At 40.3% G+C, this 72,089-nt stretch overlaps 1 long non-coding RNA gene across 3 annotated transcripts; it reads left to right on the top strand.

Annotated features, from left to right (window-relative positions):
• The first annotated feature begins 28,194 nt into the window (after positions 1-28,194).
• LOC136310488 (uncharacterized) lies at positions 28,195-44,194 on the top strand. 3 transcript variants are annotated; one of them, XR_010726572.1, is made up of 5 exons: positions 28,195-28,645; positions 28,797-28,886; positions 31,545-31,629; positions 33,854-34,022; positions 43,610-44,194. It is a non-coding gene; the product is annotated as an uncharacterized lncRNA (long non-coding RNA). The 3 variants fall into 3 exon arrangements; XR_010726571.1 differs by having other exon boundaries at positions 43,605-44,194; XR_010726570.1 differs by having other exon boundaries at positions 43,474-44,194.
• The last annotated feature ends 27,895 nt before the right edge of the window (positions 44,195-72,089 follow it).

Below are 72,089 nucleotides of genomic sequence, written 5' to 3'. Positions count from 1 at the left end.
TCCTCTTTGGAGAAGTGTCTATTCATTTCTTTTGCCCATTTTTGGATTGGATTGTTTGTCTTCCTGGTGTTGAGATTTACAAGTTCTTTATAAATTTTGGTTATTAACCCCTTATCAGACGTATTGTCAAATATGTTCTCCCATTGTATAGTTTGTCTTTTTATTCTGTTCTTATTGTCTTTAGCTGTGCAAAAGCTTTTTAGTTTGATATAGTCCCATTTGTTTATCCTGTCTTTTATTTCACTTGCCCGTGGAGATAAATCAGTAAATATATTGCTCCGAGAGATGTCAGAGAGCTTACTGCCTATGTTTTCTTCTAAGATGCTTATGGTTTCACAGCTTACATTTAAGTCTTTTATCCATTTTGAGTTTATTTTTGTGAGTGGTGTAAGCTGGTGATCTAGTTTCATTTTTTTGCAGGTAGCTGTTCAATTTTCCCAACACCATTTGTTAAAGAGGCTGTCTTTACTCCGTTGTATTTCCTAACCTCCTTTGTCAAATATCAGTTGTCCATAGAGCTGTGGGTTTATTTCTGGGTTCTCTGTTCTGTTCCATTGATCTATATGCCTGTTCTTATGCAAGTACCAGGCTGTTTTGAGTACAATGGCCTTGTAGTATAACTTGATATCAGAAAGTGTGATACCTCCTGCTTTATTCTTCTTTTTTAAGACTGCTGAGGCTATTCGTGTTCTTTTTTGGTTCCATATAAATTTTTGGAATATGTGATCTATATCTTTAAAGTATGTCATTGGTATTTTAATTGGTATTGCATTGAATTTATAGATTGATTTGGGTAATATTGACATTTTAATGATGTTTATTCTTCCTAACCATGAGCACGGTATATGCTTCCACTTGTTTGTATCTTCCTTGATTTTTTTTTATCAAGGCTTTGTAATTTTCCGAGTACAAGTCGTTAGTATCCTTAGTTAAGTTTACTCCTAGGTACTTTATTTTTTTGGTTGTAATTGTGAAGGGGATTGTTTCCTTAATTTCTCTTTCTGATTGTTCATTCTTGGCATATAAAAATGCCTCTGATTTTATATCCTGCCACTTTGCTGAATTCATTTATCAGGTCCAGTAGTTTTTTGACTGAGACTTTAGGGTTTTCTATATACAATATCATATCATCTGCAAATAATGATAGTTTTACTTCTTCTTTTCCAATTTGAATGCCTTTTATTTCTTCTTCTTGTCTGATTGCTGTGGCTAGGACTTCCAGGACTATGTTAAATAAGAGTGGTGAAAGGGGGTACCCCTGCCTTGTTCCTGATCTTAAGGGGATTGCTTTTGATTTTTGCCCATTGAGTATGATGTTGGCTGTGGGTTTCTCATAGATGGCTTTTATCATGTTGAGGTATGTTCCCTGTATTTCCACTTTGCTGAGAGTTTTAATTATGAATGGGTGCTGGATTTTATCAAATGCTTTTTCTGCATCTATTGAAATTATCATATGGTTTTTCTCCTTTTTTTTTTTGTTTATGTGTTGAATCACATTGATTGATTTACAAATATTGTACAAGCCTTGCCTCCCCAGAATAAATCCCACTTGATCATGGTGTATGATTTTTTCCATATATTGTTGGATCTGGTTTGCTAATATTTTGTTGAGGATTTTAGCATCTATATTCATCAAGATATTGGCCTATAATATTCTTTCTTTGTGTTGTCTTTGCCTGGTTTTGGAATCAGAATTATGCTCACCTCATAAAAGGAGCTTGGAAGTCTTCCTTCCTCTTGAATTTTTTGAATTAGTTTAAGAAGAATAGAAGTTAGTTCTTCTTTGAATATTTGGTAGAATTCAGTTGTGAAGCCATCAGGCCCCAGACTTTTCTTTGTTGGAGGTTTTTGATAACTGTTTCGATCTCATGTGGTGTAATCAGTCTGTTTAGGTTTTCTGATTCTTCCAGATTGATTTTTGGAAGATTGTATGTATCAAGGAATTTGTCCATTTCATCTTGGTTATCTATTTTTTGCCATACAGTTCTTCATAATATTTTCTTACAATCCTTTTTATTTCTGTTGTGTCAGTTGTTATTTCTCCACTCTCATTTCTAATTTTACTTATTTGAGTTCTCCCTCTCTTTCTCTTGGTGAGTCTAGTTAAACGTTCATCAATCTTCTTTCACTTTTTTTTTTAGTTTCCATGTGTTTGAGAATTTTTTATCTTTTCTGTTGTGGTTCATTTCTAGTTTTATGCTGTTGTCATCAGAGAAAGAGCTTGATATGATTTCAATCTTCTTAAATTTGTTGAGAGCACTTTTGTGCCCTAACATGTGGTCTATCCTAGAGAATGTACCATGAGCACTTGAAAAGAATGTATATTCTGCTGCTTACAGGTGAAAGGTTCTGAATATATCTATTCAATCCAGTTGATCTAGTGTGTCCAATAAGTCTGCTGTTTCTTTGTTAATTTTCTTTCTTGAGGATCTATCTAGTGATGTTAGTGGAGTATTGAAATTCCCTACTATTATAGTATTACTGTTGATCTCACCCTTTAAATCCATCAAAGTCTGCTTTATATATTTAGGTGCTCCTATATTAGGTGCATAGATATTTATAATAGTTATATCTTCCTGTTGGATTACTCCCTTTATCATTATGTAGTGGCCTTCTTTATCTTTTACTATATCCTTTGTTTTAAAGTCCAATTTGTCTGATATAAGTATTGCTACCCCAGCTTTTTTTTCATTTCCATTCACATGAAATGTTTTTTTCCATTCTTTTACCTTCAATCTATGTGTATCTTCTGTTCTAAGGTGTGTCTCTTGTAGACAGCATATGTATGGTTCCTTTTTTCTTATCCATGCAGCTACCCTATGTCTTTTGATTGGATCATTTAATCCATTTAAAGTTATGGTTATTATTGATATGTAGTTGTTTATTGCCATTTTATTCTTTAAAGCTGTATTCCTTTTCCCACTTTGATCTGTTTACAAGAGGTCCCTTAACATTTCCTGCAGCATTGGTTTGGTTGTAATGAATTCCTTGAGTTGTTTCTTCTCTGGGAAGCTTTTTATTTCTCCTTCGATTTCAAATGATAGCCTTTGCTGGATAAAGTAGTGTTGGTTTTAGGTTCTTGCTCTGCATTACTTTGAATATTTTTTGCCATTCCCTTCTGGCCTCAAGTGTTTCTGTTGAGAAGTCTGATGTCATCCTTATGGGCACTCCTTTGTAGGTGATAGCTTTTTTTTCTCTTGCAGCTTTTAATATTTTCTCTTTATCACTTAGCTTTGGTATTTTAATTATGATGTGTCTTGGTGTAGGTTTCTTTTGGTTTCTCTTTAATGGAGTCCTCTGTGCTTCTTGAACTTGTGAGAGTTTCTCCTGCATTAATTTAGGAAAGTTTTCAGCTATGATATGATTGAATAAAGCCTCTATCCCTTGTTCTTTCTCTTCTTCTTCAGGAACTCCTATGATGTGGATGTTATTTCTCTTCATGTTGTCACAGAGCTCTCTTAGAGTTTCCTCAGACTTTTTGAGTCTCTTTTCTTTTTTTTTTGCTTTCATGCCTCCATTCCAGTTGTCCTCCAACTCACTGATTCGATCCTCAGTTCTATCTATCCTGTTTTTAATTCCTTCCATTGTGGTATTTATTTCTGATATTGTATTTGTCATCTCCGACTGATTCTTTTTTATACTTGCTATTTCTTTATTTAGCTGTTCATAATGACCATCCATTGTTGTTCTGAGATCCCTAAGCATCCTTATAATCATTATTTTGAGCTCCGCATCTGGAAGTGTGATTATTTTCATATCCACTCAGTTCATCTCCTGAAAGTATCTCTTGTGATTTCATTTGGATTGCACTTCTTGTCTTCTCATTTTGTTTGGGTGTTTTATTTGTAGAGTTGGTTGAGTCTAGGCTTGGTGTTGTTTGCCTCTAGTTTTCAGTTGTGTTATTTCTAGGTCTTCTTTGGTTGGTATCAGCTATTATTTGTAATCCACACTGATTTGGGCAGCTTTGAAGTCTTGATTTGTTTGTTTTCTTAACAGGTGATAGTCTTGTTTATTGTTCTTAGCAGGGGGCTTCCTTGAAACTCTATCCAGGAATGCGATGGCTGTCACCTGAGACTCTGAAGGCCTCTTCCACCAAATAATCTCTCTGGGGGCAGGGTGTTTTCTCAGCTTCAGTAGGGGGACGTGTATCTCAGATCTCCATGGAGACCTGAGTTACTGCCCCTCCTCCCTACTTCTTGTTTTCAGCTGTATCTTGTTGTGCTGACTGGAGCTGGAGAGATGTCTGGAGATCTCTGATCCAGAAGCAATTCAGTACTGTTTTGTGGAAGGTTCAGTCCTTCCCCCAGCTATGGCCACCTCCAGCATGGATGAGTCAGCTTTTTTAGTTCGTCTCCTGCATTCCTATCCCCTCACAGTTTGTCCCTCTCTCTGACCTTTCCACTTGGGAGATAAGCAGGTCTTTTCAACACACTTTGCTCCCTGGTCACCAGGGAAGTGGCTGTGAGCAGTATTTTCTGCTCTTTTCCCTGGGGTGCAATCCCCTCTGGGCTCTCAGCCTCCCCCTCCCCTCCATTCCTGTAAGCAGGGGAGATTCAGGCACTCCCTACCAGGTTTGTTGTGGCTTCTTCTTTGCTCCTTGGTTTTTGAGAGCTGTTCTTGTAGTCCAGAGTTGGTTTTACACGCTGATTTTTCCTAAATTGATTTGTATTCCAGTTTGGTGGTGAGAGCTGGGCATCTGTGCGTCTGCATACTCTGCTTCCATTTTCTTGGATCCGGTCCTATCTCCACAGTTTCTACTGTTATTCACCTGGCCAGTCTGCTTCCACAGAGGGTTGTACCATTTAATTTTAGTTGGTAATTTGAAATTCTATTAATTCATATAATATCTAGCATTTTTTATATCTTACTTTATTCAAGGCATACTGCTAAGCATTTGTGACATACAAACATGAGCAAGAAATAACACATCCCCACCCAAAAGAAACAACTTTATTTTAGGTTTAAAAGTGTTCACTTAAAAATAAATAAATAAATCTTTTGTTAAACGTAGAAAGTAGCAGCCTCTGATATTTTCAGGGTAGTCGCTTTTACACAGTCATTCAAATACTTTAGTAAGCATTTGAGTCACCAAGAAGACTTGTTAAATAGGATATGCAGGGCTATTATCCCTATTATCCACCCCCTTAGTTCTGGTTCAATCAATCTGGGGTGTTACCTGATAACTTGTATCTCTAAGTTTCCCTAGGATGCCAATGCTTTTGGTTCAGAATGGGCTTTGAGAACTGCTGATCAGTTAGTTGATTAAACTCATTTCCATGAATTATTGAATGAATGGTAGCTTTTGCCCTTCCTGGGGGCAAGGAAGCAAATAGAAATGTTGCTGTTACGAAGGAGGAGAGGAGTGGTTATGACTGAGAAAGAATACCAAGGTAGCATAAGAACTAAATATATATATCCCGGGAGTTTGAAGTGATGGAAAGCAATGTGAGAATACTGGGAAACTGTGTGTATGGACAGCAAAAGTATGATATAATCTATAAATGGACATGGGTGGCTCCGGATATCAAGCTCATCCACTGGGTGATTTAACCTAGAACCAGGCATACAGTGGTGTGGGTCAAGAAAAACAATGTTTATCAGTGCTATTATTTCTCATTGTTGTTGCTTTATTTGGTAAGTTGCATTGACTGGATAGCCGTGAGAAACTTTAAATAACCAAATAGCTCCAATTTGATGAAGCTCATGCTTCAAAAATGATATAAATGGCAATACAATGCCACTTTCAGAAAAGTCCCTGGTGGTGCAGGTGTGGGGAGATTACATGGCTGGGTAAGTTACTTTATTGACAACTTCATAGATGTCAACAAAGTAGAACTGGGAAAATTTCCTACCTCCCAACTATTTGCTTAAATCTTGGGACACAGTTCATAGGCCTCTCCTGTCCTGTCTCTGTAACAATGACATCATCTCTGGACCTGAAATAATTCTGAGCTTCCTAATTAGAGAATTTCAAAACAGGAAGAAAGAAAAGTGCTTTTTTTTCCCCCTCTGATGTGGTCAGACTAAATTTGTATTGATAGCTTGGACTCCAATATCCTGGGTCTCATCAGAAGATAGGAATCTTAAATTAAAGACTCTGAAACCACCAGGGTAATTTTAAATTCAAATAAGCTTCCTAGACAAAAATGGGACATGTTGGTACAGCCATCAGGAGAAATGAAGACTGACAGTTTAATTTCTCTGAATACTGTAAGCAAAAGGATGTCAGCTCCATTGACTGGTGAGATTGCCTGGGTTGAGTGTAATCGACTATGGTGGAGAAGTATAATATCAAGACATATTTTTATAGGATCTTATATGGGTAAACAGGAGGGGCTCTTCTGGGTATTTTACGCTGTCTTTTGCTTCTTACCCTGGTTCCAATCTCCACAGCAGACTGAAATGGATTTATTTATTTATGAATGCCTAAAACCCTTAAATGATTCTTTCCATTTATCAAAGTGGCTTTCATGTCTTTTGTACCTGAGCACCCCAGGCACCTGTCACTTGCTGAGGCAATCAGTTTTAAAGATTGTATTGTTGAAATGAATTTCTTGGCCCAAGGTGTAGATCTTCTTCTGCCCAGGTGGCATGACAGCAGACTAAAATTTGAATAACTTCCATGTCCCCCAAAATGCACTGCACTGATCCTCACACATGCATCATAGCTATTCCATGAGGCAATGGGCCTTGTTCCTTCAGTTTCTCTCTCTCTCTTTCTCACTCACTCTCCATCTCTCTCTTTCTCTTTATCAGTCTCTCAGTTTGGACCATGAATCCCTTCTCATAAAGATAATTTTTTCCTGATCACTCCAAATGAGAAGTTGAAAGAGAGAAAAAAAAAAGTCCCTAAAGGATAAATTGTATTTCAGGTTATATGGGTTAAATTGTTTTGCTGTTTTGCTGTCTGCAATGGCAGAGGTGTGAAACAATGAGAATAGACTGCATGTGTGCATAGGTGTTGAGAAAAAGTGGTGTTTTTGTTTTCTGCCTGAGGTACACTGGGAGAAAGAGTTGCTTCAACCCTTTGTTTTGTCACTGGATACCATTTCTTCACTGTCTTTATTAAGCATGGTGTGGCTGAAATCAGGACTACACAGATTTATGTAGCCACAGACCTGTAGCTAGTTGATCCAGGAACTTTGGGGATCATTAGTTCATGTTTGTTTTTCAGTGGCAATATAGTCTAATGTTCCCAGGGTCACTTTGTGGGACTGTTTCCCTATGTAGAGAAATCAGATTAGTCAACGCCCTGTTCACCATTATCTCACTTTGTTCTGTTCAACATCTTACTCCTCAGATATAAACTTGGCGGTGTCTCTTTTCTGAGAAGTGTGAGGTGTCAAAACATTTATTCTTCTACCTCCCAACCTATTATCACTCAAGGATGTCTTATTGAGAATCCTTCAGCTTCCCTTTAATGAGTTGATAAACTATTCAATGATAAGATACTGACTACCTGCATTGTGAAGGGTACAAAAAAAGTCAAAGCCCTTATCTTTTCCATAAAGAGCTTTATATTTATTCACAGTCAATATTATTTATTAAAAAGTATAAAAGGTGGAGTTTTCATCAGCATAATGGCATTCTGAGAGATACCCCTGATCTACTCCCTTGAAATTCCAACTAATAGAACAGCTATAACTCAACAAAGGAACCCCTGCTGGACTCACAGAGGCACCTGAAAGATCCCCATGTGGAACTGACTAAAAGAGGGAAGAGTTGAGAAGGGAGGTGGAGGAAAAGATGCACTCCTGGTGGCTCCAAAGAGGGGAGAAGCCTGGAGTGACTGGGCCGCCTTCTGCCAGGAAGAGCAGAGAGATTGAGGTGCAGAGAGGGAGATACTGAATCAAAGCAGTGGCAGAACATTCCCTGCAGCCCTCACTCAGCAGAGATAGAGAAAATCAAACTGCATCCCCTGCCTCTCAGATCCCACTACTTCCTCTCACAGTTTGGAGAGTGGCAAAGACTTGCCCCACAGCTAGCTCTCCAGAGCCATGCTCTCCCCTGAAGAACAGAGGTGCTCTGTGTCTGTTCCCTGGTCTGTTGAGACTTGGGAGGGGCACCAAGGCCTGAAATTGCCATTGCTAAAGTCATAAACCTCACAGCACATCCCACCCATCATAACAAACCTCCATCATTGCCTCCATCTGCATCCCAGATTCCATCATTGTAACAGCAGATTCTCAGCAGAGGATGGCCTAGGAACTTCAGAGTTAAAACTTGTAAAACAGTGACACCTCTGAAAATGACAATCATTTTCTTTTGAAATTTTATTTTCTTTAATTTTTATACTTTTATTTTTATTTTTGTGGGTATTTTGTTTGTGTTTGGTTTTGCTCTTTATTTTTTTGTGGTTTTTCTACTTTACTTTTCATTAATTTAACTTTTTCCATATTTCATTTAATTTTTATTTTTTCTTATTTTTTTTCTACCTCTGTTTTGTTAGATGTCTTAACAGTATCACTCTCAAATGACATCAAGAAAGAAGAAAATCAATACCATGGCTATACAAGAAACAGATATAGTTCAGAAAGAAAATGAAAAATCTCCATAAAGCAATTTAAATCACATAGAAACCTTGGAGTTAAATAATAGAAAATTCAAAGCTGAAGTTCTGAAAATACTTAGTGAAATTCAAGAAAACACTGATAGGCAATTTAATAAGCTCAAAAAACAATGAACAAAATGAGTACTTCACCAAGGAGATTGACCTTAATACAGGAATTGAAAAATGAGGTAGCCAGTTTAGTTAATAAATAGGCCAGATAGAGGAGAGAATTAGTGATAGTAAAGACAGGTAACTCGAGATGCTACGGACAAAAGAAGAGAGAGACTCATGATTAAAAGAAATTATGGAGTTCTACAAGCATTCTCTGACTCCATCAGAAAGAGTAACATAAGAATACTATGTATATTAGAAGAAGAAGAGAAGGAGGAGGGAATGGAGAGCTTATTCAAACAAATAATTTATGAGAATTCCCCAAGCCTATGAAAAGAATTAGATCTTGAAATCTAAGAAGCAAGCAGAATGCCAAGTTACCTCAACCCAAACAGACCTTCTCCAAGGCACATCGTAATAAAATTGCCAAAAATCAATGACAAAGAAAGAACTCTCAAAGCAGCTAGGGAAAAAAAGAACATAACATACAAAGGAAAGACCATTAGGTTGTCATCAGACTTCTCAGCAGAAACTCTACAAGCCAGAAGAGAGTGGACCCAAACATTCAAAGTACTGAAAGAGAAGTATTATCAGCGAAGAATACTATATCCATCAAAGTTATGCTTCAAATATGAAACAGAAATAAAAACTTTTCCAGACATACAGAAGCTGAGGGAATTTATCACCAGAAAACTCCCACTGCAGGAAAAGGGGGTTTATTCTACCAGAACCAAAGAACAAAACTACAAGTAAAAGCTTAAAGTTACAGTAAAAACAAGGATAATCTGTGACAACAATAACATAAGACAGATAGTAAAGATCTTCAGTACCAAAGGAGAATGCAGTGCAGAAGCTCTCATAAGACAAAGAACTCCTATATATGAAAACTTTTCCCTTAATAACCTAATGGTAACTACCCACAGAAAATCCCAATACTGAAACAAATAGCTTTTAAAAAAAAGAGGAAACAGAGGAAAGAAGTATGGAATACTATCAAACAAAAACAAATAATAGAAACACAAAAGAGAAGATCCAAAGGAGACATATTCATGCTTGGAGATCAGAAATGCTTGTTTTGTGGAAGATCATAGTATTTTCTTCTTTTATTATTAACTTCAAACTGGGAGGTTTGCAACAATGAAAGTCCTCTCCTGTAATCACTAGTCAGTTATGCATTTAATCTAACCCATTTTGTAAAATGTTATAACAACATTGAGGAAATCTTGCGTGGTCAAAAATCACACATACTTTGGAAAGCTCAACAGCAAGCTTGGTATTTTGCCAGGAGATTCTCAGCAAGTTACTTCATCTCTCTGAGTTTCAATTTTCTCATCTTATAAGCTAGGGACGATAATACCTAAGTCACAAGGGTAATATGAAAATGAAATAGAACTACCCATATATAATGATAAGTCACTTACGATGGATGATGGATGTGGTTTCCTTCTCTACCCCATTTATTGTGTGTCTGCATTTTTGCCAGTTCAGCACTAATCCAAGAAGGTGATAGTTATTGTAATGACTAATTGAGACAAATTATGATCCAAAGGCTTTGCGAAATGTCTTATGTGCCTTATCTCATTTAATTCTCACAACAACGGCAAAAAAGAAAAGAGAACAGTGCAGGATTATCTTTATAAAGATTTTCTATTGTGCTTACCTCTGGAATGAATTCCAGCTTCTTATCGATTCCGGATATGTAAGTGTGTCTCTGCACTCTGAAATGGAGTTCGATTCTGTCATGAAAACAAATGTCCTTCAAACCTAGGCCATTAGTGTGGGTTTAATGAAAGTTAAGCATCACTTTCAGAACTATGTGTGTTTATTCTCAGGGAGAAAGTTGTGTGTTAGGTGAGTAGGAGGGGCAGGAGGGGGGCATACAGAAAGCCTGCCTGATGATGCTTGTATTTATACTTAGTTACCTGAAAAGGAAGTAAGGGCTGGGCTCTAGGGATAGCTTCACCACGGTTACAGCGCTTCTGTAACTCTTCGGCAAGTAACTTTACCTCTATGAGTTAGACTCTCATCAATTGTAATAAATAGTAAATTTTATAGTATGAAATATAATAAATTTCAGTGTTTTTAAATGATGGTTTCAGTGTCCAGATCCTATCTCAGACCAATCACATCAGGATTTCTAGAAGGTGGAGCCCAGATATTTTAAAAGAATATGCAATTGATTTAAATGTACAGCCAGGTTGAGATCACACACACACTCACACACACACATGATCATCTTTAATATCTAGTCTGTGTCTAAGATTCTAGGTACCAGTTACCAGTTACCAAAAAGAATGAGTAGAGATATTATTAATGGACCTGAAAAGGGTTAATGAAAATGGTTTATTCCAAATAGAAGGTATTAGTAGTCTATTTAGTTTGGCGAATTATTTGTAGGACTGAGTCCAACCTAGTGCGAATAATTTTGAGACAGAAGTTGGTATTGATAACAACTTTAGAGACAGTTCTGCTGACAGAATAGTTTGATTCATTCAGCCAATAAATATTTTTGACCATCTACTATGTTCACACCGCTGTTGGACATCATAGGAAGAATGGAGATAAATTAGACATATATCCTACCTACAAAGCAGTTAACATTTAAGTGGTGACTTGTTATAAGCTTAAAAGAGGTGCTAACATTTCTTTATGTCAGCATCTGAAAGCACTGCATGGAGAAAGAAAGTGGAAAGTGAGATTTGAGTTGAACCTTGAAGAATAGATAGAGACACATGCCTCTGTGGAACTCAGGGGTGTTCCACAGGGAGTTGGATCGGAAAGGTGTATAAGTATGTTTTTCAATGTTTACTCAGCAGTACTGAATATTACATGTTACCTAATGCTGTTTTACAATTCTTGGCTATTATTCAAGCTATTGAACACTACCTCTAGTGCCCTTCATCTTTCTTTCATCTTCAAGAGTGAGCAACGATGCCTCCTCCAGGAAACCTACTTGTTATACCTGATCTAGTCTGGCTCCCATTGTCCCTTTGCTCATCTCCATCATAATCTTTACAAAAGTAATATCCCAACTAGGTTTTTACTTCATCAGAGTAAGAACCTCTCATTTGCAAGGTGATGTCTATCATATGATCTCGTTCAAAATGGGCGATAAATAACTATTGGATTGAATGATAAAAATTTAGTAATTTTTTTTGAAATAAATTGTAATGATTTAATCACTACATGATTTTTCTAATGTAATTTTTTTCTTTTTAGTTACACTTAAAATAAAACCCATCACTAAACTTTAAGTTTTTTTGCAGGTAGAATTTGGGTCCCTGTCTTAGCCTACAGTGACCCATGCAGTTTGTGTTCTGAATATTTTGATACTATTGTCTCATCCCCTTCACCACATTTTTCACTCAGTACCATCCACACTGTTCTTTTTTTTCATTCTCTAGGATGTTACACTTGCTTCCTTCTTAGAGTCTTTCTACTTGTTGTTTCCATTTTTTGAAACACTCTTTTCTGTCACCTGGCTTACTTTCTGTGGTTCTTTTTAAATTATAATTTATGCAAGTTTTTCAGCTTTCCAATATGACTGACACATAAAAAAATTGTATGTGTTTAAGCTTTACAATGTGATTTATATAAAGATGCACAATGTGATGATATTAGATATACACACATTGTGAAATAATCACCATAATCAACTTAGTTAACACATTCACCACCCCACATAGCTATCATTCCTTTTGTGTGTGGAAAGAATGCTTAAGTTCTACTCTTTTAGCAAATTTCAGGTATACAATACAGTATTATTAACTGTACTAATCATGTTGTGCTTTAGATCACCAGATCTCATTTATAACTAAAAATAAGTAGCCTTTAACTAAAATCGTGTCATTTCTACCACCCCCGTAGCCCTCGGCAACCACCATTCTACTCTCCGGTTATTTTATAAGTTTGACCTTTATCAACTCCATGTACAATATAAGTGAGATCATAAAATAATTGTATATTTTTTTTACTAATACATTACTCATTTACTGTTTGACACCCCTGACTAGAATGTAAGCTATGTGACAGCAGAAATATTCTCTTTTATTTACTCATGTGTCCCTAGACCTAAATGGGACAAGACATCTAGCTAGTTCTTAATATTTATTCTATTTTAATACTTAAAAATAACTGCATAGGAATGAATAATTTGCCCAGTTTTCCAATTCATCTGATTTGGAAAGAAGAATAATGGAATGCAGGGCTATAAAGTTTGACTCAAGATACACTTGTCCTATCAGAGGTGCCAAATAGCTACATTTGTTACAGGTCCATGTGCTTTTTGTTGACAAAGATAATAGTCCAATACAAAAAGTGAGATGGATTTCTAAAAATACAGGTGCAAACAAGCTTACTTTCTAAAAGGTCTTATTTCACAAAAAAAGGAAGTCATCCTTTCAACTCCTGATTGTGTCCTTCACAGGAGAAATGAAGTTGTAGCGGACATGCATTTAGCTGCCCAAACCCCAATGCATAATCAAGCTGGGTGTCTCCATTTAAAGAATGGTGACATTTCCACGCTAAGCTTGGAATCTTCAAAAAAAAAAGAAAATATATTTGTAAACTAAGTAGTAAGTATAATTTGTTCTTGGCCTTAAATCAACAAAAATTTAAGACCAAGATTACCTAGAAAGGTATGTCTTAAATATAGCTACCTTTTTATTATTGTCATTAGTTCATTATTATTTTCATTGCAACATTTTTTTTTCCGCAGCCACCAACCCTAAGGTTCCTAAAATTAAAGGATACCAAGATGTAGAAAGGTTATGGTTTTTACCTTGTTTTATAGTACTTATAGCAATTCTGATTTGATAAACTCAGCCCTGTTATACTTTAAACATGTCCTTTGATTCATTAATTATGACACAGACAGGAAAAAAAGTAAGAAATTTTCCAATTATATTAATTAGGCAACTGCATTAGAAAATCTTGGCATATCTCCCTTTCCTGGAGAATTAAATTCAGGAAGGCTAAAAAAAAATAAAAAAAAAAAGAACTTTGGACATAAATAAAGCTGAGTTCAACCATTTCAATGAATTACTAAGAGGTAATTTTTTTTCCTAAAAGAACAGAAGACAAAATCTTCGGTTGTTCCCTAATGTATGGACTAGTTGTGTTATAGTAACAAGGGCTCAAACCTAAGAATCTGTTGGAATTTTACTCCTGGTTCTGCCCCTAAACAGCCATGTGAGCTGGGTGAAGTCATTCACCTTTCTTAATGATGTTCTCATCCCTGAGATAGCATTAGACTAGGTGACCTCAAAGTCCTTTCTACAATAGATTGAAAATTCAAGGACATCCATGTCTATACCAGAAATCACAAATATTTGTGGAATACTTTTACCACTTTGCCTTGACTGCCACCAATTTGAAAAAAGTGAGGTGACCCATACCCCTAATTTTATTATACCTCAACATTACTTCCCGTACCCCTAGTGTTTATTTTGCAGGTAAACAAAGGGAAGTTTAGTTAAGCTCATAGACACATGGTTGCTAAGCAAGTGATAGCTCTCCTCCGAGGTCCAGCTCACTTATCTTTTGAATTATGGATGTAATAAGTAAAATGACTTTGGAAGACATTTAAAGAGCACTCGTAGCAGAAAATCATTGAGAAAGACCCTTGTCTTTGTCCTGAAATCTCTTCTGTTTAATTATTGTCATAGGGCTACTGTACCTGTTCTCTAACAATTTTGAGATAAGGTAGTTCTTGCATAACTGACTCACTTTTTTTATAATTTGTGGACATCTCTGTTCTTTTACTTTAAACTCTTAGAGGCAATATATAGAATTCAAAGGTGAAATTAGTCATTTCCATGTCAGGCTGGGCAGTGTCATATCTTTCATTACTGACAACATATGTTTAATGTCTTTTTAGGTGAAATTAAAAAATGGTGAAATATTACAAAACAATAAGTCTCAAAGGAATGCACTTGGGAAGCATATATTCACTCATCTTTTTGCAAGGGTAGACCAAACATGGATCAGTACCCTTCCCATCTGGAAAACGATGGAGCCTGGACCACTTAGAACAGTTTACTATATAGTGGTTATTTTTAGTACTGATGACCTCCATACCATTCATTTCTTTACTTTGGAGTTGCTAACGATGCTCCATTGCTAGAGTAAGAAAATAGCTGTATCTTTATGAACTGAAACAAAGCAATGTCAGTTGAAAATATCAACACAGTTCCATTTTGGCTCTTTTAAGAAAAGAAACACAGAATTAAATAAATCTCTAGTTTTATAGAAAAAAGTAGCCACACCATCTTTGCTCACACCCTTTTCTCAACTGCTAAATACTAAACAGCTTTAGACTTAAGTAATCACAATAATTGTTGAACATTGATTATTAGTTCATTTACATTTGTGCTATCCTTTGAGGCTGCTACTCACTGGATTATTGTCTAGTACCCAAACAAATCTGTAGAATAGCTGAGGAATTTCTCTATTTTAGGACATTTTTACCTTAGAGAAATAAAAGACCAGAGAATCTTTGTAATATATAATCCCTTCTGTCATCAGAAGGATTTATGCTTGATTCTAATGTTTAAGTGATAGAATTCATGGTATGGTATTACAAATATTGATCGACTTATGACCTACGCAAATTATGACCATTTGACTTTATGACCACAATCGCCAGCCACCACTGCACTGGACCTGGCAGCAAATGTTGCCCAGCTGGGCGTACGACAGTGCGGACCAGCTTCCGGCAGCACTACCATCTCCACGTGCACCATTTCAACTGTTATCCTGGACTCGGTACAGCAATTTGTGTTTTGTGTCTTGGATATTTTTCATCAAACCCCTCCCAAGATGTCTACCAAGAGGAAATTGTCTTTGTAAATCTTAAATCAATTGTACTGGTAATGCAGTGTTTTACTTAAACCTGACAAATGTAAAAATAAAAAACAAAATGGTGTAGAGATGATACAAATGGCATAAAATGAACAAAGAAAATTATGATATATAACAATAATGAGAGAAAATTATGATAAAATATGACTTAAAGATTTTTATAACATCATTTCACAGTACTGTACATATAGCCTGCTCAACTTACGACCAAAATCGTGTTATGACCGGTCTGTTGGAACCAATCGTGGTCGTAAGTTGAGCACTAGCTGTATTTAAAACTTGTAAAATATGTTTGTCTGAAAGTAAATGTTTTTGATTTTTAAAACATTATTCAGCTAAATATTATCCCATATACTAAATCATCATCTATATTTAAGGCCATGGAATAATTACAGTACCATCCCTTCGGTAGGTGAGATATAATTTATTTACTTTTCAATTTGGTATACTATGAAGCTTCAAACTGCTGCTTTTAAATGATACCACTTTTGGAAAAAGTAAAGTTTTTTATCTGGACATTTTTTTATTTTGTTTTGAAAAATTCTATTTTCCATACATCTTTTAGAGGACAGAAATAAATCTAGGCTATGACATTTCCCAACAGCCACATCCAGCCTTTGACTGCACAGGTTCTGCCTACACAATACTGCTGCTGCTGCTGCTCCTTACACAGGTACAGCTCACGCTCAAAAGTATACTTCTGAGTACTTATGTGGTTTATAAATCAATAAAATATTTTCTCATTGAGTTTTCACCTAGTTTGAAACAACAATCCCTGACCGTTTAGGTATCTCAGGGGAAGTGCTACCTACATTAGTGACTTAAAGAGGGAAATGTCAGGACCTTTTCCTTTGCTGATTCCTGAAAATGTCTTCTGTGTTTACCTTTTCTATTCATTTGTCTTATAAAAAAACTATGTGTCTGTCTTACTCCTTTTGTCTAATTGTCTGAAAACGTTATCTTTGCCTTGTTTCTCTTTCCTTACATTAATATTTACGACGTTCAATTTTAGGGGACCAATTAATATTTACGGTATAGGAAGAAATTTATTTCTAAAATTTTCTTATTAAATGTATGCTACAAGGCTAGGAAATGTAGATAAAATATTGAAAAATAAACTTAACTTGTTGAATAGTAATATTTAGAGGAATCTTTTTCCTTTGGTAACTGCGCTAGTAATAAAAACATTGTACTTTGCTTTTTGAGCCTCTTCTGTTTAAAGTAAAATAGATTTTTGAGAATCTAGATGTAGTATCTCTGGTGTTTTAATGAATATTCCTGTCTGATATTTAAGAAATAATATCACATGGTTAAGGATAAGAATGGGGTGAAGAATAGGAAATGGACATGCCTAATAACCTTTAAAATTCCCTCCCACTATTGAGAGTACTATAGGATGTTTTTGGTCAATGTTCATACCATATTGTTTTAGAATATCTTTTAAAATTACCCTCATTTTCAGAGCATTTTAAACTTTCAAAGTTTCTCAAATATCAGTATTTTTGAGTTCACACAAATCTGTTAAGGACATAAGGCAGGCAGTCACTTTAAGTGCAAGGCAATGAGGTTTAAAGAAAGTAACTACTTGTTAGAGGTCACATTACAAGTAAATGGATGGAAACAAAAATTCATATTTCATTTAGACATTAATACCCCTAGATAATCCTATAGAACTGCATCACATCGATATCAGAAATGACAGGTCAGCCACTCATTACAGAGCCCTATGGTTGTGTAATATGTTCCATGTAACACAACTAATGTGTGGCAGGCTCAGAACTTCAAAAAAGAACTCTACCAAAAAGCAAAAAAAAAAAAAATCTCCATTTATCACATTGAATTGCCATTGCAAAATTACTCCATGTCATCATAAAACATTTTAAAACTTAAACTCAATGCTGAGGCCCTGGCCGGTTGGCTCAGTGGTAGAGCGTCGGCCTGGCGTGCAGAAGTCCCAGGTTCAATTCCCGGCCAGGGCATACAGGAGAAGCGCCCATTTGCTTCTCCACCCCTCCCCCTCTCCTTCCTCTCTGTCTCTCCCCTCCCGCAGCAAGGCTCCATTGGAGCAAAGATGGCCCGAGCGCTGGGAATGGCTCCTTGGCCTCTGCCCCAGGCAATAGAGTGGCTCTGGTGGCAGCAGAGCGATGCCCCGGAGGGGCAGAGCATCGCCCCCTGGTGGGCAGAGCGTCGCCCCCTGGTGGGCGTGCCCGGTGGATCCCGGTCGGGTGCATGCGGGAGACTGTCTGACTGTCTCTCCCCGTTTCCAGCTTCAGAAGAATACAAAAAAAAAAAAAACAAAACAAAAAAAACTCAATGCTGATGTTGACTTGAAAATCTGGCATCCATTCATTCATAGCTTCTTATTTGTTCAGATCTGGCTCCTTAGACTATCTGAATACAACATGTGCGAAACCAGTACGTACATTGATTAAGCATCACAAATGACCTAGTCAAACCGCAACTGTATTTTTACCTCTCACTGTTGCTGTAAAATATTTAGGAGCAGATCGTTCTCTGGGTGTGAGTAAAAATTCACCAGGTTCATGGCATTTTTTAAAATTGTATTGAGATTATTGGGATGACGTTGGTCAAGATTATATGAGTTTTAAGTGTACAGTTCTACACTACAATGTCAGAATACTGCATTGTGTGTTCACCACCCAAAGTTAAGTCCGCTTCTGTCACCACACATGTGACCCCTTTGCTCTCCAGCAGCTCCCCCTACCCTCTTCTGCCTCTGGTAACAACCGTACTGTTGTCTGTGTCTATGAGTTTTTGTGTGTCTTGTTTCTTTATTTGTCACTTTCCATTTTATTTCCCACAGGTGAGTGAAATCATATGGTTCTTGTCTTTTTTCATCTGACTTTTGTTTACCATGCTATTCTCGAGATCTTTCCATGTTGTCACAAATGGCAGTATTTCGTTTTTTCTTATGGCTGAGTGGTCTTCCATTGTATCTATGTACTACAATTTCTTTATCCAATCTTCTATTGAGGAAGCCTTTGTTTGTTTCCCTGTCTTGGCCACCATGAATAATGCTGCAAAGAATATAGGGAGGGCTGCCTATATCTTTACCAATAAATATTTTCACATTTTTTGAGTTGATAACGGAAGAGGGGTCCTTTCTGGGTACTGAGGCCTGCAATTATACCAACTTAAACCCTGCCATGAATAATTTTACTTTACTGTGCATGTTATTATAGACCCTAATTAGTAAGCTAGAATTCCTCCTCCCAGAATTCATCCATAAATTTCCATTTCTGAACTTGTTGCCAATTTGGTTTGCACTCCCCTTAATGGCAGACCAAGCTATTATCCCCAATTATAGTGAATTTCACCATTGCCAAAGTCACATGATGTTTTCCAAATGCCAAAAAAAACTTTGTCTTTTATTTATGTTGTTAGCAGAGCCAGGGGGTCAAGTGAAATATTATTATTAATGGATATTCAATTTATAGGAAACCCTCCGTAGATGATGAGTTCCTATGTACAGGTTCATTCCATAATTGTTCAAAATAACAATGCCCCTAGACAGCAGATCAAATTAAAATGCATACCCAGTAGATCTGTGATGTTTTAGTTCTAATTAACCAAGTCTGTCTTCTTGATCTTGAATGTAAATGACCTCTTTTCTTACTTTGAAATTCTGCTGTTTAAGATGGACTCAGTAAAAGTTTTAAAGTGGATTAAAAAACAAATCTCTTCAAATCTATTTCAAAGATAAATACCTCCAACAAGTCTTGTCATCAAATACTACTCAATAGATTCATGTGAGCCGGAGGCCTTATCAGTGATGCTTGGGGGAGGGTAGGTGTTTTATTTCTATTTTATATTCTTGTCTCCCTCTCCTCACCCTTTGAGTAAATGGTGGTGAGTGGATTTTTAGGCAGCAGCTTTCTCCTCCCCAGGGATACGTGCAGAGAAGGCGAATGTTCTCTCTACAGGAACAGTTCACAGTCTCTTCTTTTCACGAGGAAGAAACAGGGGGAAAAAAAACAACAAAATAACAGAACATAGCCAGTATTCTTTATAATTGTTTATAATTGGAGACTTGTAAAATGATAAGACATAGACATATTGGTCTCTGCCCCAAGTTCCTGACACAGAGCTCCTATAACCCTTATAGATCGGGGTTTAGAATCTTTTGCTCTAACATTTAGTCTTTGAGCCCAGTTACTGACACAGAGCTCCTAAATCCCTTTGAATTTTCTAGGTGACAGTGGTGTCTGTTGCTCTGATGGAGTGACTGAAGACCAAACCATAATTAGATGCTTGGAATTTTCAGCCTCTCCTCCCATTCACTAGAGAAAGAAGAGGGGCTGGAAATGGAGTTAATAATTACTCATTTATTTAACTGGCTCAATAATAATAATAATAATTGTCCAGCAATCTAAATTCAGCATTGCACTTCTGCTTAGCAAAATAAAGTGTATTAATGGCAAATACTTAAATAACTGTGTCTCAGAATAAAATCTTTTCTGTTGAATGAATTTCCCCAGGGCAGGAACACAATTTTAGAGGAGATTAAAAAAAATAAAAATAAAAACAAGCATTAGCATAAAGCAGACTCCCTCTCCTCTGTTTTTACAGAAATTGATGATTATCAAAAAAATTTTAGACTTACTAAGAAAAACTGATGGCCAATAGACCCAGAGAATGGGTAAAGGGCAGACACTTAACTAAATTCCTTTGCTTGGGTCATTCGGAGGTCAGAAGAATTGATTTTAACATTTGTCTGTAAACTCTCCTTCTTTCTCCTCCTCACATTGACTTCAATTTTCTGACCCTGTGTTCCCAGTGGCTGTTAAGAACGAGGTTAGTCAATAATTAGACTAGCTTTTTTTTCTTTGGTAGTCATTAATCAACAGTGTTAAATTTCTTGGTTAAAGGACTCCACTCAAAATTACTGTATTCTTTTTTTTAATTCTCCAAAAGACAGGCTTTCTTGTCTGTTGAAGATGATTGAAGAAGAAAGCCTGGCCATTCAGAATACTTCAGTGCTGTGTATAAGACATGCAGTGAACAAACTACAAGGAATAGAAATAGTTGAAAAAAGTGAAGTCCAGGTCGACTTTTTTCTGCTCAGTGAATGTAAGGCACATCTCATATTTTTCCGTCCAGCATCCGTGTCCAGCTCCAGTCTATGTCCGGTGGGGCAGTAGATTATGGAATATCACCCATGACCATCAGGGGGTGGGGCACACATAGTAGGCACCTGCCCCAAGCTAAGCTAATCACATGTTCTTCTGGAAGTTTGAATCATTAGGGAAGATGGGTTTGGAGCTGGGACACCTGATGGCTGGAGCCAGAGCAGCTTTTCCTAAATTACTATTTTTCAGGTCCCTGGGGTGACCCTTCTCTTGTCCTTCTGGTGGTTGTAGTGTTCAGTTCTTCTTTCACAATGCTGAACTCACGCACAATATTTCCAACAGACCTTTTTTTTTTTTAATGGCAGGATTAATTCCCACTGTTTATCATTAAAAAAAAAAACAACTTTCAGGTATAACAGCGGTTTCTGAATAAGAGATTATGTTTAGTACCTGCATGGGAGAAAGCACCTATACTGCACAACAACCCCAAATTGTCAGTAGCTGATTTGCAGGCCTGGGCTGGCATTCTATCTTCAGATTCTGCATTGTATGGTCCAGCACTGTAACTGTGATCAGAGAGGTTAGTGAGGCTGTGAGGGGTAGTGCAGTGTTTCCCAGTGTATCCTGAGGAACAGTCACCCTTTGAGAAGCTCTGTAAAGAAACAGAAGCATTGTGTAGTCAAATAAGATAGAGAAACCATTCACCTTGTATGCGGTTACACTGCTCATAAACATTCTAAAGACTCTGATGAGTCGTATGGGAAAGAAACGTGTTCTACTTGGTCTACCCCAGCATTTCCCAAACAGGCTTGAGTATAACATCCTTTTCCACAGGACATCTCTTAGAACTAGGATTTTGTGAAACATACTCAGGAAAACACAGGTGCATAAAAATCAGAAAAACTAGGTTTTAGATATATAATCATTTATCTGATAGAGTGCTTCCACTCAGAGCAACACATTGACTCTGTTTAGAGACGGTGAGTAGACTTCACAATTCCCAGAACAGGGCTGCTTTCTCTCTCCTGGAATGACCATCCTCTGACCCTTTCATTTTTCTGAATAGCAAAATCTTTCCAAGCTCGAGTTTAAAGCTTCTTCTCTTCTATTTAATTCACTCTACGGCTTCTACTTCTATCGTGGAGCTGCCTGCAGCCACTCCACCTGACAGGAAGTTCATGGCAAAGGACATAGTGGCATCTGTCATATTGAAAGGACAGAAGAGACGAGTGGTTGTGAAGCTAAACTAGTAACTGGCTGGGACTTGGGGGTTCCATGCAATGGTTTATTTGTCTTTATTTTTTTAAAGATTTTATTTATTGATTTTAGAGAGAAGAGAAAAGGAGAGAGAGAAAAGCAGGGAGGAACGGGAAGCATCAACTCATAATAATACTATAGTTCAGGGGTCCGCAAACTTTTTACACAGAGGGCCAGTTCACTGTCCCTCAGACCATTGGAGGGCCGGACTATAAAAAAAAACTATGAACAAATCCCTATGCACACTGCACATATCTATTTTAAAGTAAAAAAACAAAACGGGAACAAATATAACATTTAAAATAAAGAACAAGTAAATTTAAATCAACCAACTGACCAGTATTTTAATGGGAACTATGCTCCTCTCACTGACCACCAATGAAAGAGGTGCCCCTTCCGGAAGTGTGGCAGCGGCCGGATAAATGGCCTCAGGGGGCCGCATGTGGCCCGCGAGCTGTAGTTTGGGGACCCCTGCTATAGTTGCTTCTCGTCTGTGCCTTGACCAGGCAAGTCCAGGTTTTGAATCAACGACCTCAGCCTTCCAGGTCGATGCCCTATCCACTGCACTACCACAGGTCAGGCTTATTTTTCTAATTATATGACCAACCTGATGAATATTAAAGTCTTAACAAATGTTGCATCTTTTTAGTTTTGTTGAACAAGAAGACCTTCAATTTTGATTATTCCTGATAAATACAAATTCTGTGGGGTTTTCGGTGGTTTCTCTTCATCAAGCAGTCTAGACAGTTTAACATGGCGGCTAATGGTTTCAGGCAATTCCATCAGATGAATCCTCGTTGCCATCCGGCAGGACCCCTCTCTGCCCTAGTTGGCCAAGAGTCTTGATCTGACTGCCAGGGCTTCAGTCTGCGAAATTCGACATTCCTGGAATCTCATGGATATTCCTTTCATCATTCAAAAATACTTTTGTAAACAATATTCTGAACAGGTGGTCTCATCAGGTTTCTCTGTTCCTGTTGTGAATATTTAACACAGTCTGAAAAGCAGGTTTCTCTAAGTATATGGGAAGTTCCAAGAAATTCCTCCTACTGTGTTATCTGCTTAGATTCTGGCATTTGTGCAGCCGTAGTCTTCTGTTACATTTCTTTAGTCACCTTTTCTGATGCAGGAGTTTCCTTTCTGTTCTGGCAAAGCACTGGTTTGACCTTTGCTTGAACTTCTCCAGAGAGGCCTGATTTCTTACTTTCGCACAGGTTTGGAGGCAGTAATGCTAGTCAGTTCTAGGGTAGGAGGGCTGGGTCAGGACTGTGCCAGGCCATTGGATGTCACAGAACCTAAAGTAGCCCAGATTACTGAGTCCCAGCATTAGGGGCAGCCTCCCTGAGGAGTCACCAGGACCTACAGTGGTCTGGAAATGACATTGCCATCATACTTTTTTTTTTTTTTTTTACTTTAACCACATTTTCCTTTCTTTTTTTCCTTTTTTTTTTTTTTTTTTTTTTTTTTTTTTTTTTTTTTAACAGAGGCAGAGATAGACAGGGACAGACAGACAGGAACGGAGAGAGATGAGAAGCATCAATCATCAGTTTCTCATTGCACGTTGCGACTTCTTAGTTGTTCATTGATTGCTTTCTCACATGTGCCTTGACCGCGGGCCTTCAGCAGACCGAGTAACCCCCTGCTGGAGCCAGGGACCTTGGGTCTAAGCTGGTGAGCTCTTTGCTCAGCCAGATGAGCCCGCGCTCAAGCTGGCGACCTCGGGGTCTCGAACCTGGGTCCTTCCGCATCCCAGTTCCACGCTCTATCCACTGCGCCACCACCTGGTCAGGCAACATTTTCCTTTCTTTAGCATATTTATAATGACTGCTTTTAAGCCTGTTAAATCTGACATTTGATTGCTTTCACTGGCAGTTTCTGTAATCTGATCTTTTATTCTTGTATATGAAAAAATTGCAAATTTTCTGTCTTATTACATATTTTGATTTTCGGGGGTAATTGGACATTTCAGATACTATAATATAGCAATTCTAGGCACTGCCTCTCCTTTTCTAGAGCTAATTATTATTATTTCCTTGCCTCCTTGTTTGTTTAGTGATGGTCTGTATTATATCAGTGAAGTCTATCCCCCTAACACATATACACAATCGTTGTGAAACCTCTGATGTTGTAACTCGGGACATAGACTTGGCTATGTCCACAGGCGCTCTATCATGACAGGGATTATGGTAAGATATCTTTGTCTCTTTTCCTGATCACACACACAGCTGGTAGCTGCATTCATTGCTGGCCATTGCTCTGCTATTTTCAACAATGATCTGGGACATAAATTCATTTATAGATTAATCCAATCCAATCTGGACTCCTTTGAAAGGCTAGTTCCAAAGGGCAGTGTCTGATATCTGTCTGACTCAAGATGGCTCTTCCCAGCTGGCACTGTGTCATTTCTCTCCAGGGAGATGAGGACAACCTCCTACATTGCCTTTATGATCAATGAATATATCCATCTCCTCCCCATCACCTTTTCCCATAACTTCTACTGGTTTTCAGAGTGTTCCTCTGCTTGAGTTTCTCCATGCTGCATTGCAAATAAAATTGGATTTGGAGAGATGGGGACGGGATTGGAGTTCTCTGTTCTAAAATCTGCCCCTCCCTCTGGACAAAATATTTTAGACATTGCTCTGGTACTGGAGGTGGGAACAATGACAGGTTTCTTTATGGGTGAAACTCTACTTTGAGTTGCTAAATGCTCAATTCATGTAAGGTGGGCAGTAGCCCAGATCTCCTGGATGCCCTTCTCACTCAGGAGCCCCTCCTACCTGATGAGCCTGGACACTCATCGTGGCAGCCTTCCCCCAACCCCTGTTATTTTGTAAATCTACAACTGTTCTAAAAAACATAGTTTCATTTTCAAAGATCCTGAAAAAATTGCCCACCTCAATGCATTCCTGTAAGTGAATCTTTTGGACCACTTCTTTAAGTAGATGATGTAGGGAAGTGTATTTGGGAGGTGGGAAATATTATATTTATATGGAGAAATGCAGAGACCACACATCTGTATCTATACCAAGTTTCTCTGGGAGCTGCTTCAGTCTGGATACTGGCTATCTATTCTGCATTCATGCTTGGGGGGGGGGCGATAAAGCATGGGATAGAATATTAAGAACATTATTTCAAAACCAACATTGGTTCTTACCCTTCAAAAGGTTTATCCAGTTCTATGCTTGTGGAGGGGCCTGATTGTATTTTGGTTTTTTAAACTGATTTTCTACCTATGAAATAATTCTCACACACTTCTTATGCCTAGAAAGGAGTCAGAAAGGCTCGTGGAGAAGATGGTGCAGAAATACTTCTGAAAATCTCTGGAATCATTCTGAGGGGAGAGAGAAATTGCTTTTCTAATCTTTAACAAACTCTGGTTTGGAGAGAGAGAAGGTCACACATTCTTTCCCTCACTTGTAGACCACAACTGGGTAGCATGCTGCTTTGTTAGTAGGTTACAGGTCTGTTTTCCCAGGACAAATTCTTACTCATGAATAGTGCCAGTGCTTTTTGGAAAACTATTCCAGACTCCTTTAATGACTGAACTAGCCAACCTCCCATTTAGAACACTTTCTTGTTCACGGAAGCGCTGTACAAATTCATGGAATGACTGAAATGGCTGTTTTGCTTGCATTTGCTCTTGTCTTAGAGTAATCTAGAGAATAACTAAAAAAAAAATTCTTCCAAAATACATCTTACATAAGAGCTTGTGTAAGAGAACTCTTTCTTTAACGAATTAGAAAAGACTTCATCATTAATGAGCAACAGTGACTCTGCTATCTTCCAAGGTGTTTCATCAAAGGCCAGAAGTCTTTATTCAGTGAAGTTAGCATGAAGGAAACAAAATATTTATTTAGAAGATATAATTATTTACTGCTTTATTTTTATAGTTCTTAATCTTTCTGGCACTCATTCATTAAATATTGACTGATTGTATGTACAGGGTGTTATCAGTTTTGTGAGGACTGTAAAGGAATCTGTACACACTTCACTTTTCTAGAAACAAACTGTCTACTTGAAGAGGTTTGGATTTTAAGAAACACATTGCAATTTTCAGCCCTTTTTTGTCCCTAAAATCTCCATTTGAACTTTATAAGAGCAGTAGCAGAAAAGCTATCTCGGAAGATACTGTCATTGTAAGACTGAATAATTCTAGACTCAGAATGCTTTAAAGGTCACTTAATGCAAATCTGTCAGTACATTTTTATCATACCAAATTTTTTAATTTTAGTTTCTAAATAGTATCAGCCCACAAAAAGTTGCTAAAATGAAGTTCTTATATACCCTTTTATTCAGCTTCTACAAATAGAAACACCTTATACAACCACAGGACAATTTTAAAGCTAGAAATGAAATGTGATAAAATGCTGTCTACTGCTCGATAGACATTCAAATTTTGCCAGTTGACCTACAAGTGTCCTTTCCCCGCTGTAGGATCCAATCCAGAATCATACAATTTGTTTTGTTGTCTCCTGAATCTCTCTTCATTTGCGACAGTGCCTTAGTTTCTTTCCCCTACATCAGGGGTCGGGAACCTTTTTGGCTGAGAGAGCCATGAACACCACATATTTTAAAATGTTATTCCATGAGAGCCATACAATGACCCACGTACGTTACGCATTATCCAATAAAAATTTGCTGTTGTCCCAGAGGACAGCTGTGATTGGCTCCAGCCACCCACAACCATGAACATGAGCGGTAGGAAATGAATAGATTGTAATTCATGAGAATGTTTTATATTTTTAATGTTATTTTTTTTTATTAAAGATTTCTCTGTGAGTCAGATGCAGCCATCAAAAGAGCCATTTCTGGCTCACGAGCCATAGGTTCCTGACCCCTGCCCTACATGATGCTGATATCTTAAAGTGTGCTGGTCTCTTATTTTGTATGTTCCTCATTCGCAGCCCATTCATTTTCAAGTTTCAGTCAAAGTGGTTATTCCCTGGGATCTCATAGCATAAATCAGTGGCAGAGAACCTTGCACACAAATAGAAGTCAGTTAACTAGATGGAAGTTCATTCCAGGATTTCAGAAGGCAATCTTAGTGCTAGAAAGGTGAGGACACTAGGAAATTAGTGAATTTATTCAACAGTCATATAACACATATTATTCATGTATGTCTCTAATAGATTGCTGATTCTTATGGGGCCTGGGGTTTTGTTCTAGGACCTGGCAGTATAATAGTGTGCAAAAACCAAAGTGGTCCCAAGCTCACAGTTTGAGCTCTTTTTAATTTCAATATCCACCCCCTTCCCAACCCCACCTCAGGATTTTGTACTATTTTGAAAGACATCAAAGTTTATGCCCATAAAATATTTAGATTAGAACATGACCAAGTGCTCTTTCCAATAGATTTATGCAAGAGGCGGATTTTAGACAGAATGAATGTTCTAGAAAAGGAAAAGGGAGTAAAGCATGGCAACTGATGGGAAGACACCTAAATATACTGTCACCATCATTGGAAAGATGGGAGCTAGCTATTTATTTAGAAGACATAATCACTTACTGCTCTTTCTGATACTCATTTATTGAAGATTGAGTAATTACTTGTATGTGCAGGTTGTTATTAGTTTTGTGAAGACTGCAACGGCATCTATACACATTTCATTTCTCCAGAACCAAACTGTCTACTTGAAAAGGTAGATAGATGGATGGGTAGATAGATAGATAGATAATAGATCAACAGACACATCTGTCTTAGATATATCTAGATATCAACATATATATTTAGCTCTATAAATAAATATATGTATAGATATCTGTCTATATCTAGATATATCTATCTATACATTGATCTATCTGTATCTATTACACAGAAGCCCACACAACCCCCTCTACTCGCTTCTGGAGTCTCTCCCAGGCCAGGACACATTTATTGCCTGTTCTTTGGTTAGTTAGATTTAGGTGCCAGTTCAGAGACTAAGAGGGAAAGAACAGGAATCCCTCAAACCCTCTCCTCCCAAGCACACTGGACGAAGTCCTGGCTGCACAGGGAATGTGGGCTGCGGGAGGGCAGAAGTTGCAGAAAGCCAAAGGCAGAGAGCAGAAGAGGGTCCGCGTCGTTTGCACTAGGATCTGAGCCCCCAGCCATGCAGTGGGGAGAGCGGGACGCGGAACCCGAACCCCCAGCTCCCGGCCCCACGCGGGGGCTCTGCGAGTGGCTGCGTCCGAGTCCCGAGACTCCGCTCCAGCCCGCGTGGCGGCGCCTCGCTCCGCGCCAGCGGCCGCCACCTGCCGGGCGCCGCCTCCGCCCGCCCCGCCGCGGCCCAACTTGGATGGAGTTGGTGTCCCGAGCGCCTGTCCCCGCCGCCGGCCAACGGAGAGCCCGTGCCGCCCACTCTGGTCCAGGACCCGCTCTCCGCGGCTCTCCGCTCCGCGATGGGAGAAGCGGGACCGGCGGCGCTCCCCAGCCGGGCTGAGCGCGCTCTCGGGTCCCCACGCCCAGGCGCCTCCGGCGGCGGTTCCTGCTGGGTCCCGCTGTCCCAGTACCCCACTCCGGGACCCCCTCACCGGTAGCTGCAAAAAGACCAGCTCCTGTTACTCCTTTCCCAGGGCGCCACCAGCACTGAGCGGAGGCAGAGGTGAGCAGCCGCGGAGCAGGAGTCAAGACGACGGGGACCCTGGGCAGCAGCAGCCTAGAACTCTGGAGAAGAGGAAGAGAAAGCCACGGCTTCCCGGCTTCCCGGGTGGAGCGGCTGGGGCTGGTCACAGCGTGTTACCCGGACGGACCTCCGCTCTCAGACCGCTCCGCCTGTCTGACCGCAGCAGAAGTGCTGTGAGTGCTAAGTGGTGACCGGGCCGGGTCAGGAGGTGAGGGGTGAAGGGTGGTCAATGCTAAAGTGGGCTAAGGGGTCAGGTGGAGAAGGGCGTCTAAGGCGTCAGACTTAGAAAGTGTGCAAAATGAAGCCTCCGCCCACCTTCCCCAGGCATTATGTCACCTCCAAGATGTGCCTCCATCCCTTGGGACCTCCGTCTCCTCCAGCCCTAACCCTGAGAAGGAACTTCCAAGTTAGCATGTAAGTCCTACTGGCCTGTCAGTCACAACGGTGGGTGGGGTTGAAGACCAGGCAAAGAGTGGGATATTATTAAGAATCTGGAATGTGGGAGTGAGAGGGTTAACTGGCATTCCTGGAGTGATTTCCCCTTTATTTGCTACAAGCTTACTCATGGCTTTAGTAAGTCTAAAATGACATATTTATAGGATACAGCAGATTAGAACTACAGTGGCCAGTCATTGCCTTTTAGTGTGGTCCCTTCATCTGGGAACTCAGGGGACACATTAGAGAGCCTGCCTCACCTTTAACAGCCCCCAGTGTGTGTGTGAGTGTGCGTGTGTATATGTGTGTGTGTGTATATTCAGATTTGGCCTTTGCAGTTTGCAAATTGCTGATTGTTCTCCAGTGTGATCCAGTCCTAGAAACATCAATCAATATCCCAGTGACAACAACCCTCTAATCTCTGGTTACAAAGAAAGGCTTGATCCTTGCTTATGAGGTGATAAGTTGATAAATCCCAGGAGGCTGACTGACTCCAGGGTGAGAGGGTGTGTGGTGGGCATCTGCTGGTCACACAGGCTGGTGGAAGGAAAAGTTGGAGTGTGGGGCCATGCCAGCTGAGGTTTGAGACTTCGGGACACTAATCTGCAGCCCTTGAGTCTGTCGAGGCTGTCAATTCAAAGTGAACCGGGGAACTCTGATTGACAGAAATAGGAAAACAACGACATTGGTAGGAATGATTAACGACCATTTTAAGTGTGTGAAAGTTCTGCAGGCTACCAGAAAGGCATCGAGAATATTATGACCAAGAATGGGCAAAAGATGCCTGACCTGTGGTGGCACAGTAGTAAAGTGTCGACCTGCTCTCTCTCCTCTCTCTCTTCTCTCTAAAAATGAATAAACTAAAAAAAAAAATTAAATTAAAAAAATTGGCCTGACCTGTGGTGGCGCAGTGGGATAAAGCGTCGACCTGGAAATGCTGAGGTTGCTGGTTCGAAAACCTGGGCTTGCCTGGTCAAGGCACATATGGGAGTTGATGCTTCCAGCTCCTCCCCGTCTCTCTCTCTCCTCTCTCTCTTCTCTCTAAAAATGAATAAACTAAAAAAAAAAAAAATTAAAGTGTCGACCTGGAATGCTGAGGTCACCTGTTTGAAACTCCTGGCTTGCCTGGTCAAGGCACATATAGGAAGCAACTACTATGAGTTAATGCTTCCCGTTACTCTCCCCTCTTTCTCTCCATTTCTCTCCCCCCTTCTGTAAATAAATAAATAAATAAATAATCAAGAAATCTTAAAAAAAAAGAATAGGCAAAAGATAAACACGTAAATAAATAAGTGAGGATCCAATCAGGAAACAGAGTTTACGCTTTGGAATATGCATAGATTATCCAGCCTAGCATCTTCCAATTCATGATATCATTGTCATAGACCTTCCCAAACACATGGCATGGCAGTTATGTTCATTCTCAGCTTTTGAAATAAAAGTTTTGAACATTTTTAAATGAGTATCTGCTCATTGGGAATTATTGATGCAAATCATGATAACCACATTCAGCATTCCTGGCGCTGGCCTGAAAGTATCCACACTGCCTTGACATCTAACCCGAGGACGTAGGTCATCATGATAACCACATTCAGCATTCCTGGCGCTGGCCTGAAAGTATCCACACTGCCTCGACATCTAACCCGAGGACGCAGGTCCTGCTTTGTATGTTGTTCATATATAGGTCTCCTGAAATATCATTTATACTAAAATTATTCATCCCACAGAGATTTGAATTTTTAAAACTTTTCAATTCTTCAAGTAGTTAACTCAGAATTTCTGACCTTAACAAAAAGTTTTAAACACATCAAATAGGCAGCTACCAGAAGCAAAATATTTTGAACTAGAAATACGTGTTATTTAAACTGTAAATTATCCCTTGAAAGATTTCAAATAAAATGAGAAAGGCAAAAATTACATTGTTTTTTGGCAAACCAGATATTCATTTATTTATTTAAGAAATGCCTGAAATGTATTGCCAGGTTATGTGTGTGTGTGTGTCTTTGTGTGTGTGTGTGTGTGCATGTGTGTGCATGTGGGTGGCTACTTACTCCATTAAGCAATAGGAATTGTAACTCACTCACAGTTTGCTAACTAGTGAGCTTTCTCTCTCATCTGAAGTCACTTATTTCTCAATGCCAACCAACCACACACACACACACACACACACACACACACACCCCAAAGTACTTTTCTAGTATATATATGCATATTCTCAAAAACAGAGATAATCAATTTCTGCTAGCCAAATTTATCTGAGCATTATGGAGACAATAAAGTATAAAGTTACTTTCATAAACTATAGTATAGAGAAACAAGGAATGAAAAGCAGAGTGGAAATTTGAGTTCTATTTAACTGTCATGTGCCTTTGACAAGTTAACATAATAGCTGAGTTTGAATTTCTTGATCTGTAAATGGGACTAATGACAAACAGTATTAATTGGCAGAGTCAAGATCTCGATACACCTAAAAGCATAAAAGGGCGTTGTTGTTATAGTGTCCTATACACGTATGTGTCACTGCCATTCGCAATACTTCTTTTTCAGATCCTTAAAGGGAACAAACAGTTCATCAACCCCAGATCTAAAGACAAAATTAGAAACCCCTGATTTACTACTTAGATTTTTCTTCCACAGAAAGAAGTGAGCACGAGCCTGTCTGATCTTTGAGTTAAAGCATGGCTGAGAAAGACTCTTGATTATAATAACACCTGAAATAAAGGTATGAATGTATGTTAAGTATAGGCTGGCCATCTAACTTTTAAAGAATTTGAATGGTTCCCCCCCTCCTCCTCCCCTTCTTTTCACTTTCTTCTTCCTGTGCCTTTTGCTGATGCTCTTGGGGCAGCATTTGAAACTCTAACTTCTGCCTTGCACATGATCAGACCTTTCCTGTATTGTGAGTGTGTGAGTGTGTGTGTGTGCGTGTGTGTGTTTAAAGGAATTCCCAACATTGGAAAGTCATTATTTGAATTCAGGTATTGCTGTGGGACAGCCTGTCTTGATGGGAGACTTTGCAACATCTGGACCAAATGAGAGGATCCTCTTGCGTGAAGGATGCTGACTATGGATAATGTGTAAGGAGCAAGAATATGTTGCTCTGCACCACTCATTTCATACATGATTTAATTTTATATAACGATATTTAGTGTCTTGTGGTATGTGTGTGTGTGTGTGTGTGTTATTCTTTCTTCTGTTAAGTTTCAAAATGCTAACCGACATTAGCTCAACAATCCCTATGAAATTCTTGTTAGGTAGGTGGTAAGCATTTACTATTACATTTGTATGCTGAATATGATTTAAATGTTTGGCTTCTCACCCCCAGTCTCTTTCTCACTGGCAGACAATTGCAGTATATTACTTAACTTACATCATTCTGACAGTGTCATTGTTGCATTTATCAAATTGCATGACTGTCTGTTTGTTTGACCTGCCTGTCTTCTGTTTCAGCTATTTTTAGACCTGAGATGTATCAACACAATCTTGATACAATCCTGATACAGTTTTTAAAAACCTAGGGTAGTTTTTTCAAATGCCTTATATTTACCATCTTCTAAATTTTCACAATAACCTTGTGAGGGTTAGATTATCCCGCCTGTTACACAAAACAGGAAACTACAGTTAGAAGGATAAATTATTTGGCCAGGGTGTTAAGCTGTTAGGTGAGTTCAGGAACAGAGCACAATTTAAACTTGCTTTGATGTGACTACAAAATCTACCCTTACCTTGTAGATTTTAGTGCAGAACTTCGAAATCAGAGCCTTTTAAGATCTGTTTGTAAAATTATTCGTCCTGAATGGATTTCAGAGGAGCATGGGAGGTGGCAAATCCTGTTTGAGGAAACGCCATCTCCTTGTGGAAGAAAAATGTTTTTAACATGTGCCTGTCATATTTCATTTCTTAGCTCCAATAGTGATTGCACTGTTCTCACATTCTCCTCTTCATCTTCAGAGAGTGCTGAAATCCATATCTTGGTGATTCATTAAGCACAAGGTCATCTACAAATTTTGAGATCTGGTCTTGGTTAATATAGCTCTGAGTTAACAAAAAAAGCTGATTAGATTTCAACATTGGCTGTGAAAACCAAGTTTGGTGATCGCTGCATAAGAATATTTTTCACCTGACTTTTAAAATTTTAGTAGAATTGGCTTTCTTTAGCAAAATGTTCTGATCAGGGCTCTGGTCCTAACCAAGAATGCAAATGCAGCGTGGCAGGAAGACGAGCTACTGTAGAGGGAAAAGCTTAAGATGTGGAGGCAGATGGCCTGCATTTGAATCTCGATCTCCTTGCTCGCTGTAGACTAGCTGCTCTGTGCTTTCTGATGACACATTTTCAAGAGCTTCTCTGAAACCCCACGCAGGTCTGTTCAGTTGTATTAGTGTCTTCACCTTGAGAGTGGTGAGCAATTTGTTCTTGTATGTAAAGTTCTGGGGAAACAAGAGTGACTCATTGATCTGTGTTATTGAGTTAGAAGGGAGAAGACCTAATATTTCACATGATTAGGTCTTTCCCATTATTCATATATACATGTGTGTTTACAGAAATCCTATAAGCCATTATTTAAATCAGGTACTGGTGTCTGCAATAATACATAAAGGAATATTAGTTTGTTTTAGGCCATCTTTGTGTCATCAAACACACAGTCTTTGTCTACAAAATGCATAATCTGAAAATAGAAATTAAACATTTTTTTGAAACTTGATGCTACTTCTAGAAAAGATAATTAAATATTAACTCTGGGAATGATTCACATCTTTTTATTTATCTTTTATACAAAGGTGTGAATAGAATAGAATTGAGTGCAAAGCCATAGAATTAGGTACAAAAATACATGGACTATTTAAATTATTTTTTAGAAGTGCTAACATTCAAGGAGTACTATTTGTCTACCCAGGGTCAACATGAATAACCTTATACAAATTATCATATACTTTTAATTTTACAGATATCTGCTGAGCACCTAGTATGTTCCAGGCACCTACCAAAGCATGTGTGTGAAGTGACACAAAAAGTTATGAACATTCATACAAGGCAATAGAAGATGCATGTCACCCAGATGGCAGAGCTCTTAGAGAAGCAAAGGTGAGATCGGAACCTTCCAGCTGCATGGTGAGGTAAGGCTTGTGCTGTTGCCCTAAAAAAACAAGAACCCCTTTCAAGAGGCAAAGTGCTTATTTGGGATCAAAGAATTGCAATTTAGGAGCACAGGTTCAGTCAGAAACCTGAAGAGTGTCTCAATCATAGGCTGAAAGCAAGGGGTTTTTATGAAAAAAGAAAGTAATAATTACATGAAAAGAAGAAAAAACAATCCTGTTGGTGTTTACAAACTGAGATACCTTTGGTTATGCATGATTGGTTACTTATTCTGCATTGGGATCAGGAATTTCACTCTTCTGCTGACTAAACCATTGTAAAACATTTGGGGATTAGCTTTAGTCTAAAGGTTTGGCCAGTCGAAGTTTCAAGGGACAAAATAAGCAATGCAGTTCCTTTCCAGTGGCTCTGCCTCCATTTTAAAATGGCTCCACTTATGTCAACTTGCACAGTGGCAAGGGTGATGTTTAAATTAGACCATGAATAATAGAGAGAATGTAAAAAGGGGGTGTTTTAAATGATCATAAGTATGTGGTAGGCAAAAGAACTATAAGAGTAAACATGGAGAGATTAAAATTCCCTCATCTATGACATCAGTTCTGATGATACTAGTGTATTGCCTGCCTGGTGAGAAATTGAAAATCTATACTGAAAAAAAAAATCTATGCCATCCCCTAAAGATATAATAGCACTTATTTGCACATTTAAATTGCATCTTGGATGTTATACTTCTTTTTATCCTTATTTCTCACAGTTGTTTTTTTTAAAGGACTCTTTTTTAACAGATAGACAGCTGTCAGAGGGAAGGGGGAAGGGGGATAAGAGGACAGGATTAAAGAAAGTGAATGGATTAGCCAAATTAGATATACATAACACATAGATACAGATAACAGGACAGCAAATCCCAGAGGGGAAGGGGGGTGCAAGGGGGTGAAATGGAAAAGAGAAGAGACTTTGCATGGGGCATGGGGGGGTGGGGGGGGCTGAGGGTGTTCTATTGAGTGGGACACTTGAAACCATGTTTACATATTTTATTTTAAAAATGTATAAATAAAAAAAAATAAAAGGACTCTTGTATTTAGTAAACTGTCAGAGACATCTTCAGACTGACACTTGGCTTCATGTCTCTAAGTGTATGTGCAGATTTTGTGACCTGCCTTAACATTTGTCTTAGTAATTGTGCTATATATATATCTATATATATACCTCTAGAAAATGTGAACGATGTACCTAGGTCTCTGGAGGGAAATTGATCACAGAGCATCCCTGCAGTGGCCAGAGGTCATAGCCTGGAAGAGGTGTGGCCAGTGTGAGGAAGAACCAGGCTTCTCCAAATGTCATGTCCGTCCTGATCATACCTCTCCTCAGATCAAATGGAGGTGATAGTCATAAGTGTGGCAAGAAATGAAGAGAAAACCTTCCTGTGTAAGGTTTGCAATGAAAGAATAGAGTTTATTCTAAAACATAGGTGAGAGCTAAAAGGACTTGAATGCTCTTATAAGAAAGCCTACTTTTACATGTACATAAAAGGTATCCAGGCAGTTCTGCTGAGATCTGCTGAATGCTTTTGTAGACTGTCTTAGATCAGTCATGTGCCTTTTCACTTTCAAAATGCTTCTCTTTTGAAGAATTTCATCACATTACTTCAGTTTCATTTTCATTGTAGTCTTGAGAGGTAAGAAGGACAGATATCCATCTTTCCTACATGCCGTGGGAAATGAATCTGGGGAACTGCTGGTGTAGCCATATGATTGCAGGTCAGTTATTGAAAAAAAGAGGGACTAAAACTTGGGACGTAACATCTCACTGATACCTGCACTTGCTCTGGCTTTCTTTGGCCATGGGCTGGGGACAGGCTTCACTCCTACACTCCTGCTCATTAGTGACTACCATTTCATCAGAGACTTTTTTAACACTTGTTACTCTGGGACATGAGCCTATGATCTACTAGAAGAGTGGGCAAACCTTGCCCTATGGAACAAATTTGATTTGTTACCTGTTTTTCTAAATAAAATTATATTGGAACACAATGACATTTATTTGTTTTTTTACATATGGTCCATAGCTGTTTTTTGTGATGCAACAGCCAAGCTGAGTAGTTGCAGCACAGACTATATGTCCTGCAACACCTAAAATGTTTTCTATCTGGCCCTTTACAAAAAAAAAAAAGCTTTGCTGACCCCTGGCCTAGCTGGAGTGGAAATTTTTCGTCATCCTTTATTTGCCTACGCTGGTTTGAAATGTTTGCCATGTATGTGTATAACTTTTGTAATACAACCATTAAGACATTTTAAATGGTTGCTCTATATGCTAAGATGTAGCCTTTGCCCTTGAGGTTGCATATGCCAATGGGAATAGATGGCTACACAAACAGAAAAATGATAAGTGCATAAGAAGTATAATCTAGCTGTGGCCGGTTGGCTCAGTGGTAGAGCATCGGCCTGGCGTGCAGAAATCCCGGGTTCGATTCCCGGCCAGGGCACACAGGAGAAGCGTCCATCTGCTTCTCCACCCCTCCCCCTCTCCTTCCTCTCTGTCTCTCTCTTCCCCTCCCGCAGCCGAGGCTCCATTGGAGCAAAGATGGCCCAGGCGCTGGGGATGGCTCCTTGGCCTCTGCCCCAGGCGCTAGAGTGGCTCTGGTCACGGCAGAGCCACACCCAGGAGGGGCAGAGCATCGCCCCCTGGTGGGCAGAGCATCGCCCCCTGGTGGGCGTGCTGGGTGGATCCCGGTCGGGTGCATGCGGGAGTCTGTCTGACTGTCTCTCCCTGTTTCTAGCTTCAGAAAAATATTAAAAAAAAAAAGGAAGTATAATCTAGGTTTATGCAAAGTACTAAGAGGACAGAATGGATGAGGAGTCAGTTAATCCTCGTGGAAAAGGGAAGGGAAGCTCTTAGAAGGAGTGGGTGTCAGAGCTGGCCTCTGTACCAGATTAGGAGTTTGCCAGGCTGGAGCTATTATGAGAATCGCATCCATATTAGTGATTCTTAATGCATTTAACAAGCTGTGACCAGCACAGCTTCCTTTTCAGTCTCCTCCATCTCCAGGCCACAGGGCATTTAGTCTAACAGTCTTTAAATATCATGTCCGACTTCATTTTTCCTTTTCAGCATCATGTCTCTGACTAAAAGATCTGGCTTCCCAAAAAGAGCAAGTCCTTCCTTAAGTCTTGAACATTTGCTCTCACCTCTCCCTAGTAGAATTTTACCTGCATGATTGTGACAAACTGTCTCCTTGGTATTTGTTATGTTGTTGCGTCTGTGTTCAAGATGAAAATGGGTGTCTCTGTCATTTTCTCAGACGTGGCCTTGAATCGGCGTGGCTGTTGGGGAACAGTATGACATGTCCGCTGTCATTTTGTATTAGTACAATGTTGTTACCCTATGAAGTGTGATGATACGTGACAGAGGGAATGACAGCACTATTACCTATAGTCAGTGTGGCTTTTACGTCCTGCATATGGGAGGGGTTGTGTGTCTAAATTAAGTCAATACCTGTTGCATGAATTTAACCTTTACAACTTATTCAGACCTGCTCCCAAGAAAGAAAGTTAATTCTTGTAAGATGATTTTAAAAATCTTTTTTTTTTTCTCCAAAAACTCCTGTCCATCTCTTCTTCCCACTATGGATATTTTTAATACTTTTAAGAGTAAGTATACATCTGAAAGTGCCCATATCATCACTGTGCTGTTGTTTGGATTTTCACACATGAACCCATCTGTGCAGCCAGCACTCAGGTCAAGAAAAGAACTTTAGCAGAACCCCTGACGCTCTACTCAGAGGACCTGGCAGTCACGCCCCTTCTCTAGGATGATCTCTGTTTTGACCTAAAGTGGCCTAGCTTGGTTTTACTTGGTTTTATACTTCATATAAAGTTTATGTAAATGAAATCGAGTTCTACTTTCTTTGTTATATCTGCCTTTCTGTTCAATATTAAAGTTTTTTTGTTTGTTTTTTACAAAATTTCTTCTATATTCTATTTGTGAATTATTTGAGCTATATAATTTGAGATTAATATGAATAGTTATTGCCCTGACCAGATAGATAGCTCAGTTGGTTAGAGCATCATCCCAAAGCATGGAGGGTTCCGGTTCAATCCCTGGTCAGGACACATACAGGAACATATATCAGTGTTCCTCTCCCCTCTTCTCTTGTTAAAATCAATCAACAAATATTAAAATAAATATGAATAGTTATTCTGTAAATATTCTCCTCTGTGCCTTTTGGGAACATATAGCTATATTTCCAATTCTATGGGTGATTATATTCAGCTTTAGTAGATACTGCCAAATATTTTTCCAAACCAATTGTTTTAATTTATACTTCTATCAGCAATGACTGGGAGTTTTGGTTACTATATGTCAGGGGTCGGGAACCTACGGCTCGCAAGCCAGGTGTGGCTCTTTTGATGGCTGCATCTGGCTCGCAGACAAATCTTTAATAAAAATAATAATAAGGTTAAAAATATAAAACATTCTCATGTATTACAATCCATTTATTTCCTACCGCTCATGTTCATGGTTGCAGGTGGCTGGAGCCAATCACATCTGACCTCTAGGACAACACCAAGTCTTTATTGGATAATGCATAATGTACATGAGTCATTGTATGGCTCTCACAGAGTTACATTTTAAAATATGTGGCGTTCATGGCTCTCTCAGCCAAAAAGGTTCCCAACCCCTGCTATATGTACACTGACACTTGATATTTTCTGTCTTTTTATTTTATCTATTTTTAATTATAAAATATTATTATTTATTGATTTTAGTAAGTACTTCCCTGATAACCCCTCAAGCCAGCTTTTTGTTTGGATACTCACTTTTGTGACTTGTCTGCTCAAATCATTTGAGGTTTATTATGTTACCTGCTTTTCTCTTCATTAAGAAGTTTTTGTTTTTTCTTATATCTGTTATTTGTTATATATCTAATGTGGCTCAGTCATTTGTCACATATTCATATATATTCCTACTATATGATTTGACTTTTCACTGTCTTGGTGGCATCTTTTGATGTAGAGAAGTTTTTTTTATTATAATCTATTCCTATATAGCTATTGCTTTTCAAAACTTTTAATGGGCTGGTTTAAGAAAATCAGTCTATATAAAAATCATCAAAATATACCTGTCCTTTGGTGGCACAGTGGATAAAGCATAGACCTGGAATGCTGAGGTCACCAGTTCGAAACCCCAGGCTTGCCTGGTGAAGGCACATATGAGAAGCAACTGCTTCTCGCTTCCCACCCCCCACCACTCTCCTCGCTCTAAAATCAATAAATAAAATCTAAAAAAAAAAAAAATCATCAAAATGTTTTTCTCTATATTCCTGTGAAATATCTATTACCTTATCCTTCCTGTTTTCATGTATAATTCATCTTGAATTGCTGTCTATGGTATGCTATAAAAATGAAGATGCATACACATAAAATTGTTTTCTGTGGCTGGCTATACAGTTGACACAGGATTATTCTTTGATGAAATCATTCTTCTCCCACCACTTTACTAAGTGACCTTTGTCCCAAATTTATTGACTGTATAGTTGTTGCTGTTTCTCTGGCCTCTGCATCCTGATCCATAGGTGGTTTTCTCTTGTATTCATATCATATTATGTTAATTCTATGGCTTCATCATAAGTCTTTATATTTCTCATCTTAACATGTTTAACAATCTTCTGTTGTATGCTGGACAGCATAGAAAAGAATCACAGAAAATACAAATGATGCGGTTTTCCAAAAGAGAGGATTTCTCTTTTTCTCTGTTAGGATCATAGGGTGGGGAGCTGATCTTCAATCCGATCAGGGACTAATCTGGATTTTATCTGGGTTTCAGTTTTGGCATGATTCAATCCTTGGTTAACCACTACTACCACGGCTTTCCATTGAGATTTTGTTGTATCTGGTATCTTCAGTCTTGGAAACAGAAATTCCGTTTTCTTCACAGATATTCATCTTAGCTTTGACCTCCCACCCATGCAATATTCTCTTCTTCCTTTTTTTTTAGTGAATGATGACTCTGGTTAGATGTTCACCAAAGCTCCAGCCTTATCACTTCTGTATTGCATTCAAAAAGAAAGCCAAACATAATGCTAGTTTGATATCAGCTGAGGAATTACAGCTTTCTGCCAACAGTCCAGACTGATACTCAGGCTTTAACTTTGCCCAATATTGAGATGTGCTCCCAGGTGAAATGTGATTTAGGTTCTCATTATCAATTCACCACTCTTTTTAGGGCTTCTGTCCCAGATCCCTGCCTTGGGCCCCTGCCTCCTCCTCCTGGTGGGTTTTGTTTTATATCTAATGTGGCTCAGTCATTTGTCACATATTCATATATATTCCTACTATATGAATTTTCTATGCTTTTTATACACCACTTCTTGCTCCCTCTCTAGATTGAATAAATGAACCCCTCACTTCACAAGATACCTTGCCCTCTAAGTACAGCAAGACTGGTTCGTCTCTTTGTGTTCCTGTGCACGTATGTTGTGGAGCAAAGTGGACACACACATCTTTTAGAATAGAGGCAAGGAGAACAGTTAGAAGGCTAACGTAGGAGAAAAGTAATGGTGGCCAAAATCAGCAGGTTACTTATAAAAATGGATGGATCTAAATTAAAGTGAAAGATTTGATACAGATTTTAGGATGTATAACCAGTAACCATGGGGTGTCTAGGCAGGAGAAAGAAGAGTTAAGAAGGGCAATGCCCATGCTTCTAGCCATGGCCATTGAGTGCCTAGTGGCAATATGTATTGTGATAGGGGACAAGCTGGGGCTCAGGATTTGGGGTTGCCAGTAAGGGGGAAGAAAGGGGGCTGTCCTGTGCTGTTAGGCTCTACTGTGCCTTTGTACTTTACATGCTGGTGAAGCCCTAATAGCACTGAGGATAATTGCGTGATTGTGTGAGTATGTATGTGTTTGTGTTTGTGCATGTGATGTGCACACAAGACTTCAGCGTGGCTATGCTCGCTTACAAGAGTGAAGGTTTTTCTGGCCTCTGTTCTGACTGCAGAATTATAAATTACTGAAGGTTACATTGAAGTCTCTGGTATGGAGGATCTTATGTTGCTTGATGGAGACTTATGTGCTCAATAAAAATTCCATGTAGCGTCTGACGAAGTTCATCCTGGGCACCGAAAACAAATCACGTGTGGTTTCCTACCTATTCATTTTGAACAAAGTTAGGGACTGGTGGTGCTATGATCTCTCCCTGAAGGGGAAGGTGTAGGTCAGAGAGTTGGCCAACATCTTCATGAGCAAAGCCATCCCCAAGGTTGGTGCCTCCACTGGAGTCCACTATAAACTCACCACCCTCTCATGGGAGCAGCGATAGCCTCCACTACTGGTTTCTTATAGCATTTGGATATTAATTCAGATGGTCAAGGAAAATAGGTGAATCTAGATTGCAGTAAACGTTGAATGAGTTAAGTCAAGGCTTTTGAAGTGGTGAATAGTATAAGCTCTGGCTAAGATTGCTCTAGTTACATCCTTTGAATCTGTGCTAATGTAATCATTTCTATTGCTTATCTACCCTTTCTTGAGATATCCTAATATGAGTCAGTTCTCATAAAAGACTAGAAGATGCACATGTTAGTGACATGGCAAAAGAGGTTTTCTATGTTAAAAAATAAAATTGGAAGAACCATTCGAAGTCTTCGGCCCCACTCCAATAAACTATCAGTCAATCTGCTATACCAACAAATGCCCTAGGTATCTTGTGAAGTGAGGGGTTCATTTATTCAATCTAGAGAGGGAGCAAGAAGTGGTGTATAAAAAGCATAGAAAATTCATGCCTGATTATCAGTGATTTAACCAGTGCCTCACAGCAGTGACTTTTAATGCTTCATTCCCACTGGAGATTATGAATGTGGCTAATGGAATCACCTAATTAAGAAACGGCTTAAGTGACTCTGTAGGAAGCACAACTTTTGATTGAACTGGTGTATTTCTATTAATAATAGTCAAGTACTAAAGGCATTGGGGCCATTTAGGGAATGGCAGAGACTTTCTCTCACTGATGGATTGTTACAGAATCGCAGGCGGTATTATTTTACATTCCAAAGGGCTCGGTTAGGTTGTTCCAAGAGCTGTTGCCTCTGGTATCCTCAGGGTCTCTGTCCAGCGATTCCCTTGCCATTTCAGCATGAGCAGCTGGCTTCCAATTAAAGCCTAATTCTTCTGAGAGCAGGCTGCTGTTTTACAGAGTCGTGGTGTTACAGACTTCCTCATGCTGCTGTCTTCAAACTTCACTGGAAGCATCCCCATGAAGCTGCTCATTTGTTTAAGTCCAACGGCTGGCTGGGGTTATTTCTACCACATTGTTGCTTGTGTGATTCATTTTATCTCTGTCCTCCCCAGAGGATTATTTTGATTTAAAAAAATATGAATCTGTTTTCTTATTGACAAGGCTTGCATCTATCCATTGTATCTAGTCTGTGGGTTTGGGGTTCCTCACAGTGAGAGGCTACCATGGAGACCAGACTTTAGAGAAACCAACCCTTTTCCTTGAGAACGACGTTGCTTTCGTGAAAAGTGACTGCAGATGTCAGTGCAGTTGTATAAGGGAGAGGAAAACATCTCATTACAGTAGAGTCAGATTTATCCTGTTCATGAGCGCAATTTAATGAATTATTAAAGGCTCAGACATTTAGGCTGAGAGAAAGGCAGCATCCTACTAAGGTCAAAGTGGCTGTGATTCAAATTTAATTGGTTTTATCTCTTGTACTGTTTCAAGAACTCTCTCCTCCATTCAGAGAGGGAAACTGAGGTGTGCGGTAGAGAGGGTTGGACCAGGAGTGCAGAGACTTACTTCATATTCCACCTCTGCTGCTGTCTCTAGGACCTCAAATACAGTCCTTACTTGCCATAGACGAGGAGACAAAAATACCATGTCCCAAGTTGGTTGTGAAGAATCCGTAAGCTCTGAGACTGGTTGAACCAGGGAGGGCCTGACTCACTGTCGATGTCCGGCGCACATTCGGTTCAGTATCTGTGCTACTCTTTTCTAAGAGAGTTTATTCAGGAAGTTTCTGTAAGGCAGGAGAACATTAGTCCAGAATATTCTTTTAGGCTGGGGGAAGATGATCAGACCTGATATAGCAGATTAGGGGTTTAATTCTGGTTTGTCCTTCATTAGTTGTGTGACTTTGGGGGCAAATCATATACTTTCTTAAGTACTTAATTTTCTCTTTGTAGGGGCTCTAAGAATGAACAATGCAGTCTAGTGTTGCACAGGCTTTGCCTGAGACTGCTTGAATCTGCATCTCAGCTCCAACACCCGTGAAATTGTCACCTTAGGCAGGTTCCTGACACTTGTCCGTGTTATGTTTCCTTATCTATAAAATAAGCGTAAGGACAATAGCCAGCTCCGAAGTCCTTCAAGAGGCTGCCATGAATCACCCCACGGAAAAAGCTCTAGCAGAGTGCCTGCCGCATGATATGTGCTCAATAAATGTTAATCGGAATGGTTTTTATTTCTTCCTAGCCATCCCTGGAGTGAAATCACCGGTCACTGGAATGCTGTGTACACGCAGTTCTCTGAAGACAAGGAAAACCTGCCTAGTACTCCTAGTTTTATTTTCTCTCTTTCTTTCCCCTGCTTTCTCTTTGTGGCAGAACAGCAGCCACAACGACCATAACAACAGCCACAGAGTCTGGGACCAACGTGCCAGAAACCAAGGATAAGAAAGCTGCCCCTCCTCCCTGGTCCTCACCGCGCACACGCTGAGTTTGTATTGGGGCAGGAGTGCTTCACGAATGTGCTCGGGAACCACGTGGCTGTGAGCGCAGATGTCCTGGAACCCCAGGCAGGAGGCTCCTGTTCTCTCTCAGGGATCCAGCACGTCTTCATCCAAGAGGAGGCAGCATGTGGGTGGCCTTTCCCCTGTGGTTTCAGCAGCCTCTGCCCCCAGCCTCAGACTGTGTCAGGACGAGTGGGGCTACTACCTAAGGAGTTTCCCCGAGTCCCCTGAGGAGCTCAAGTGCCGCTCAGACAACACAGCTTTGGAAAAGGACCGCGACTTCAGCTGTGATCTTGCCTAGTGCATTGTGGTATTGGTAAAACAGGGAGGCGCTCCAGTCACAACGGCCAAAGGAGAGGAAGCTGTCGTTTTCCCGTCCTGCTTACCCAGTTACAGGTCTGACTCCCTGAAGCCTTTGCAGATACATCCTGGCATTTGAGTGCGTATGCCAGTGCTCACAGCATTGGTCTGAAGTGAGCGGTACTGGTGCTGTCCAGCTCTGAGCCTACGGACCATCAGGTCGCTACTCCGAGCCTCACATGTCTCATCTGTATGACGGGGGAAGTCATGCCTGTGCTGCCTGCTTGGTCAAATAAAATCTCAACTCGGTAAACACAAAACCTCGGGGTCCCAGAGCTAGATAGGAAGCTTACGTGTTATCTAATGCAGCTCTTCCTGCAGGCGACCACCCCCCACCGGCATCCGGCATCCGGAGCAGATGGATGGTCCTCCAGCTTCGCACGAGGTCTGACTGGCTGGGGAGCTGCCCTCCACAGGAGCTCTGATCTGATCGTTACAAAGTTCTTCCTCGTGCAGGGCTGAGATCCGAGCCCTTCAGTAACTTTAACCTACTTGTTTCCACTTCAATTCTGGATCCAACAATACATTGAATCCCAAAATATTCTGTATGCTGAAGACAAGTGTAAAAATAAATGCCGTCACACTTTTTTTGACTGGTTATCAAGTCATCTTCTCAGCTCTGCTGCCGGCTCTGCCTTTGAGGTTCTGATCTGGACTGACTTCATGGAACAGGGCATGCTGCCAGGTTTTCCTCAACATCCCCAAGGGTCCCTGTGGTATCAGTTATATAATAAATCTATCTCTGACTATTCCTGGAGGCAGGTGTGATGATTACTAACATAGTGAATATGCACAAATCCTACAGCCATAATTCAAAAAGCATGTTTCTCAAAATGCTTTATTTCCTTTAACTTGGAAGCAATTTCTGCACCTCCATCATCTTGAATTAATTTCTATTCTGAAAAGATAATACTGATTAATCAATTTTAGTGTAAAAAGGCTTAGAAAAAAATCTAAAAAATTAAAATAGAAGTCATTTGTAAAACAAAATAAAATTATATTTTCATGTCTCATTCCTTGGTCATGTTTTCACATATATGATTATGTGTTTGCGAGTTTGTAATTGTTGAAATTATGCAATATGTGGTTCCACAGTTCTGCTTTTTTGTTCTCTTACTGAACATTTTTTGTCTTTTTTATGCCATTATCATTATTTATAAGTCTTATCATAATGTTTGCAATATAATATTCTATTGAATAAATACACTATAATTTACTTAATAACCCTCTATTGTCCTCCTTGAATTGTAGCCAGTTTTTTGGGAGCTTCAGGACTCATCTCTTGGAGCAACGGGGAGAAGGGGAAAGGCAGCACCTCTAGATTCCCGCAGCTGGACTTTCTTTCCCAAGTGTCGTGTTCATCTTCTCACCCCTTTCTTCTCTCCTTAAGCGGCAGAGTTCAGACCACATGTCAGTCAGGACCTAGAAGGTCAGAAGCTGAAAAAGTAGGTGTGTGTGTGTGTGTGTGTGTGTACTTTAGACATTCATATGTAGAATGCTGTACTGGTGATTTCTGTGATCAAAAAGAGGTTCGGTTTTGTTTCATTTACTGTTGAAAACTGGGCTCACCAAAGCTTGGGCTGCCTCTTTCTGCTGATATCAGGGGTTTTCCTCGATCGGGGAAACTCAAGTGTCAGGAAACTGTTGTTGTCGGGGTCAGCAAGAATACATTTAATGCACTTAAACCAAGAGCTGCAAATTAAAATTTCGCATTCCTGCCTTTTGATAACGTCATTTGGGGCTCCCTTGCTTGGCAGAGCACAGCTCTGACAGCCTGAGGGCTCCACTCTCACCCAGCCAGGTCAGCGTCCTGGGTGACTGCGAAGGGCCAATAGCCCCACTCTCCGAGACTTACAAAACCTGCCACCAAAATAGGGGGATAGGAATCTATATTTTTTACAAACTCCCAAATGCATTTTTTCCCATAAATTTGCAAACTGGATCATGACCCATACACAATAAGAGATCTCTAGTCCCTCATCTTAGCCTGAAAAACCATTGTTTTACCTGGTCCCCACACCAGTATTTCCAAGGACTTTTAATGTCTTTTTTTTTTTTAAGTGAAAGGAGAAGAGAGAAGAAGAGGGAGAGGAGAGGAGAGGGGAGGGGAGGGGAGGGGAGGGGAGCAGGGGAGGGGAGAGAGAAGAGGAGAGGAGAGGAGAGGAGAGGAGAGAGGGGAGGGGAGGGGAGGAGAGGGGAGGGAAGGAGAGAAGAGGGGAGTGGATGGGAGAGGAGGGGAGGGGAGAGGAGAGGAGAGGAGAGAAGAAGAGAGGAGAGAGAAGAGAGGAGAGAGAATAGGGGAGGAGAAGAGAGGAGAGAGAAGAGGAGAGGAGAGAGAATAGGGGAGGAGAAGAGAGGAGAGAGAAGAGGAGAGAAGAGAGAAGAGGGGAGGAGAAGAGAGGAGAGAGAAGAGGAGAGGAGAGAGAAGAGGGGAGGAGAAGAGAGGAGAGAGAAGAGGAGAGGAGAAGAGAGGAGAGGGGAGAGGAGGAGAGTGGACAGGAAGGGAGGAGAGGGGGAGGAGAGAGGAGGGGAGTGGATGGGAGGAGAGGGGAGAGGAGAGGAGGAGAGGGGAGAGGAGAGGAGAGAGAAGAGGAGAGGAGAGAGAAGAGGGGAGGAGAAGAGAGGAGAGAGAAGAGGAGAGAAGAAGAGAGGAGAGGAGAGGGGAGGGGAGGAGAGGAGAGGAGGGGAGGGGAGGGGAAGGGAGGGGAGGGGAAGGAAAGAGAGGGGAGGGGAGAGGAGGAGAGAGGAGGGGAGGGGAGGAGAGAGGAGGGGAGTGGATGGGAGGAGAGGGTAGGGGAGAGTAGGAGAGGGGAGAGGAGAGGAGAGGAGAGGAGAGAGAAGAGGAGAGGAGAGAGAATAGGGGAGGAGAAGAGAGGAGAGAGAAGAGGAGAGAAGAAGAGAGGAGAGGAGAGGAGAGGGGAGGGGAGGGGAGGAGTGGAGAGGAGAGGAGGGGAGAGGAGGGGAAGGGAGGGGAGGGGAGGGGAGGGGAGGGGAGGGGAGGGGAGGGGAGGGGAGGAAATAGTAAGACACACTCCCACATGCACCTTGACCAGGATCTACCTGGCAACCCCTGTGTAGGGCCGATGCTTGACTTAACTGAGCTATCTTCAGCACCCAGGGCTGACGCTTAGACTGAGTTATCCTCAGTGCCTGGGGCCAATGCTTGAACCAATCGAGCCACTGGCTGTGAGACGGGAAGAGGAAGAGAAGCAAACAGTCACTTCTCATGTGTGCCCTTACCGGGAATTGAACCTGGAACATCTGCATACTGGGTCAATGCTCTATCCACTGAGCAGAATGGCTATGGCCTTAGTGTCTTTATTTAAACAACTGTTTCATCTTTTGGTGATTGTGTAAATCACACGGTTGGAAAGGAGTAGTTCCATAACCTGCAGCAAGGCTTATAGAAGGGGTTTTTCCAATACAGAAGTGATCATTTTTTAAAGAAGCATCTGACATCTCCCCAAAGACGCTGTCACAAATAAAGAACCAGCTGCATTCCTCCATCATGGGCCAATTCCACCCTGGTGGAATGGATAAAAGTTCTGTTGTCACCTACGGGGACTGGCTGATCTGAGGCAGCAGCATATGGTTGACTGTTAAAACAAATCAAAATAATGCCAAACAGAAACTTCTGGTTGTTTAGCCCCAGTAGAATTCTCAAAAGCCAATACAAAAGGCTAAGCCCAGACACAGCCTCGCTCCATCTGTGCTTTGTCTGCAGCCCAGAGAAACGCGAGCCTGGCCGGGCCTGGCGTGATGGCGTGCTTCCAGCTCGCTGTTGGCTCACACTTCCTCGGTGAGGCAGGTTTCTGTTTGTGCAGATGAGAAACTTCTAATTGTGTATCTCACATGCCAATTAGGAAGGAAGAGAAGTCACCTTCCAGGATGACACCCTGGTCGCAGCAGTGAGGGTACCCATGTCAGGTGGGCAGGTTCTCATGGTGGTGACCTGCTGTAAGGAGTAGTCCAAGTTCTATGTTCTTTTCTTTCCCATGGTGTAATTTGAATAATTTCAAACACCAGATTTCTTTTAAGTTGCATAAAAATAACTCATAGCAGAATTATCCGAAACAGGAAAGTGTGGAAACAACCCAAATGACCATCCACAGACGAATGGATGAACAATGTATATCCACCCAGTGGGATGTTACCCATCAACAATGTATATCCATCCAGTAGGATGTTACCCATCAACAATGTATATCCACCCAGTGGGATGTTACCCATCAACAATGTATATCCATCCAGTGGGATGTTACCCATCAACAATGTATATCCATCCAGTGGGATGTTACCCATCAACAATGTATATCCATCCAGTGGGATGTTACCCATCAACAAAGGAGACTGGAGTACTGATAATGTGCTACAACATGGGTGAAAATGAAAAACTCTATGCCAATTGAAAAAAAGTTAGTCATAAGAGAAACTAGACCTTTAGACCTCTAATTTTGGTCCTGACTCAGACAAAATAAATACAAAATATCTTAGGAAAAAGCAGGAAAAAGAGAAGATATGGTTAGCCAGAGTTAGAGACAGGTATGATCAGTCTTCTCTACTCTTTGCATTTTAAATTTTTTTTAATTTTTTATTTTTTTATTTTTTTATTTTTTACAGAGACAGAGAGAGAGTCAGAGAGAGGGATAGACAGGGACAGACAGACAGAAAGGGAGAGAGATGAGAAGCATTAATCATTAGTTTTTTGTTGTGCGTTGCAACACCTTAATTGTTCATTGATTGCTTTCTCATACGTGCCTTGACTGCGGGCCTTCAGCAGACCAAGTAACCCCTTGCTTGAGCCAGTGACCTTGGGCTCAAGCTGGTGAGCTTTTGTTCAAACCGGATGAGCTCGCACTCAAGCTGGCAACCTTGGGGTCTCGAACCCAGGTCTTCCACATCCCAGTCCGACACTCTATCCACTGCGCCACTGCCCAGTCAGGCTACTCTTTGCATTTTAAATAATTCACAAGTATGGTTGTCCTGGGTCTAAAAGTTGCAGACTGCTTGAAAAGAAACATAACTTCTCTTTTCTTTGTTGGGTCACCTGCAAGAGACATTCATGTTTCCTATTCCTTAAATACGGTGAGGCTGTTGGATTTCTTGGGGGAGGAGGAGTTGGAGGTACCTGACCTCCAGCACAGCAGGGGCCACAGTGAAATGAGGACATCTCTCCCCTGAAGTGGAATTCCCTACAAAAGTTGCAGACCTCAGGGTTATTGGCATACTTGGTATGCTTCCTGGAATTTTAAAGGAGAAAGCACCTTTTTTCAGCATGTGTCCAGCTCTTCCATGGAGGAGGAGGAGAGAGGCAGAAGTTCGCTCTGATCGTGGCGGGTCCATGAAACCCTTCACAAAAGCAGCTGGTCACTCCCAGAGTCTGCGTGTCAGTCAAACCCAGAGGGTTGTAGATCTTGAAAACCCTTTCAGTAAAGGATGTGCTGGAGCAGGGCCTGAGGGAGACGGTCTGTGATCAAAGGAAGAGCAGAGCCAAGCATCACAATGAGCCGCAGGCACAATCAACAGGCGGAAACACACAGGAAGAAGAGGAGAGCCAGAGGAACCCAAGTCCCAGTCGCAGAGCAAAGGAGGCGGGCACAAGTCTTACAAAAAGCAAAGGATTGTCAGAAGTCAAAGGAAGTCCTGACACCCAAGGTGAGGTCGGGAATAAGCAGTCTCTTTCAACCTTGGGAGCCCCTTGTTTCATCCCAGGAACTTTGTTTCTCCTAAGGCAGGGGTGCTATTTTGACCTTGAGGCCTGTTTGGGGTCTCACACGTGGCATTCAATGAAAGCACCCATGAGGGCTGAGGGCTGATGGGGGTTCTCATCTCCCCTCTCCTATGGGAGGCAGAGTTTGGGGTTCTCCCTGCTGGAACCCCCACAGCTGGTGGCAGAGCACAGTCTCAGAACTTAGCTTCTTTATGTTTGTGATCACAGCGACCCAGCACCCTTGACATATGGAAGTCTTTCTCTGAAATTCTGCTCAGTGGTTGGTGAGTCTGTCTCTCTGCTCCTTGAAGAAGTTCTAAGAAAGGAACTTAAAGAACAGGGTCATCAGGATGCTCTGACTAGGGGGACAAGACCATCTGCAAAGAGAATTGATGCATTAAAATTTATATCTATCTATCTGTCTATCTATCTATCTATCTATCTATCTATCTATCTATCTATCATCTGTCTACTCTTACTTTTTTCCCTAATACAGTTGACATTCAATATTATATTAGTTTCAAGTTCATAGCAGAGTTGTTAGACATTTAGATGACTTACAGACTGATTCCCCTACAAGTCTAGTACCCACCTGACACTATGTATAGTTATTACAATATTATTGACTATATTCTCTGTTCCTTATCCTATACTTTCCAATATTTAGGTGGAGGAGGGATAGACTCTAAAAATGTCAACATAACTAAATTACTTTTTTATATTGTCTTGTAAACTTTTCGCTCCTTTTTTTCTTTTGTGACTGTTGAGTATGATCCTAGAACAAAATCATTATACCAATGCCCACCTGAAGCTGAGCACTTGGATGGGGTGGCCGCTGGGAAGCCTTATGACTCTGGCCCGTGATGGTAGAACTGTCAGTGTTTCCAGGTGATAGCGTTCCAGGTGATAGTGCATCACTCATGACAGCTTCCTGACATTGTACGTCTGATCAATCAGTGTATGGGCTGGTGGCTGCACATGTCGGGGAATTTGCTATTGACGGGGCCTCTGTGACAGAAGTTCTGCAGATAGAACATATATTTTCATAATTACTTTTCTCATCAGTCTACTTCTTTTCTGATTATAAAAGCAATACATTCTCAATATAATAAATATCCAGCAATATCAGTTATAAACTCTGAAATGCCAATCACCCAATGTTAATCTGTCAGCTGTCTAGAACCAGTGGTACATTTGTTAAAATCCATGAAGCAACATTAACACAGGAGCAACCAAAGCTCATAGCTTACATTAGGGCAGGGGTCCCCAAACTATGGCCCGCGGGCTGCATGCGGCCCCCTGAGGCCATTTATCCGGCCCCCCACCGCACTTCCGGAAGGGGCACCTCTTTCATTGGTGGTCAGTGAGAGGGGCATAGTTCCCATTGAAATACTGGACAGTTTGTTGATTTAAATTTACTTGTTCTTTATTTTAAATATTGTATTTGTTCTCGTTTTGTTTTTTTACTTTAAAATAAGATATGTGCAGTGTGCATAGGGATTTGTTCATAGTTTTTTTTTTATAGTCCGGCCCTCCAATGGTCTGAGGTACAGTGAACTGGCCCCCTGTGTAAAAAGTTTGGGGACCCCTGCAGGGTTTACTCACTATGTTGTGTATTCTCTGGGTTTTGATAAATGTATAATCACTTGTACTCACCATTACAGCATCACATGGAGTAGTTTCTCCGTCCTGTAGATGCTCTGTGTTCCATCTATTCAACCCTTCCTCCTCAGAACTCCTAGCAATCGCTGATCTTTTTATTGTTTTCATAGTTTTGCCTTTTCCAGAATATCATATAGTTGGATCCATTGTATGGAATAGTATTTATTCATTCACTTACTGAGGGACGTCTGGGTTGCTTCCACACTTCAACAGTTACAAATAAGACTGCTATAACTATTCATGTGCAGGTTTTTGTGTGAACCTAATTTTCAACTCATTTGGGTAAATCCCAAGGAATGTGATTGCTGAATCATATGAAAAGAATATATTTAATGTTGTAAAAAACAAAACAAAACTACCAAGCCGTCTTTCCAAATCAATCAAGTCTTTCATGGATCATTCCTTTGATAGTACGTAAAGTGTTGCTGCCTACCTCAGGCATTTAGATTTTCTCCTACCCTGTCCTCTAGAAACTTTATAATGTTCAGTTTTACATTTAGCTCTCTTGGTTCATTTTGAGTTTATTTTTGTGAAAGGTGTAAGGTCTAGATTAATTTTCTCACAGGTGGATATCCAGTTGTTCCAGCTCCACTTGTTGAAAAGTCTACCCCTTCTCCACTGAACTGCTGAAATTGCTCCTTTGTCAAAGCTCAGTTGACTATATAGCTATGTAGGTCTATTTCTGGACCTTCTATTCTTACCCATTGATTCACCTGTCTATTCTTTGACCAATACCAAACTGCCTTCTGTTTACTGGAAAACAGAAGTTTCCTAGTAAATTTCAAAGTCAAGTAGTATTAGTCCTCCAACTTTGTTCTTCCTTAATGTTATGTTGGTTATTCTGGCCCTCTTGTCTCTCCATATAAATTTTAAAATGAATCTATTGCTATATACAAACAGACTTACTGGGATTTGGATTAGGATTGCATTGAATCTGTGGAACAGATTGGCAAGAACTGACATCTTAACACTATTGAGTTTTCCTATCAAACATGGAATATCTATCAGTTTATTTGGTTCTTCTTTGATCTATTTTTTCAGACTTTTGTGGTTTTCTTCTTATAGCTCTTATACATATTTTGTTATATTTACATCAAAGTATCTCATCCTTTTGATGGTAATATTACCTCATCCTTTTTAATGGATACAAAATATTTTGTTATATGGATGTATTTTAAAAGCCTCATTAGTTCTTAAATGAATCTTTAATTTGGATGACTTCAAAAAGTGAACAAACAAAAGCATATCCTTGGCCACCCACCAAGGCAAAGATGATGATGTATTACTTAACCTAGCCCAGAAAATGAAAGAAACCCATCTGTATTTATCACCTAAAACCACAGTTGTCAAATTTATCAGTTAAATAGCAGCAAATTAGATTGTACAAATAAGATAAGCCTACTCAAAAATACATACCAAAAAAAGTACCCCAAAACTTTCAGATAGATAGAAAAGTAGATAAAAAAATAGATAGATGATAGATAGATAGATAGATAGATGATAGATAGATGATAGATAGATAGATAGATAGATAGATAGATAGATAGATAGATAGATGTTTTTTCCTTTTGTGTTTCCAAGGACTACTGATTCAAAATAGCAGAGTGGAATCTCAGAACTCAACCAGTTCTCAGGTAATGTATATAAGCCAGGAAAGCTTAAAATGTTTTTTTCACAGTAGCAGTATAAACTTTGATTCATTAGAGACCTTTTGGGGGATATCTTTGATTTATACTTGCTCACATCTCTGAGTTACTCCATACGATTAGATTTTAAAAGAGGCTTTTTTCTGAAGACTTAGGAAAAGTTTAAATTTATTATTCGTTTGGCACCCCCCTTTGGAAGTCTCAAAACCTTCTCTTTAGGACATAGGCAATTGTCTGTGATACCCTGAAGTCTCTTCCATACCAACTGCTCAGGAAATGTGAGCCCTGAATTGTAGATCATTTGAAATTTAAACACACTGTAACTCAAGTATGACAGCAACTCCACTGTCGTTTCCAAGGCAGCCTACAGAGCAAAGTTTTATTTAATTGGTCAAGCACATGAAGTAAAAACACCCAGGTGCCCTATTTGTCTGGAGCCATTTGTCTGGACCTTGCCATCAGTTAGCATTTAAGTCAAAGAGAAACAAACCAGGGAAGATGGCCCCAAGAAGAATGAAGGTCACAATAAGCTTGTTTTACACAGGATCTCAAACAGATGATGGGGGGTGGGGGAGGAGTAAAACTGTGGCATAAAAGAAATATTCTTTCTCACTTTTTTGTAAATATTCAAAAAACATTTGGAAAAATCCTCATTAGGCTAAAACTGCAAAATAAATCTAGATGAGCAGACCCTATTTCTTTGACTCACTACTTTCTTTCTTTTCTTTTAATCCAATGAAATAATGGGCAAAGGACCTGAAGATACTCTTCCTAAATGGACATACAGCTGGCCAATACACATATGAAAAGATGCTCGGCCCTGGCTGGTTGGCTCAGTGGTAGAGTGTCGGCCTGGTGTGTGGAAGTCCTGGGTTCGATTCCCAGCCAGGGCACACAAGAGAAGCACCCATCTGCTTCTCCACCCCTCCCCCTCTCCTTCCTCTCTGTCTCTTTCTTCCCCTCCCACAGCCAAGGCTCCATTGGAGCAAAGATGGCCCGGGCGCTGGGGATGGCTCCATGGCCTCTGCCTCAGGTGCTAGAGTGGCTCTGGTTGCAACAGAGCAACGCCCCAGAGGGGCAGAGCATCGTCCCCTGGTGGGCGTGCTGGGTGGATCCCTGTTGGGCGCATGCAGGAGTCTGTCTGACTGCCTCCCTGTTTCCAGCTTCAGAAAAAAATAAAAATAAAAAAAAATTAAAAAAAGATGCTCACTGTCACTAATCATCAGAGAAATGCAAATTAAAAAACCACAATAAGACCCTGGCCAGTTGGCTCAGCGGTAGAGCATCGGCCTGACATGTGGAAGTCCTGGGTTTGATTCCTGATCAGGGCTCACAGGAGAAGCGCCCATCTGCTTCTCCACCCTTCCCCCTCTTCTTCCTCTCTATCTCTCTCTTCCCTTCCCACAACCAAGGCTCCACTGGAACAAAGTTGGCCCAGGCACTGAGGGTGGCTTCATGGCCTTCACTTCAGGCACTAGAATGGCTCCAATTATAGTGGAGCAACACCGCAGAGGGGCCGAGCATCACCCTCTGGTGGGCATGCCAGGTGCATCCCAGTCGGGTGCATGTGGAGTCTGTCTATCTGCCTCCCCTCTTCCTCTCACTTTGGAATAATACAAATAAACAAACAAATAAATAAAAAGAAAAACCACAATGAGATACTACCTCATACCTGTCAGAATGGCTATCATCAATAAATCAACAAACAAATGTTGGCAAGAATGTGGCAAAAAGGGAACTCATGCACTATTGGTGGGAATGCAGATTGGTGAACAGTAGTATGGAGTTTCTTCAAAACCAAGAACAGAACTGTCTTTTGACCCAGTGATTCCATTTCTGGAAATATATTTAAAGACACCTGAAACACTGATTCAAAAGAGTATATACACCCCTATGTTCCTTGCAACACTATTTACAGTAGCCAAGATTTGGAAGCAGCCCAAGTGCCCATCAGTAGATGAGTGGGTAAAAAAGCTCTGGTACATTTACACAATGGAATACTACTCAGCCATAAAAAGAAGGAAATCTTACCTTTTGGAATAGCATGGATGGGTTTGGAGAGCACTATGTTAAGTGAAATAAGCCAGTAAAAGAAAGACAAATACCATATGATTTCACATATATGTGGAATCTAATGAACAAAAAAACAAAATAGAAACAGACTCATAGATACAGAAAAAAGACTGATAACTGTTAGAAGGTATGGGTGTTGGGTGGCTGAGTGAAAAATTGAAGGTATTAAGAAAAACAAAAAACTTCACGGACACAGACAACAGTATGGTAATTACCACAGGGAAAGGGGGTGGAGAAGGTAGAAGAAGGATTAGGAGGGATTAATTGGTGATGGAAGGAGACTTGACTTGGGGTGGTGAACACACAATACAATATACAGATGATGTATTATAGAACTGTACACTTGAAACCTATATAATTTTATTAACCAATGTCACCCCAATAAATTTAATAAAAATGTTTAAAAATATAAAACTATTTTTATACTTAGGAGTTTGAAGGTATAAAACATATCCCCTAGGACAGGAGTCGGGAATCTTTTTGGCTGAGAGAGCCATGAACACCATATATTTTAAAATGTAATTCTGTGAGAGCCATACAATGACCAGTGTACTGTTACGCATTATCCAATAAAAATTTGGTGTTGTCCTGGAGGACAGCTGTGATTGGCTCCAGCCACCTGCAACCATGAACATGAGCGGTAGGAAATGAATGGATTGTAATACGTAAGAATGTTTTATATTTTTAACGTTATTATTATTTTTATTAAAGATTTGTCTGCGAGCCAGATGCAGCTGTCAAAAGAGCCACATCTGGCTCACAAGCCATAGGTTCTCAACCCCTGCCCTAGGGTCTCCTTCCTCTGAATTAGGATAATGTTTAATTAAGCTGCCTACAAATGGTATTGGGGCAGCCAGTTTGAATTTAAATACTACATTTAAAAGCGCTCATTGTGTGTTTTGCTTTTAATACATCCTAAGGCTTTGTACTCTACCCAGGGACAAGTTAATATTTTATTATTGAGATTGATATTTCAATCTTTTATTTATTTATTTATTTATTTATTTATTTATTTATTTATTTATTATTCATTTTAGAGAGGAGAGAGAGAGAGAAAGAGGGGAGGAGCAGGAAGCATCAACTCCCATATGTGCCTTGACCAGGCAAGCCCAGGGTTTTGAACCTGCGACCTCAGTGTTCCCAGGTCGATGCTTTATCCACTGTGCCACCACAGGTCAGGCCTCAATCTTTTTCTTATACAGATTATAAATATAGATTGAGATTGTTGTCTCAATCTTTTTTTTTGTCTTTAAATAGAATGGGGTAAACAGGGTTAATATTGGGCATTTATACTTTTAATGAATGTTTACAAGCACCGCAAGAAAATCAATACGTTCATTTTATTGTTAGATGTCATCTTGGATGAAAACATTCCCCAGGTTGAGTTCTACCCTTGGCTCCAAATAATCTTCACCTGCTGAAAAAAAAATCATATTCTAAAAAACAAACAAACAAACAAAAAACTCCAAGTTTCTCTAAACCTCTGCTATGAACTCTGAGAATCTCTGCAAAAATGGGTATCTCCAAACCATTTGAAAATAGTGATGGTACTAAGGGAATCCTGATAGTCCCTTCCATGGTAATCCCTAAAGGGGGCAGTTCCCAGTCAAGAGGAATTAGAATACTGCAGCTGAATACTAAGCTAATTCTCAATTCTCTTCCGCCAAGAGATTCTTGTTACCCTATCACATTCAGGTCTAAGGAAGAACTGGGACATTTTGAATTACCAGCCTTGGAAATCAGGACATTGAATTTTCATTTTTGAAAGATATAGCTTTGGTCTCCCCCCTAGAGCACTTGTAGTCTGCTGGAAGGGAGGAAGGTACTGACCAGGGAGAGTGTAGAGAGCATGGATTTTGGGGTCAAAAAGACCTTGACCCAAATTCCAGACTCACTATATACTGGCTATGTGACCTTGGCTAAGTTCTCTGAGTCAAGTGTCCAATAGCAGGAGGGCACTAAATCCCCACAGTCAAGTCTTTGGACACCAGGGGATGATATATCTCCTGCAGGTAAAGGGAAAGGCACGTCCATATGCCCTCTGCTTTCTTGGACTTCACCCTCTACCCTATGGCATATGAAACTAGAGAACAAGTAAGCGTATCTGAGCCAAATCTGATGCTAATTAGAAGAAATATTCCCTCATTGCTATGTGAAACAATGTTCATTAATTAAAAGGGAATTCTCACAGTAACTGTAGAAATGAAAATAAAGGCATCAGGAATAATCCTGATGCCTGTGTTTCTATCCTTAATTGGATCAGAAACACAGCACATTTTCTTTCCACTCTTGCACTTTCATATCAAAAGTATATTGTTGGAAACTATACCTACTCTAGGAGGTTTAAAGTTTTCTCTTTGCCTCTCCTCAGAAAACTTCATAGCTTGGAATCCTTGGGCGATGAGGTTTCTCTGCCTTTTGTCAATGTCAGGAAATGAAAATTGTTTATTTTATTATTATTATTATTATTATTATTATTATTATTAAAGTGAGAGGTAGGGAGGCAGAGAGACTGCCTCATGCATGCTGACTGGGATCTACCCAGCAAGCCCTCTATGGGGTGATGCTCTGCCCATCTGGAGCCATTGCTCCGTTGCTTGGCAACCAAGCTATTTTAACACCTGAGACAAGGTCATGTTGCCATCTTCAGTGCCTAGGGCCAACTTGCTCAAATGAGCCATGGCTGCAGGAGGGGGAGAGAAAAAGAGAAGCGGAGGGGGAGGGCTGGAGAAGCAGATGGTCACTTCTCCTGTGTGCCTCACCAGGAATCCAACCCAGGAATTCCACACACTGAACTGATGCTCTACTGTTGAGCCCATTGGCCAGGGCAAAAACTTATTGTTTCATCAAACACATGCTTTATTCTCTTGATACAAGGAGGATAGGTAATAGAAATTTCATTCTTTACCTTTAAAAATTAAAATGTATTGGGGTGGTCAACAAGTCATTCCTCAGAAACTGTTGTTTGAAAGCCAAGTAGAAGTACACTCTACTTATCTTAGTCAAAAATAAAATACATAAGTAAATAAATACATATTTTTAAAAGGTGGGAGAGAGATTTACTGGAAAGCTATTATTAGCCCTGGGAATATGGCAGCATGAACCACAATGAAGATTCTGCACAAGAGAAAGTGTGGGTAATATACCTACGAGCTTCAAACTTTTCCTAACTTTTAGTCAAGAGTCAAAGTATCATTTGATCAGGAGTCAAAGTTCTAACAAAAAAGAATACAAATGATCAAGACTCAGTTACCAACCCACTTCTGCACTTTCCAGGAGGTGGAGGAGGTACAATGTGGCCTTGGTTCTCCATCAAGAGGAGGTGATAGAGGGAAGTAGAACTTAACCTTTTTACCAAGATCTCACACTTTGGAGAATTCACCCAAATAACAGATGGCGATGCTACAGGACAGAGGTTGAAAAGTATTGATAGCTAACCAGCCAGAAACAAAATTAAAGTGAAAATGAAACAAAAAATAAAATACCAAAACCAAACTTCCAGTAGTTAACAATGAACTTCAAAAAAGAAAGAACATTTTTTTTTACACCAAAATGATGAAAGTACATAATCTCAAATGAAAGGACAATCATTTATTTCAGATAAATTTAGTTCTATGAAACTTTATTTTCTTTTTTTAATATTTAAAACATGCATTATTAAACCCTCAACATGACACTATACAATAAGAATAAATCTCACAAACTTAACGGTAAGTGAGAAAAGACAGACATAAAATAATTCCTACTATATAATTCCATTTATAGAAATACTATAACAGGTAAAGCTGATCTCTGCTGATAGTTGTCAGGGCACTGGGTTATCAACAAGGGGTAGGTAGGGACTGTCTAGACAGGAGTGGATGAGGGTGTATTTCTAGGGTACCGGTAATGTTTGTTTTTTGATCCAGGTGAAGTTACACAAATCACTTCATTTTGCAAAAATTCAGCAAGCTGTACACTATTTTATGTGAACTTTGTGGTATAGTATGCTTAATTAAAATAAAGAAAAAAATATAGGATATATCATTAGAGCCCTATATAGACCTACAGGTATTTGAAAACCACTGATCTGGTGTGATTTTCCTTTTGACAGATGAAGACACTGAGTACTTAATATGGAAACGATATTGTTTAAAGTCATGAAGCTAATAATGACCCAACTGGGAACTGGGTCCAGGCTTCCCTAGCCTAGTCCAGTGCGTTCACCATGCTGCAGATCCCTTCATCCTGAGATAATCCCTGTGCTAGAGGCATCTCCACCCAGAGGAGCCCAGCTTATGTTACGGTGCTTGTTCAAGTGTCAGGCATTTGGTTGACATTCAATGTATATGTACAGAGTGAGAGAAACAGAGAATGGATATTATGGTCACTTGTTCTCACCCAGGGAGCAGGGCACTTCTTAATAGATAGCTGTCCCTTTTATACAGTGTGTCCATAAAGTGATGGTGCACTTTTGACCAGTCACAGGAAAGCAACAAAAGATGATAGAAATGTGAAATCTGCACCAAATAAAAGGAAAACTCTTCCAGTTTCATACCTATTCAGTGCAGTTCGATGTGGGCTCATGCACAGATTTTTTAGGGCTCCTTAGGTAGTTATCCTGTATAGCCTCTACAGACTCGTCACTGACTGATGGCCTACCAGAACGGGGTTTTTCCACCAAACTGCTGGTTTCCTTCAACTGTTTATCCCACCGAGTAATGTTATTCCTGTGTGGTGGCGCTTCATTATAAACGCGCCAATATGGCCCTGGCCGGTTGGCTCAGCGGTAGAGCGTCGGCTTGGCGTGCAGGAGTCCCGGGTTCGATTCCCAGCCAGGGCACACAGGAGAAGCGCCCATCTGCTTCTCCACCCCTCCCCCTCTCCTTCCTCTCTGTCTCTCTCTTCCCCTCCCGCAGCGAGGCTCCATTGGAGCAAGGATGGCCCGGGCACTGAGGGTAGCTCTGTGGCCTCTGCCTCAGGTGCTAGAATGGCTCTGGATGTGACGGAGCGACGCCCCAGAGGGGCAGAGCATCGCCCCCTGGTGGGCATGCCGGGTGGATCCTGGTCGGGCACATGCGGGAGTTTGTCTGACTGCCTCCCTGTTTCCAGCTTTGGAAAAATGGAAAATAAATAAATAAATAAATAAAATAAAAAATAAATGCACCAATATTCACGTTGCACTTTGGTCATGGATTCAAATTTAACGAGCCACAGAACACACTGAATTTTCCTCTGTACCATCCACATCTCCACTGGCATGGCCATGGGCTGCTCCACTGTATACGGTATTATGTCATCATCTGCACATGCGCACATGCTGCCGCATCATCCTACAGAAACTGGGAGGATTTTCCTTGTATTTGGTGCAGATTTTACATTTCTATCGCCTTTTGTTGCTTTCCTGTGACCAGTCAAAAGTGCACCATGACTTTAAGGAAACACTGCATTTGTTACTTCTATGTCTTTGGGCCATTTTATTATCACTTTAAGAAATGTCTTTTTTCTTTTTTCAAAGTGAACTTATCTTCTTCAACACTTGAAGCTCTCTAGCCCTTCTTGTCTTATTTTCTCTTGTCACATCTGCATCATCTAACTTACCTACTTCTTTTCTTCCTTCCTGATGATCCTCCCCCTCTGCCTACAGATATGCTCGATATTCGTCTATCATAGAAAGAAACAAGATGAGCAAAAGAGCAAAGCGAAACAAACAAAAGTAACCCCTTTCTTTGTCCCTAGTAGTGAGTCATCAGATATGTATAGGTGCCCCTGATGTGTCCATGTGCCACACAACCCACAGTCAGGCAGACCCAGCCTTTCTTTCTAGTGACTTTTTTTTTTTTTTGTATTTTTCTGAAGCTGGAAACAGGGAGAGATAGACAGACTCCCGCATGCGCCCGACTGGGATGCACCCGGCACACCCACCAGGGGTGACACTCTGCCCACCAGGGGGTGATGCTCTGCCCCTCCGGGGCATTGCTCTGTTGCAACCAGAGCCACTCTAGCGCCTGGGGCAGAGGCCAAGGAGCCATCCCCAGCGCCCGGGCCATCTTTGCTTCAATGGAACCTCACTGCAGGAGGGGATGAGAGAGACAGAGAGGAAGGAGAGGAGGAGGGGTGGAGAAGCAGATGGGCCCTTCTCCTGTGTGCCCTGGCCGGGAATCGAACCCGGGACTTCTGCACGCCAGGCCGATGCTCTACCACTAAGCCAATTGGCCAGGGCCTCTAGTAACTTTTTTATATCTTCATTTTTTTTTTTTTTTTAAGAAGGCATGTAATCATTCATTCTTCCTGCTCATCTATGGTGTTCTCATGGCTGTCTGGCTTTCCTTCTCACAGGTCTGCAGACATTGTTTTTTTTTTTGAAAGACATTATCGCTTTTTCACACACATAGCCTACCCCCTTGCCTCTTCCTTGTGTCTGGCTGCAGTGACCTCACTGGGAACATTGTTTCTGTTCTGTCCCTATCAAAACCCTCCCTTCCCTAAATGTCCAATTACTACCATCCTTTAGTTTGTCTCAGATGCCATCTTCACTTTGCCCTGATATGTCCTCTTCCCCTAAAAAGGAAGGATTCTCTCTCTCCCATGCATTCATTCCTCTGAGATACTGTCTGATTCTGTCTTCTGTCCAAAGACATTTTTTCCCGCAAAAGAACACCTACAAAATACCGAAGGTTATTCTCCTTGTCTCTCTGTCTCTGTCCTTCAATCACGCAGCCTGCTTCAATATGTCCCCCGGTGGCAAAGGCGGATTAATGTCATTGACCCCAAATGGGCAGGAATTCAACCAGGCTCTGTGAAAGCCAAAGCAAAAACAGAGTTCTGCATTCCTCCTTTGCAGGAACATAAAGCTGAATGGAGGAGAAAGAGCCACTCGCTTATGAAAATGACTTAAGAGCATTCTCGGAGCGGCGCGTAAACAAGTCAGTTTGATGAAGTGCGCAGACTCACTGCGTGCCCAGCAGGGGCGGAGCAGGGCAGCTCCCCAGCCTGTGCTCTAAGGCTCAGCCCAGACGCGGAGTTTTCCAGAAGAAACAGAAAGAAGGAGGGCAGACTTAGTGGCAGGAAGGAGAGAAAAGCTTATCTTGGTGGGGAGGAGTGACTGGGCAGGGTGCAGACATGCGTATTTCTTCAACTGAAGGCCGAGGCTGGCTCGATCTTAGAGAAGAAGGGAGACCCAAATCAAGATGTCCTCAGGCCCCAATTTGGAAAATGAAAGAAATCAACCTCCATATGTAGTAGTGAAAACATGCATTTTGGAGTCTAACATGCTGCACTATATCTTTTGCCTACCAGGTGTGTGATCCTGAGTCTATCACTCTACCTCTCTAAGCCTCGGATGGTCCAATCGTCTTCAGCTCAGCTTAGGGTTCCGATCATGGGGTCTGGCAGTAGACTAAATTCTACCTTTCCTAAGTGGCTATATGTGTGACCTAGGGAAAGTCTCTTAACCTCTCTGTGCCTCTTCATCCCAATGAGGAGGCCACGGAAAGGAGTATAGAAAATAGTGCATGTACTTCAAGGTCTGCCATATCATAAAAGATCATTGCAAGGTAGATGATATTGTCAACATTATTTATTACACTTTGAGAATCACTATCTTCATCTATAAAATGGGAACACTGAGAATCACTTGCTAAGAACGTTGTGTGGATTTACTGAGCCAGCATCCAAAGTGTGAGGTATGAAGTGGTCGTGGTCCCTCAGTAAATAGCACATTGTTACTATTCCAAAATAACATGCCTGACACTAACCAGGAAGTTCCATTGCCACTGTATTTAACTGACTGTGTACTTTTGTGTTTAATATCTATCTTCTATGCTAGAGTGAAATCCCAAGAGCTCTGAGTTTTGTCTGTCTTCTCTAACACAAGGTTGGTATGAACTAATACATAAATGTCATAGACAAACGGGAGGGACTAGGAAAAATAAAAGATTTAGTGATAGTTATAGGACCTAAACAGTTGGTAGGAGGTAGATTTCTGTGGTCTAATGAACTGTGCAAATTATTTCCAGGGTTGTTGCAAGGAGGCTGTTTGCATTAAATATGCAGACTGTTAGCAATTCAACTATAGCTGTTTTCTCTAGTCTATGTTCTGTTTTATTCATACCTTATTTGCAATAAATTCATGTTCTTGCTCTATATTCTCTAACTTTCCTCATTGATTCTTCTAATTTTCTGTTATGGATTTTACTCCTGGCCATATAAATTGAAAGATCTGTGAGCAAAAAATCACCTTGGTTTAAGATAGTGCTTACTATTAGAATCTAAGGCATAGTATGTCTTTTGACAAGTACAGTCACTGGAAAAACTCAGATCCCGGGAGTCAGGAGCATTTCCTTAGGGTATGGTCCATAGAGAAAAGCAGAGACAAAGAGAGAGAAATAAAGAGGAACTGAAAGAAAGAAGGAAAAAGAAGAGGCTTAGTCATGGCAATTTAATCAGCTTAGTTAGACTTAACTTTACCAACTTGCCATCTTGAAAGTGGCCAAGGACTTCATTTGCAAATGTGTATTATTATTTTTTATTTTATTTAGAAGATTAACAGGGTAACATTGATCAATAAAAGGACATAAGTTTCAGGTAAACATTACTATAGAATTTGAACTGTTGATTATGTTGTATACGCATCACCCAAAGACATCATTTTCAGTCACCTTATATAAATTTGTCCCTCTTTACACCCTTCCTCCCACCTTCTCCCCCGCATCACCCTCACCCATGTCCCTCTCCCCTGGTAACCACTTCACTTTTATCTATGTCCATGAGTCTCAGTTTTATATCCCACCTATGTGTGAAATTATATAGTTCTTAGCTTTTTCTGATTTACTTATTTCACTCAGTATAATGTTCTCAAGGTCCATCCATGTTGTCATAAATGACAATATTGTCATCATTTCTTGTGGCTGAGTAGTATTTCATTGTATATATATATATACTTTATATATATTACCCCCTCTTCTTTATCCAATATTTATCTTACGCACCTACTACAGGCCATGTTAATAGGTAGAGATTAGAGAGGAGAAGGAGGCACGGCCTCTGCTCTCAAGGACCTTCTATTGCAGCGGTTCTCAACCTGTGGGTCGCGACCCAGGCGGGGGTCGAACGACCAAAACACAGGGGTCACCTAAAACCATCGGATGGCGACCCCTGTGTTTTGGTCATTCAACCCCCACCAGGGTCGCGACCCACAGCTTGAGAACCGCTGTTCTATCGTCTTAGTTGCGGAGGGAAATAAACATCCACATTACTCTGAATTAAGCTTCTGGAGCACCTTGATTTTAGTCCGGAGAAGACAGGCCGGGGTATTGAAGGAGTTTGAAAACTAGCCATCTGGGAAACTAAGAAAAGACCTGAGAGGTATAGCTTTGGAGAGATTAGATAGGAGCAGATGCTAAGTGGCAGTTATTTGGAGGACTATCCTATTCATGTTGTGTGGCTCCAAAAGGCAGAGTTAAGATCGATTTATTATCTTCTTTATTTATTCTTTTATTTTTTAAACAAATACATATAGAACATGAACTAAACACAAGGCATTGGTGTAAATGACACAGAGAAAAAGAAAATGAACAAAAATCTATGCCCTGAAGGCAGATACCATGGAGACCAGCTTCAGGAGATAGACTTCTTAATTAGAACTTTCCAGAGATGGGCCTCCTAGGGACATGGGGTCAAAAATCTCTCACAGAGCTCTCTAATTGTTAACACACAGCATTTGGCACATTTATTTATTAATGTCTTCAGTAAATATTACAACTTACTGTAACCGATGGGCCATGCCAAGTTCTGGGAATACAGGGATAAATAAGAAAGACAGGGTTCTTGTGTTCATAAGTTTATAGCCTAGATCAGGGGTCCCCAAACTTTTTACACAGCGGGCCAGTTCACTGTCCCTCAGACCATTGGAGGGCCGGACTATAAAAAAAACTATGAACAAATTCCTATGCACACTGCACATATCTTATTTTAAAGTAAAAAAACAAAACGGGAACAAATACAATATTTAAAATAAAGAACAAGTAAATTTAAATCAACAAACTAACCAATATTTCAATGGGAACTATGCTCCTCTCACTGACCACCAATGAAAGAGGTGCCCCTTCCAGAAGTGCGGCGGGGGCCGGATAAATGGCCTCAGGGGGCCCCATGTGGCCCGCGGGCCGTAGTTTGGGGACCCCTGGACTAGATGGAAGGAGAGACACAATAAACATTTACACAAATGGACATGATAGGTTCAGGTGATATACATGTAAAAATTATACAGCCTTATTTATAATTCAGAGTCATGACGAGGAGAGTCCGAATGAGATGTATTAAATTGGATGGTCAGCTCACAGTTGAGTTCCGCCCTCTAGGGACTGTCCTCAGCTAAAAGTAACTGCCTCATACAAGACTACGTTCCCTGCCAGTGGGGTCATAGGAGAAATTCACATGCAAGTCATCATTAAGGAAGCGTATGAAGACCTGGGCACCTCCTTCTAATAAGGGACAGCCGTGCAGGTCCTTCTGAGCTCAAAATGCCCCCTGGGTCTAACGAAGCCTTTGACTGAGATTATATCACATTTTCACTATTTCTGCCCAACCCCACGGCTTTCTTCACTCTCCCACAGTATCTGATCCTGAGACCCCAGCCCAGTAAGTTTCCTGCTCACAAGTCTCTGTTGTAGAATGAGCTTCCTGGAGTCTGCTATCACATGACCTGTGACAGATGTAATTGATAAGGAGTTGATCAGACAAAATTACATTACATCTACTCAGCCATTAAAATAAAGTGATGAAATTGATGACAATATGGTGTGCTGTTATTGAGGAAGGCAGTCCAGGAACATAGGATCCTGTCAACGTAAAAAACATCCAAACCTGCAGAAATTTTTATGAGTTTATTGGAGCCAAATTGTCGATAGTTGCCGGGAAGCAGAATCTCATAGGATTGAGAAAATGCTTTGGAAAATGACAGTTTCACCACTTATTTTATACATGAGAATCAAAGGGGAAGACATAGGAGGTTCTGTGAAATCCACTGGTGATAGATTAGGGGGGCGGGGAAAAGGCAAGCCGGAGTGGGGGTTTCGGGGGGAATCTTTGGGATTGGATAAAAAGCAAAATCAAAATGTATAAACACACACTTTTTCACACAGGCAGATATAAGATAGTTAATAATTAACAATGAATATAATAATAAAAAGGGACTTGTGGTTTCTGCTCTGGTGGGGTGTCTGTGCCCTGAAGGGGCTGGAAGAGAAAACTACTCCTATATTTGACTCTGATTATTATCAAGTACGTTATTGTACATGCCAAAAGACAATATGCAGGGTCATTTCAGATAAGCATGGGCCCTGGCCGGTTGGCTCAGCGGTAGAGCATCGGCCTGGCGTGCAGGGGACCCGGGTTCAATTCCCGGCCAGGGCACATAGGAGAAGCGCCCATCTGCTTCTCCACCCCCCCCCCCCTCCTTCCTATCTGTCTCCCTCTTCCCCTCCCGCAGCCAAGGCTCCATTGGAGCAAAGATGGCCCGGGCGCTGGGGATGGCTCCTTGGCCTCTGCCCCAGGCGCTAGAGTGGCTCTGGTCGCAAAAGAGCGATGCCCCGGAGGGGCAGAGCATCGCCCCCTGGTGGGCGTGCCGGGTGGATCCCGGTCGGGCGCATGCGGGAGTCTGTCTGTCTCTCCCCGTTTCCAGCTTCAGAAAAATAAAAAATAAAAAAAATAAAAAAATAAAAAAAAGATAAGCATGGACTTTTAGAGAAAAATACCTCCTACGACATGACTACCCACCATGAACTACTTACTTTCAGTTAGAAAGTTTTCTCAGACCGTCCCCTGTGGTTATAGTAGGTCTCAGTCTGCATGGCCACCATGCAGGCCTCCCCTGAGCTTGTCAGGTTCAGCATGTGGCCCCCTTTTCATCTACAATCTTTTTCTGATTCCTAAACACACATGTTCCCAGCCAGCTGTCCTCTCATGGATGCTCTCTCCTGCCCAGAACTACCTTAAAATTCCCTCCAGCTTGACCAAACGAAAGATAAGCTTCTTTCTGATTATAGGCCCCTGACTTCCATTTTCTTTAAGCATTTACTTTTGAAAACTGGGAATTGTAAATGCTTCCTCTGTGCATTGAACATGTAAACCTTCTTTCAGTTCTTGCCAATGTTATTTCTCAGGAATGTCTTTCTCAAGGACAGGAGCTATACCTTTGAAATGTAATCATCAGTCTCTGTGGGAGGGAGGAGCGTAACTCTGATAAGCACCATTTAGCAAACAGAGATGGTCTAAGTTCATTGACCAAACTCCTCCCTAATGTCCTCCACTAGCTCACCAGGCACTTAAAACCTCTCCTGCCATTCATGACAACATGAATGCGCCTAGAGATATTATGTCAAGCATATGCTTAGAGCGGCTTAAAAAAACACCTACCCAGCAACACGCCCTCACGGAAATAAAGACAAGAATGGGGACAGACTATTTCTAGACCAAAACACAAGAAACATATGCACAGAAGATAAATTAAGTGCATATGAACTTCCTGCTTCTTCCACTATCCTAGGAGCCAACGAGACCAGGAGTTCTGTTTTCTTTCTGTTTGTTTTAATATTTTAATTATGAAATATTTTAAATTTATCCAGGAGAGAAAAATACAACCGACTCTTATGTACCTTAACTTATCTTCAACAATTATTAACATACATATATATATATATATTATATGTATGTTAATATATATATATTATATATATATATATGTATATATTATATATACTCTGTACTCACACCAAACCGCAACATGCACAGTGGATGGTAGACTGCAGGCTATTTTTTATGCATTGCCAAGACAATATATCATTAGCCTAAACATGGCATACCTATTTTTACATACATACACACACATACATGGCATTTCTTATTTTCTAGGCTGAATCCACAGGTGCTGAGGTAATATGACTTTGCCAAGATCTTCTGTTTGTTAAGCATTATCTTACTGAATCCTCACAACAGTGCTGTGAATACAGTATTATTATTAATTCCATCTTACAGATGGAGAAACTGGTCAGGTGAAATAAAGTTGCTTACTCAAGGTCACAGAGAAGTAAGTGGCCAGCCCATGATTTAAAGGGACATCTATCAGAAAACTGGTCAGTACCCTGTAAGCAATACTTACACAGTTTCCTCAAAATAATTACATTTCCCTCTCTCCTAAAATAGGTTTGTTGTTTGTTTTCCATGCAAGAAGAAGCAAGATGAGCTCTCATTTTCTGCTCTTTGCTGAAGTAGGAAAGTGAGATGCCCAAGGGGGCGGCAGTGATTGTCCTGAAAGGACTCTGTGACCAACAGCCACAGGGCAGCTCGGGACATCAATCCAGGGTGATGGGGAAAATGAAGAGGGAAGGACAGCAGTTTATTTCAGCTCCGCTCAGAATAAAGCAAATGGATCGATGTTTACCAAATGGAACTTGTCTAGAATAGCAGTTATTTCCTAAGTCCCGTAGGTATTACAGACTGAATCAGGAAATGAAAAGCTATTAAAATAAATGATCTAAAAGTGTTCTTTAAACAGCTATCAGCACTTTGACCAAAAGGAAACCCATGCCCACCCCTTTTTTCTTTGATGGCCCCTAAATTTAAACTCATATATTTTTCTTGGTAGGTCAGCACTAAATTTGGATAATTACTGGTAAGTGTTGGATACTACTACTTAAGTTAAAAAAGTAAAATATTTTCAATATATGTAGTGTTATTCTTGCAGGTAATCTGTTGCTGGACCTAGAAGAAAGCTGAAGACATGGCAAATTTATATATATATATATATATATATATATATATATATATATATATATACATATACATATATATATACATATACATATATATACATACATATATATATAGTGTGTGTGTTTGTGCCGAATTACCTTTAATTTAATATGCCAATGGAAATTATTGAGATTTCCAGAATTCATCTTTCCCATTTTCCCATAAACTGAAAGGAAAATTTTGCTGCTCTCTTAATCTCTCTTCATCTCTCATGTGCTAAGAAGGTATCTGAAGAAAGGGCAAGGGGAAAATAATAAGAGGGATAATGGTCTCCTTTTCCAATATTACTTGTCATTGGTACCTAGAGTTATGGGTGCTACGCAGTTTTATAGGGCTGAGAGCTTTTCAAAGGGGTTTTAAGGAAAGCAGAGTAGATGTTACTGTAGCAGGTGTTGAAAAAGTGAATGAATACATTCCATGTGTCTATGTGTTACAGTTGCTTTATTCGTTCATCTGTTGATGACTGTCTAGGTTGTTTCCATATATTGGCTATTGTGAATAGTGCCGCAATGACCACAGGAATACTATTATATTTTCAAGATCCCAATTTCAGTTCTTTTGGATAAATACCTAGGAGTTGGATTGCTGGACCATAGGGCAGTACTAATTTTAATTTTTGAGGACTCTCCTTACTGTTTTCCATAGCTGCACCATTTTGTATTCCCACCAATAGTGGGTATGGGTTCCAGTTTTTCCACATCCTCACCAGCACTTGTTTTTGTTTTTTTAAATAATAGCCATCCTAACAGGTGTGCAGTGAGTTTTGATTTACATTTTTCAGAAGTGATGTGTTAATGATTAGCAGGTATGAATTGTTACTTATATAAATGAGTAAGTTCTAGAGATCTGCTATACAACCTTGTACCTTCAGTCAACAATACTGCATTGGACACATAAAAGTCTTAAGAGGTTAGCTCTCGCCTGAACAGGCGGTGGCGCAGTGGATAGAGCGTTGGACTGGGATGCGGAGATCCCAGGTTCAAGACCCCGAGGTCGCCAGCTTGAGTACAGGCTCATCTGGCTTGAGCAAAGCTCACCAGCTTGGACCCAAGGTCACTGGCTTGAACAAGGGGTCACTTGGTCTGCTGTAGCCCCCCGATCAAGGCACATATGAGAAAGCAGTCAATAAACAACTAAGGTGTCACAATGAAAAACTAATTATTGATGCTTCTTGTCTCTCTCCATCCTATCTGTCTGTCCCTATCTATTCCTCTCTCTGACTCTCTCCCTGTCCCTGATTTAAAAAAAAAAAGAGGTTAGATCTCATGTTTAATATCCTTACCCAGTTTTAAAAAATGTATATAAAGTGATCCAAATCCTTTTGGAATTACTTCAGGATATCTGGATTATGCATCTTTTGTGATTCCATTAAAGTGTTCCAGGCCTGAACCACATGTCACAGTGTTTAGAACAGTGCATGCCGTCTGTAGGAAGAGGTAAGCTGTAGTTTCCCTCTACTTTCTTTCCTCCTGTGCTGACTTTTGCTGGCAGTTGAAAGTGTTGATGTGAATGCCTTGTCAGTGAAGTGGAAAGGTCCTGAGTATCCAAAGAGCAGAAAGCAATCATGGTTGTCACTAAAAGAGTCCTTATACACAGTGGGGCAAAAGTAGGTTTATAGTCATTTGTATGTTAAAGAATGCAATAATTAATAATAATACTGCAAGAATAAACTCTGTGTTGTGCATACTCACAACTGTAAACCTCCGTTTGCTCCACTCTGCACATTCTTTTTCTTCTTCCGGGCATATTACAGCCTTGCACTTGAAATCATGGGTGGTTGTTGCCATGAGGCATGGCCTCTCCACTTGCTTCACCCAGTGAAATGTGAATGAAAGTAATGTGCGAGCTGGGGAAGGCTCTGATTTCTGGGCCTTCCATTGAGGTTGACTTGGAGCAGAGCCCCAACTAAGGGGCATGTACTGTGATAGGAAAATAAGCCACTGGGATTTTAGTGGCTTCTCAAATGTTAGTGTTTGTCAGAATCACCTGCAGGGCTTTTAAACAGCTTGCTGGGTCTCTCTTTAGAGCAGGTGTCCCCAAACTTTTTACACAGGGGGCCAGTTCACTGTCCCTCAGACCGTTGGAGGGCCGCCACATACAGCGCTCCTCTCACTGACCACCGATGAAAGAGGTGCCCCTTCCGGAAGTGCAGCGGGGCCAGATAAATGGCTTCAGGGGGCCGCATGCGGGCCCGCGGGCTGTAGTTTGGGGGCACCTGCTTTAGAGTTTCTCATTTTGTTGGTTTGTGTGGGAGCTGAAGGTCTCTAATAAGCAGGTAGGAGATACCAATGCTGCTGGTCCAGAGGCCACACTTTGAAAACAACGGAGAAATAACAAATTGAGAAATAGAGAGGGAAGAGAGTATAGGCAGGAAGGATGCCCTGCTTTATTTAACTCAATTCATATAAATCATGATAATAGATATTAGTCATTTATTATATGGTAGGCATTGGATTTCTTTGCAACAACCCTAAGAACTGTGTTACACTAGTATTTCCCATTTTACAGATGGAAAACCCAAGAGTTATAAAACTTAAACTATTGTCCTTGGACATTCAGAAAGTAACTGTCAGAGCTGGAATCTAAGTGTTAGGAAGCCTAATATTAAAGATTGTGCTTTTGTTATTATACGTTTTTAAATAATTCAGACTGTTTAGCTTTTGTTTGATCAATTAAAGGATGCTGGTTATCACAGTACTGAGTTTTGAACATATCCTCACTTTGTAAGACTATATTGAATTACTTCTATTTCAGTGTAATTAGGCTCTTTCTAGATGTGGTACTGCCCAGAAAGATGAATACATTCCAGTATGTTTTCATGGAATTTACAGTCTATTGGAGTAAGTATCTCTAACACAAAGCAGATTAGAAATGCCACAGGACAGGAATAAACAAAAGACTACGGGAGTCTAGAGGAAGAAGGGATTCCTTCCAGAGAACGAAAGAGACCTGTGAGTTGTATGATAAAGGGTGCGGAGTCCTTGGAGAAAAGTAGGAAGGAAACAGTACAATTGAATACTGTGGTACAGTTTACCATTGGGAAAGTTGGTTTGATCCATAAAATTTTAATAGAAAGATATCTCGGAACACTCTAATTCTTCTAAAGGTTAATTAGTAG

Source organism: Saccopteryx bilineata, chromosome 7 (genome assembly GCF_036850765.1).
Source record: "Saccopteryx bilineata isolate mSacBil1 chromosome 7, mSacBil1_pri_phased_curated, whole genome shotgun sequence".
NCBI lineage: Eukaryota > Metazoa > Chordata > Mammalia > Chiroptera > Emballonuridae > Saccopteryx > Saccopteryx bilineata.
The sequence above is the reverse complement of the archived record's forward strand: the minus strand, read 5'-3'. Positions and strand labels throughout refer to the sequence as shown.